Source organism: Mytilus galloprovincialis, chromosome 9 (assembly GCF_965363235.1).
Source record: "Mytilus galloprovincialis chromosome 9, xbMytGall1.hap1.1, whole genome shotgun sequence".
Taxonomy (NCBI): domain Eukaryota; kingdom Metazoa; phylum Mollusca; class Bivalvia; order Mytilida; family Mytilidae; genus Mytilus; species Mytilus galloprovincialis.
The window spans coordinates 30,864,750-30,936,838 of NC_134846.1; the positions used below are offsets into that span (position 1 = coordinate 30,864,750).

Below are 72,089 nucleotides of genomic sequence, written 5' to 3' on the forward strand. Positions count from 1 at the left end.
GTACAGCATTTTACACCGTTGTTGAAAATTCATACAGCCTGAGGCGCAACCGAATGGGTGTATCAATTTTCAACAACGCTGTTAACTTCCGTACACCCCTGATTACAATACATATCCCCCATTTATTTTGAATTGCCCTGAATCATAGTGATGTGGTGTATCTTGTTGCGTTGTTCTGCAATTGGGGTTTTCGTTATATCTTTTTATGTATAATGGAATGAAAACGTAAGAGAAACCTACTCGGACAATGATGTATGGACAACAACCAATAAGGAAGCCCGGGAAGTAGAGTAGAAACTTAAATACACTTTTATTTATGTAAAATTTGGAAAAATCACGCACTATAAAAGCCTTTTTCATCCGATTACAATACTGAAGTACGCTGTTTAGAATAAACGTCGGTAACGCATTACATCTCCTTGAATTCAAAATCAATGAATACGAATTGATGTGAAAAAATCGGCGTGAAATAAGTATCCTACATGAATATATGATTTGCACAGTGCCTTTGCCAAGTTAGTCGTATTCATGTCCGAGGGTTTTCAAACTCAAATTGTCCACACTGCTTTAAATATGATGCCGCTTAATTCTTCTCTGAAAATCCAATTCCATTCAACATGCTCAAGTAACCGTGAATTTTATTTTACAATTGAAAATAGTGTCACTCATTCAGTATGCTTGTTTACTACAATTGAAAACATTAAAAGAGAGGCGATAGGTACCAAAGGGGCATTCCAACTCGCAACTTGAAAATCTGTGACGCTTCCTTGTCGATGTTTTTGGCGCTACACACAGTTGCAACTGGGATATTTACGAAAAGCATTGATGATATTATAATAATCTAGCCGGTTACGCATTATGTTGGAGCATACATTTGTACTTCATGTTTGAGCATCTTGCATACAATGCATGTTTGTGATACTTTAGCGTATCTTCTGTTGTCCATTCATTAAGCTGGTTGTGTTGACTATTGAACAATTGGTGAATAATAATATGATAGCTGCTAATTCATTTTATATCTTTTTAGACATTATATGGCTGAATGCTTTTTGCCCCCATACTATTGATGTATTGAGTAATACATATTCTAATTTTTCTCTCGTCCTTAATTAAGTTATTATGTCTTTCCATTTTGGATAATTATAACAGTTTATTTAGTGGTACATATTTAGTTGGTGCCTTCATAGTTGTTACAATTATACCGAATTGTTAATTCAATGTTCTGCTCTGTCATGGTCGTTTTCTGATGGTAAACCTGCTTTAGTCTTTAGTGGTAGTATACTCTGAGTGTCCTTTTTCATGATATGACCTGGCCCTACCAAGTGAGCTTTTCGCGCCACTTGGTGCCGTCGTCCGTTTTCGTCTTAGTTAATTTTTCAAAAATCTCACTGAAATAACTTGGCCAAATGTTACCGAATATTTGTCTTAAATGAAGTTGTCTGGCAGTTTTGGTTAAATTTGGAAACAATTATTACATGTGTAGACAGTTTTAAAAGTTTGTGGATAACCCTGCTTGCCAGCCTAGATAGCCAACATGGCTAAAATTAGAACATGTATATGACATATAGTTTACTAATGTAAACAAATCTCATGTGCATTTACATGTCATTAAAAGAGGAACGATAGATACCAAAGGGACAGTCAAACTCATAAATCGAAAATAAACTGACAACGCTATGGCTAAAAACGAAAAAGTCGCGGTAGGTCACATTCATGAACGGGAAGGGGATTGCAGTTACGGCGTAAGGAACATATCCGATATCATTTGTGAAACGGTTATTCCATAACGGTCAACCAACTCGTGATGGCGTCCGTAAAATTTACGAAGGGATGATTTCAACTTCACCATTTGGAACTCTTGGTTTAATAGCTTCCTTGTGAGCAGCAACCCTCTATCAAGAAAATCATGATAGGAAATATAAGCACGGGAATATCGTATCAATTGGGAGATATATACCTATGTATGCAAGCGCTGCTGGAATGTTGCTACTTAGAAATGGAAAGTTCACAAATGGAAAGCTGAAATCATCTCTTTTGTCGTTTTATTTTCAACCGACCCTCATTGTCAATTTCTAGATTTAAGTCAAGATATGAGGCCGACTTAACTGTATATGTAGTATCCTTTATCTCTAGTTCGATGGGATAGATGCGTTCCACATAGTCACCAAATTTTGAATTATTTAGTGAAAGAACTTCATCTATATAGCGGAAAGTAGTAACCTAGGATGGTGTTCTCGAAAGTATCCTTAGATACGTCCTAAGTCATAGATCTTAGGACACTCTTAAGTTGTGTTTCGAAGCTATCTCAGTCGCACCTAATGTAAAGACATGCTCAACATATCCTATGTGCAAAATGGTAAATAGTTAAAGTACTAGTAATTGTTTGATAAAACATTTAGTAGAGACGAAACCAATTAATAAAATTGTTTACGATAAGTTTTATAATTACATGTATTTAATTAAATGCATGAGTTCAAATGAAATTATAAAATAGTTTAAAAAAAGATTGTGATTTAAACTGGAAAACAATGTGTTTTTAAATGAGAATATTCAATTCGTAATGTCATCGTATCTTAAAACACGAAGTTCAATTTGAACAATTTAAAGTGAACACTATTAGTAATTTCTTATGTTAATGCTATTTAGAAAATAATCAAACTCCATTGTTATTCCTAACAATAGATCTATTAATTCAACTTACACTTGTTTCAGAAATAGAAATAATGAAGTATAACAATAGAACTAGGGTGTGATTTCATGTTCATCTTCACTTAAAAAAATAAGAAAAAATCATGCACAAAGTTAAGGTGTATGACTTCTTCTGTGGCCTGTGAAATACGAACTTTTCAAGTTGCAATAGTATCAAAACAGCAAAGACATTGAATAATAGAGATGGTTCATTTTGTACATATATACCAATGGGAAACATCGTGCAAAGCATTATCATTTATAATTTAATTGCAAGGGTAAGCAGTCTTAGTTTTATTTTCACCAAATTCTCTTTTTCTACTATAGTAGAAAAAGAGAATTTGGTGAAAATAAAACTAAGACTTTTGTAGAAAATCCACAGACTTCAATTTTTGTGATAAAATTTAAAATATAGATTACTTACTTGTTTTTCTATGATGTGCTAGCGTTTATTTTTTTACATAAAGTCATAAACAACCTTTAAATTCCAAAACACCTCATTCAGAGTCACTAAAGTCGAGTGCACCCTAGAAGGTGTACTTGAATTGGTCCAGATTTATATTTGTTTTAACTAATATATAAATTGTTTAAATTGTTTTAAGGAAATCAATGCTCGCACTGCATGCAATAATCCTCTATTTATTAAGCATCGAATTGCCAAATATGAGAGTACAAAGGAAAAGGCTGAGGATTTTCTATAAAATTTCCATATGTTTAGCATTGATTCAACACAAGGGTACATAATCCTTAAGATGAAGGTGTGATGATCTTAAGACACTCAGATAGGTGTCTTAAAGTTAGAACGAAAAATGTGATATATCATAAGGTAATAAGAGCTTCGAGAACACGACTTATGACAAAGAATTATCATAAGATGGACTTTGGACACGTCCTAAACCTAAGATAGTTTCGAGAACACCACTCCAGGTGTAAATATGTGAACAAATTTAATGTGAAACCAGTGTACATTACATTAATCTAATTGTAAACATGTGTTTACTGAACGTCGAGTTAATACCTTTTCGTAACACGTCCACTAAAGTGTCGATCTTTCTATTTGGTAAAATGTTTGGTCTTCAACTGCGTACTTTAATTTGGCTTTTTTTAAAATTTAGATTCGAGCCAATCTAACTAAAATTAAATCTCCGCACTTGCTCCTCCAGTCTTTGTATGTGTGTCGCGCGTGGGGGCGACGAGAAGAGGGACGAAAGATTCCAAAAGGACAGTCAAACTCTTAAATCTAAAACAAACTGACAACGAAATGGCTAAAAAGGAAAAAAAACAAACAAACAACATCACACATGACACAACATAGAAAACTAAAGAATAAACAACACGAACCCCACCAAAAACTAGGGGTGATCTCAGGTGCTCCGGAAGGGTAAGCAGATCCTGCTCCACATGTGGCACCCGTCGTGTTGCTTATGTGATAACAAATCCGGTAAATAGTCTAATTCGGTAGGTCACATCAATGAAAGGGAAGGGGATTGTAGTTACGCGTAAGGAACATATCCGATATCATTTGTGAAACGGTTATTCCATACGGTCAACCAGCTCGTGATGGCGTCCTAAAATTTACGAAGGGATGATTTCAACTTCACCATTTGGAACTCTTGGTTTAATAGCTTCCTTGTGAGCAGCAACCCGCTATCAAGAAAATCATGATAGGAAATGCAAGCACGGGAATATCGTAACAATTGGGAGATATATACCCCGTATGCAGGTGCTGCTGGAATGTTGCTACTTAGAAATGGAAAGTTCACAATTGGAAAGCTGAAACCATCTCTTTTGTCGTAAAGTTTTATTTTCAACCGACACTCGTTTTCAATTTCTAGATGTAAGTCAAGATATGAGGCCGACTTAGTGAAAGTGCGGGGATTTAATTTTGATTATATTGTCCCACGCGCGACATATAAACAACGAGCAGCAAGTGCGGAGATTTAACTTTGATTAGATTGGATTCGAGCGATACTGATTATTATTTTTTGCTAAAAACGCTCGTCTAGCGTACACAATTTAAATTCTATTATCTCTGATATCGATAAGATTAACTCTAGCAACAATTTTTAGCTTTAACACTTCTTTTTTCTCTTAAAATGAAATGTTTATCCTACAAACGTAAGTAAAGAACATACTTCTTCCAACAAAAAAAAAAAAAAAACCAGAAACAATTCTAATAAGAAAGTCCCTTATCAAATGAAAAAATGAAAACGAACAAATCTGATGCAGAGAGGATGACATTCGTACAGAACTTTTGCACGCACTTTAATGCATTTCATGTGTTTTGTTGCTCATAAATAAACAAACAATATGGTGATATAACATTGTTATTTTTGGGAAACATATTAGTTTATTAAGCTGTTCTACACCTTTCATTACTATACACAATATTACAGTTATCGCACAACATATGTTCGCACTGCTCACATAATTCGATTGTATCGATAGTTCTACAACTATCACGTATCGTCCTTTGAAGATCCCCTCGAGATGTTCTACATCTTTGAGATATAACTGTATTGCTCTCTGTTGCTGTTGTGTCGACTGGAATATAGCCACCCAATCTCTCGTATGTTTTATTTCTCGTGTGACCTTAACAAAAAATGTGTTTTTAAACGTTTTTATATATGGGACAAGGTCTTCATTAGATCAATCTGTGGATGAAAAATGGAACGCATAAATTATATAAATGAGATAACTATGAATGAATTATACTCATGTGATGTGACATTTTTAAATATAAAAATGAGAAATAATTAATGACTCCATTTAATAGACGATATCTTTTAATAAAATGTTTTGGAGAGTATATGTTATACTCTTTATTGTTAAACCACTGAATATTTTTGATGATATAAAACAGAATGCAATATTCCAACTTTTTCATTCCACAAACTATAATTAGCCAGTCAATAACATTTTTTTAATACCTCCCGAACTTTTTCAGAATAATTTTCCAATATTGCAACATTGACAACCAAGACTTTAGTGGTTTTTCGTGTTGACCGTTATGGAAAAACCGTTTCACAGATGATATCGGATATGTTCCTTACCTCGTAACAACAATCCCCTTCCCTTTCATGAATGTGACCTACCGAATTAGACTATTTACCGGATTTGTTATAACATGAGCAACACGATAGGTGCCACATGTGGAGGAGGATCTGCTTTATGCTGTGTCATGTTTACTATTGTTTTTCTGTTTGTCTTTTTCATTTTTAGCCATGGCGTTGTCAGTTTATTTTCGATTTAAGAGTTTGACTGTCCCTCTGGTATCTTTCGTCCCTCTTTTAAATAGGAGGGAAAAATTTAATAAAAAGGGACGTGTGTTGCTTACCAGTAGAGGAAGGGGGTGGGTATGATCAATATAGTCCAAGACTCGTTCGTGAAATCCAAATAAATCAAAAGTATGCAAAAGATTTTACGATCAAAAACAGATTACTGGAACACGATAGGCAAATTGTTGTTACAGAAATTTTATATCAAATATAATTGTGATAATTTTTTAGGAAAATGTTCAGATTTGCGTTGATTACAAATGGAAAATTTTCCAAAATACTATCTTAAGGGGGTAGGCCTTGGTAACACCAAAATTTTCCTGTTGTTTAATTTTTCTTATATTTACATCATTGAAAAGGTAGGGGTCCATAGGTCATCTGCCAAAGTCTTAAGGAAATTGACCGTTTCATTTTATGTTTAGGGTATATTGAATATGACCAGTACTGGGGTACCCTAAAAAACGGTCGAAAACACTAGTAGGCAAAAATCATTAAATGTTTTGCACATGTTGTCATCAGAAATACCCCTGACTGTTAAATTGCATAGAAGAAACATATCTTAAAGTAAAGCTGGAACATCAGGGTAATACAAATAGGCTGATTGTAAAAAAAAACGGTTTTTAATAATTAATACGGCGAAAAGTCTGGCCAGCTCAGATAACAATTTTTTTTTTCAAATTTAGCCAGAAAAAAAATTTGTCGTTTAATTCCTGCAAAAAATTGTTTAAACATTTATTGGTTATTAATCTTTAAAATCACAAAATTTTATCGAATTTGACAGTAAGAAATTTTCAAAATTTTTCAACAAGTTGGCTTACAAGGCACTCGAAAAAAGTAGAATTTTTGGACAAAATTCATTTTCCCTTATAAAACCTCCTACAGAATGTCTTTGCATTCTTTAAATTTGTAATAGTCAAAGGAGTACTGTCCCTATAATAATTGTAATTAATTTTATAAGGAAAAACAATAATATTCAGTATGGGACGAGTATCCTAATGGGACGAGTTGACACAATTTTTATCACAACTATTTATTGGTTTCTCTCCCCAGACTACAAAATGCCCCTGTCATCAATACTAGACGCTATCAGAATTCATTGTTTTTGACAGTATGTCACTATCTAAGTACTATCTTTGTGTTAATGTTGATTATCTATTAGCATAAGCTTGTACTAGGATTGATGTTCAGATCATATCTTCTAAAATATAGCCTTTTATTCAGGAAAAAACAACATAAACAGTAAGTACAAACTCTGTATCAATGACTTAGCAATAAAACTATATAACTTCATTATTTAATTCATATGTTCAAATCGAATTTCCCAAAACTTCCAAGTTTTTTTTGCTATAATGTTGCCACAGGGTCCTTTAGTCAGTAAAGTTGCTCCAGAACTCACCAGACTAAGTTCATTGGTGTTTTTTGTAAGCATTTCATGTATGAATGGAAATTTTCTACCTGTTTAGCCACATCATTAAAAAAATGTTCTTTAGTTTAATGTTTGGTGGTGTCATGGATCTGTCTGCGTTATTCTCACAGCCAAATGTAAACAACATAAATGCTTGATCACTGTTTAATTTGCTGCTATGTTAAAACGCACTAATGACTTTCAATACATGTGTAAGAGTTGTCTCCAATATACCAGGTCTACCCCCTTAATTTAATTAAAACGTGGTCTAAATTTTTAAGTATACCAAGTCCAACAAATAAAAACGATATCCTAAACCAACAATTATTTGGAAACATAAACAGTCAATACAACAAAAAAACATTTTTTTCGCTAACTTCGGAAAAAGTGGAATTCATTACATAAAAGATATTTGGGATGAAAAAACGAAAAATATCAAAAGCAACAACTTTATATACAATATCCTTCAAGATGAAAGAAACTGGATTTCGGAACGGACTAGAATGAAATTAGCTCTTTCAAAAGCGTTCAAGGACAGACTAAAAAAACGTCCACGTTCCTCCTGAACCACATATAAAGGGTTACTATATTAAAAATACTTTTGAATTTTACAATAAACAGAACAAAGTAGTAATTCCAAGTGAAATATCTTTGAAATGAATTCAATATTCGTTAAATTTAGATATAGTTCCAAACTGTCAAATAAAATGGAATATTCAGTATAATTCGGAATTACCTTGAAAGAAAATATGTTCTCTAGGGAAGCAAATCAAATTAGCTGGAAAAGAGTTCATAACATTATCTATACGGAGCAAAAACTAGTAGGCAAATCAAATAATGGTAAATGCCATTTTTGTAAAACAGAAAACAAAACCCTCACACATCTTTTTTACAGCTGTAACATTATAATGGTTGTTTGGGAACATATGTTTGATGCGTTTAAAAGTTATATTGTACTGAATAAAACAGAGTATATTCCAATGAGAAAAGAACTTGTCATACTAGGAATGTACAAATACAACAAAAAGTATAATATCATAACCATACGATTATAAATACAAGAATATTTAGAAATGAGATTTATAATCAAATATCAGTCTAAAAGTTTTAATTCCAGTCCATTGATATTATATGGAAAAACGGGAACTGGGTAGTTTAATTGAATCTATGGATATTTCATTACATGTATCTTTGAATAAAGAACATGTTATAGCTGAAATTAAACTCATAGTAAATCTTATACATTTATAATAAGTGACTTATCAATTTGTACTTACTTTCTTTTCCGTTAAAGAACATTGTACATCCAACGACAGAAATATATAATACACTCGAATTTACAATATGTCGAGGATGTGACCTATAAAATCTCTGACCGACACAAAACAATGTGATCCTGGTGTTAAAAAGTACAATTTTTAAATGTCAATTATAGTTAAAGGTAATCATTGATGTAGATTGTAGTGTGTCTTTTGATGTATTTTATCTAATGTAAAAAAAATATAAACCCTTTGTACGCTAACTCTGTCTGTGTAATGAATATGAATGTATAACTTCTGAGCAAAAAAAATTATTCAAAATAGTTTTCTTTATATAATAGAGTCCACCGTTTATCCCTTGACGGTGGATAATTGTAAACACAGGGCCCCTTTCGGTTATACAAGGTAAATTATATTCAGGTGATTTTCAATAAATGTATTTCAAGTCTTTAAAAAAAAGTACTACAATCATCATGTATAATATATGTATATGACCTTGTTAGTACTCTCATTTGTTAAAATTTCGTGCTTTTTATGTGAAATAAAAATGGAAATATTAATGACCTACCAGATCTCGTAATTGATTTGCTGCGCATGTCTACGTCCCCTTAAAGACAAAAGGAAAACACATGTCTGAATATTATTAGAAAATTAATTAGAAAAATTATGTCAGTACTTTTTCGAAATTTGAAGTTTAAACTAGCTCTTGGTGAACACAATTTAGCATGTTTATCTGTTGTCATAAAAATTCATAATATCTAATAATGTTTATCTATTGTCATAAAAAATCATAATATCTAATAAAATTAGTATATTTGTTTGAATTAACATTTATTTACAGTGGAAAATTGTTTTAAGGTTAATTAAGCTTTAATTAAAAATTGGTTGCTAGCCCCTCTCTGTGATTAATGTAAGATAACTCTGGTTAATTTTAACAAGAATGTGTCCAAAGTACACGGATACCCCACTCGCATTATCATTTCCCATGTTCAATGGACCGTGAAATTGGGTAAAAAATCTAATTTGTCTTGACCAAAAACTTTAACCTGAAACTCGCACTTTCATTTTATATGTTCAATTGACCATGAATATGGGATCAAAAGTCTTATTTGAATTTAAAATCAGAAAGATCATATCATAAGGAACATGTGTACTAAGTTTGAGGGTGATTGGACTTCAGTTTCATCAAAAACTTCCTTAACCAAAAACTTTAACCTTAAGCGGGACAGACGGACGAACGGACGCACATATTAGAAAACATAATGCCCCTCTGCTATCATAGGTGGGGCATTAAAATGATGAACAGTTCTTTATATTGGTATGTGCTAATTTAAAACGTTTCAAATTAATAAAATTATATGTTTACTTCAATGTCTTTAATACACCAACAAAAACTGAAATCTATTGAATTTATGAATTTTGTAGTTATATAAAATTAAATCAAACAACTATACTAAAATAAAAGAATATGAACATGTTCAAGGGAGACAATAGCTTGGATTGTCTTTTTCGAGTCGGAACATAGTACACAGGAATGTCACTCTTGCATACAAATGACACATCAATATAATTAATTAACTGCACATTCGTGATCCACCTTCAATGAAGATTCTAAATTATTACTATAACCAAAAGATGTTAATCTATATGATAGTGACGACTAATGCATGCTAACCCACAGTAAAGAGTATTTATCGGAAATTTATTAAAACTTACTCAGAAAGTGCTCCAGGTACTTGACTTTCACAGCACATAATTAACGTTTTTATACAATTATATTATATAATAGTTTAAGATTATGTGCTTCTCATAGTATAAGACGCATAAAGATCGTATGCTTGCATCAATCTACCTAAATACACATTTAATTAAAGCCTGAACATTTTGACATATTGTTTATTTATTTTTCCGTACCGGTTTCATAAATTATCACAATTCCCTGTGAAGATCTGACTAAATAACCAAATCCCGAAATCGTCAAGTAAATACGCCTCACAATTAGTTGTTGTTGACATTCTAAATTCTGTATGTCAACTTGACGGATTTGATCAAAACGATGCATTGGATATTATTATCATGGTCAAGTTAACTTATATTTTTAACTATTCTTGATGATGTCGATAGCAATGATTAAATATCTGATTGAGCGACGTGTAAACACATTTGTGGAAAGAGTTCTCAAACGATATATGATGACTTATGTTCAAACTGTTTTGGTAAATTTGGCTCCAGTTTTAGATTTACATTTCGATCCGACTGTTTTCAAATAAAAAAGAAAAAAAAAGTAATCCATGGATTATATAAGTTTGATTGTTTCATAGTGTTCAAACATCTCATATATTATTCTCAACAACTTAGACATTGAGCTCTGAATAAAAAAGTTAAGATAAAATTATGCTATATATGTTTGTATAAAAAGGAGCATTCTTCACTTATTTAAAAGCTTAAATAATTTGAAATACTTGACAAACTTTCACTTCCATTTGGAGTTCATAGAATTTATATTGAAAAAACTTCTATTTCTATCTGAAACAGTCATTTCAATATCATCTGTTACGTCTAAAAAGAACCCTGTTTAGTTATGTTTAGGAAATCGGTGAATTCGCTTATGCGATGTGGTAAACTCAATACTGTTCAAACATTTCGCCTGCAGTCAATTTTGACACAATTTGGGTTTATTTGGCAAAATCTTTCAGAATGTCGGGTCATCAATGTTTTTCAACGCGGTGCTTTATTTGGCATTACTTTTCTGTTTCGAGCGTCGCTGATGGATATTTTGAAGACGAAAAGCCTGTCTGGCGTACAAGAGTTTTTTTGGGCAATATTCAGTATTTTTTTATAAAATTTAGTTTCATGTTGACGTGTACAGGTTAATACTATCTAACTAACAATATTAACATAACATGAAACGGATTATCCGAACAGTACTAATTCTAACGCAGTGGATAGATCTAAAAAGCTAACGAACGACTGAAAATTATTTCATGACATATATTTCCGTCTTTGAAGAGCTGTTCTTACTAGTTGAAAAAACACCACAATAGTTGTCTTTCTGCACTAAGTTTAATTAACAATTTTTAATTTTTGCTGTGTGAGGAACTCAGTTATGATGGCAGATCGTTGATGGTATTTCATTATATAACAACTTTCTTTATAATAAAAGTATCATATAATATAATAACTATCTATTCCATTGTTATAAATATCAGATGGAAAACCTTTATATTTAATATTAAATTTAAACAACGAAAACAAAACACCATTTACCCACCTGAATTTATATCTTTCTTCCATCTGCACTTACAATAACACTTTCGACTTCTCTTAGTGCACCAAATACCACATGTGATTATATGCGCTAAGGCTAGAAACGCCATCACTACACCAGTTATTTCTAAGGCTGAAAATAAGAATAACATCAGAATAGTTATTTTTGCATTCATGTATTACTTTTACTTTTGTTTTGTCGCTGTTTTATCTACTCCTCATCAAGTCGTCATCCAAAGTTTCGTTATCGTAATGGCAAATTACAAAAAGTTTGTTTAGAGCACCACTATAGTGAATCACGTAACCGAAACAGATGAATGGCATTTTAAAATAGAAGAAAAGTAACTATATACACAGAATGCTTATATATGTTCTAGTTTAATGGTCGACTTACTGGTGTTTTATTCTGTATGTATTCTTAGCTGTGGTCATACAGTAACAAACTGACGTAACAGATTTTGCAGTAGTACCTTCATTACAAGTCTAATGCTGTCTTGAATAGTCAAAACTGTTAAGACTTTTTTAGTAGATACGATGGATTCGTCATCTTGAGAAAGCAAACATAACAATCGAAACAGTTGATGATAACAAAATAGAAATTGAAGTGATCAATGTACAAAAAATTGCCGCCCCTATTCATATGACATTACGGAAGGAAATCAAAGCACTTCAATCCTTGCATGGATTAGGACTAGCACATTCAATAATCGCAAAGGACAAATTCAGCAAATCATTGTTGATTGGCGCAGATTATTACTGGTCAATAATTGGAAACGAAACAATCAGAGGAGATGAACCGACCGCAGTAAAATCGGGAATCGGTTATCTCATGTCGGGATCCGTTGAGACTAAGAACGGCAGAAGTAGTACAAAACAATCTGCCATGATGAAGACTGTAACTGATCACAGAGCAGTTGTTTGCAATTTTGAAAATATGTTGTGCTTAAATTCTTTTGAGTTAAAGGAAGCGATCACATAAAGAGTCAGTCAGAAGTTGTCAGGAAATACGGAGTAAAGTGTCATACTCGAAAAAGGAAAGAACACAGCTCAGACGCCATGGAACATGTGGAAAGAAAACTTCCTTCCGATGCCGTTTAAACATGATATTGGTTAAACAAGAGACAGAAAACGTTAATAGACATTAGAAGTCAACAGCATGGACTGTTATCTGAGACGATGTGAATGAAGAAACTAACGTGTATGAGCAGATTTGTTAATTTTTCTTATTTGTGAAACGACTGTCAAATTTAATGAGTTTTATACGTAATTCAATAATTTAATATTTTTCTTATTTGTGAGATTAATCCATTTTAGTTATGACCGCATGCAACTATATATCACAGCTAATGGACATTGCATCTGGTGACTCCGAATATGTCGATGATTTAAAGACAGTTTAACTAACGCGTCAAACGTTAACAATACTTTTAGCGCCTTTTAATTTATCTATTGTAACGTCACTATATACATTTATTTCCCGTCCCTGAGAAGATATGAAGATTTTTTCACCCAAGAATATTCATATTTCACAAGGGCTTGCCCGAGGGAAATATGATTTTTCGAGGGTGAGCAAATCTTCATATCTACCGAAGTCTAGGGAAATGGACGTTTTTATTCCACTGAGTATGCTTTGTTTACTACCTGAACATAAAAAATAAGTGTGCATACATTTTTTCTAACACACTTGTTTTAAACACGATAAACACATGGATAAACAGGACGGATTAAAACTTAATTATTTAAATTTAGTCTTTTAAGAAGTTGAAAACGTTATGTACATTATCTGCGCGTAACGTCGCACGTTGTTGTCCAGACATACCAGAGGGGAATATGATACTCAGAGGGGAATATGAAGATTTGTTCAATGACACGTGGGATAGTCTCAACCAATCAAATATTGATAAAACTATCAACATGTATAAACAGCTGAATACTAGTACTATCTTTTGTTAACATTGTTCTATTGATATGTATCATGTTACTATATTGAGTTGAGATTACACAATCAAACGAAATAGACGTTGTTTACTGCCTGTCCAAACTTTAAGTTAACCCATCCGTCACACTGAGAGAGGTAAATCTGATTGTGTTAAGTTAACAAGTTTATCAGACGCCATCATTGCTGTACATAATTAAGCATACTAGATAAATACCAAGACACATTTTGAATTAAAATAGGATTTTTTCTCTATTCGGCATCATTTATTTATTGTGAGAGGACAATATCAAGTGTTTTATTCTTTAACATTTGCAGATGACATGACAAGTCTCACAGAGAGGTGATTTTCAAATTATGGTTTTATGCCTTAGTCATTGCTCTCATATAGTATGACCGTTTGAAATTGGTTAGACTTTAACATTTTTGCATTGTAGAAAAGAGATTCACACTATTGTCATGCATGGTTCGACAACAGTTTGACCAAAAAATAACCATTGAAAACAATAAAAATGATAAATAAAAATAAGGAAATACAAAGCTTAAACAATGTGTACATTGTGTAACTAAAGAACTAAAACTCAATATACCAACCTGTTAACTCTCCACTCAAGGCTTTGCTTATGTCTACTGTATTTGTTTTGTTATCCATTTTATTTAAATAAATGGAAGTACTGCTGTTGGTTTGAAAGAATTCTAAAGAAAATTTATACATTTTAGAAGAAATAATTTTATATATTGGTATCTTGTTATTAAAAACTTTTTTTGAATAACATATTAAATGGCGTTTGAGAAGATCACGCATTTTTAAATTGTGTATGACGATTTTTCATTATATCCGTTGAAGTCTTTTTTAGTTAATATTGTAGTATTGAAGAACATTGTTAATTCATTAGTTGATACTTTGCTTTAAACTTGACGTCAACGGTAGCTGTGAGTACGTTTAGATACATTTACATACTTTGTGGAGTATATGATATATTTTATGTTTAATATCTATCTGATAAAACGAGTCTTTTCGTTTACGTTAAATTATTTTTACCGATGTTGTGCTGTTCTAAATGTATAAAAGCAAATGATTATCTCAGAAACAATTTTTAAACTCGTCAGTTCTTCGTGTGATATACCAAGCTATACATCTAAATTTAAATTTGGTTACCGGTGGTTATTGTCTGCCAGGATAGATTTCGATTTATACATCTTTTAGTGATAAACATTCTGTGATTCTTTTATAGCTTAATCCTGTTACTGTGCAGTATGCTTTGTTTTATACATTGTTGAAGGTAGTTCTGTTCTACAATTGATTAACACTTTTTCGATTAGTCATTTTGTCTGATTGTACTATTACATATTGCTGTTTTTGTATTTACTCTTTATATTCTATTGATGTTTATATGAGTCAAATACCTTTTCCATCATATTGAACACTTGCTATTAGCTCCTTGTAGCTTCCCGTTGCTAGTACTATAAACCGCATTTCGCAACTGATCACCTGATTCTTCATCATTTTTCTTTTACTTGACCATATAAATTCTAAACAAGTTGCTGAACATGTGCAAATATCAGAATCACATGACCCATTTCGGTGATTACATGAGTTATTTGAAAACCTCATAAAGTCTTCTGTGGAATTATTTATAAGAACTTCAATGCTGCAACCTATTGGTGGCATTGATGATATACATCTAAATCGAGATATATTGTCGTTGTCCATCTCTCCGGTAAATTGTACATTAATAAATGAAGCTACAACATAATAAAAAGGATAAAGTTATATCATTATTGAAAGATGGTACTATACATACACTTTTTGTTTAAAAGTTGATGTTTGACATCCTTAGAAATGGCGAATCAGTAATATGCATGTATTTCAATGTTGCCGGAGAGCTTTAGGTATGAAGGACGCTTTACGCAGTCGTTTACTTATTCTTGAATATTATAAGGAATAGCATAGAGAATGAAAGACATGTGGTATGATTGCCAACGAAACTACAATCCAAATAAAGTGGATGTCAGCAATTAGGTCAACCCTACGGCCTTCTACAATAAGAAAAATCCATATCATATTGTTTATTAAAGGGCCTGACAAGAAGAATAGCAAACGTTGCAGTTTAGATCTAGAAGCTAATGGCTTAATTTAAAACAAAATAATTTGAAAAAATCCCAGTCATGAACAAACGACAGGAATACACAGAGTTGGGTGGGGTTTAACATGTGTTCTTGTTTTTAGCCCTAAACTCCCCTAATGTTGAATTGGTAACCTTTAAGAATAATTTAATTGAAATGCCTGGGTTGATGAGTTCACCCAGATCTTTATAAGTTTCCGGGCTATGTTAACAACATCACAATAACATTAATGATGTGCTTTTATCTTAAATAAGGTTTTACAGGTACAGACGAACTTGCAAACCAAATATTTGTATCTATTGGAGGATTTAATAATGGTTTTCCGTATTGTGCGGTTACGAAAACCTGACTGTGTAATCTGCCAGTCATACATATATCACACTCTTTGAAATTCAAAACGACACTTAAGACAAGGGCATATCGAACGAGTTGAAATATAAAAAAAACGTAAGATGGTGTTAAAGCAACATCAACGTCTCACAAATAAAAAGGAGATTAACAATAGGGGCGGTGTTTATTACCTAAATAACGTGTTATCGTATTCGTTTATATGTCTTAGTCAACTATTTCTGTGTATCATATTTTTGGAAGTATCCATTTGACGTGACTCCGGACTGGTACATCCCATCATATTGTTGTTGGGCTGTAGTACATATTGGTATTATTGTCTTTCGTTTTTGCTTATGTGCTTTGACTATATATGATTTTGTTTGTCTTTGGTTACATAGTTGCTGGTTTTGTAGTTTAGATTTCGATTTTAACACAATGTTGACTGCTGTACCACTATTTTTGACATTTTCACCTATTATATCTTTATGTTTTGTTGACATATTGTTGTCAATTTAATGGAATTTAATGCGACTATCATGAAAGCGAGAGGTATAGCTATATTTGAAATCAGGTTAAATCCACCATTTTCTTTATAAAAAGTGCCTGTAAAAAGTAACGAATATGACATTTGATGTGTTTAAGATTTTGATTTTAACATTTGATAAAAACTTTCAGTTCAGAACTTTCCTTAGGTTTCGGTATTTTTGTTATTTTACTTTATGTCATTTTGTACGGGAGATGCTGTCTGAATTCGTTTTACAAAGAAAAAAAAAATTATGGGAATCTTAAACTGTTCATTTCATTGTCGTGGTTTTTGTTGTTGTTGACGTTTTGAAGATTATTTGAACTTTATAAAAAGAAAGAGGGTTGTGTTTGTGTTTTTCTTAATGTTGGAAAATACAACTGTTGAATTTCTTAGGTATAAAAAAGCGACATAGATGGTTTATGTGTTCGTTCAAACAATTCACTTCCGGATTGTTATGCTAATTTGTATCGTTATACATATGACTTTCAATTTTCAGAATTTAAAGCGACATGCAGAAAGTTTGGAAATCAAAAGTCAATAAAATATAAAATTATATATGACAGATAAAAACATGCTGGTGGACGTTTCGTCTCCGAGTGTATCGCCAGCCCAGTAGTCAGCACTTAGGTGTTGACATGAATATCAGTTATGTGGTCATTTTTATAAATTTCCTGTTTACAAAACTTTGAATTTTTCGAAAAAACTAAGGATTTTCTTATTCCAGGCATAGATTACCTTAGCCGTATTTGGCACAATTTTTTGAAATTTTGGATTCTCAATGCTCTTCACTTTTGTATTTGTTTGGCTTTATAACTGTTTTGATATGAGCCTTACTGATGAGTCTTATGTAGACTAAACGCGCGTCTGGCGTACTAAATTATAATCCTGGTAACTTTGATAACTATTTACACCACTAGGTCGATGCCTCTGCTGGTGGACGTTTCGTCCCCGAGGGTATCACTAGCCCAGTAGTCAGCACTTCGGTGTTGACATGAATATCAGTTATGTGGTCATTTTTATAAATTTCCTGTTTACAAAACTTTGAATTTTTCGAAAAAACTAAGGATCTTCTTATCCCAGCCATAGATTACCTTAGCCGTATTTGGCACAATTTTTTGGAATTTTGGATTCTCAATGCTTTTCAACTTTGTATTTGTTTGGCTTTATGACTATTTTGATATGAGCGTCACTGATGAGTCTTATGTAGACGAAACGCGCGTCTTGCGTACTAAATTATAATTCTGGCTGGTAACTTTGATAACTATTTATGAAAACTGATGTATCATGATTGTTGAAAACTAATTTTGTAAATGCGGTAAATATCTTTAATTAACCTGATAAGTTCGTTAGTATTATTTTGATGATAAGGGATACATTCATTAAAAAAAACGTATAATGCACTATATCGTTTTATTGATCTATTTACCTGCTTGCACACAGACAGTTAGTATAATGGCCTGGAGTAACAGTTGAAAAATCTTTATAAATAAAGTCACTGTAACAACAAGGCATACATATTATTCATTAACCTTGCAACATTATATCAAAACAAATTGCTAAAATATTAGCTTTTTGGAAATATCTTTTATTTATATATTTGTTTTTCATTCATCATGCTCAACGGAAACAAATAATCTAAATGCTTTGTAAAAGGTATGAGTGCGATTATATCCAAATAAATATGAAAGAAATCGTTAAAGATAACTAATTAGTGGTATATACATTGTACGTCGATTCTCTCTTTACTTAGTAATTAAATGTTAATTTCGGTAAACTGTCGTTGCCTCTTAACTAGTATAGATACATATATATGAATATAGATCCTCCTATTAGATATACAATATTCCAGATTTTTTTTTTCTACGTGGACTTTCCTGAAAAAAAAGGTTTCTTCTTAGAATAAAGCTATCAAATCAAGCAGTGATTCACAAAGGGGATGTCCTGGTTATCCCTTCAAAACATTATATGGAATCAAATGTTATATCGAATAGTATGAAAAAGTTCATAACGGTCATTACTGACTAACGAACTTAATCATGTTAAAATGAATTGCAAATTTGTTTCCGTTTCATGCTTAAAATAACATGCCCAAAACGCTTTAATTTCTATTCATACCGGATAAAGGTATTGTTGTTTTATCTAACATTGTTTATGTTAAAAACTATGTTTTAAGTTGTTATTCGATAGGTGTAAATGCCCGGTAAATTCTTTTCTTTCTGACAATAAATTAACATATACGCATCATTGCATTACATGTACACAATAATTTTATTGAAGCTTTTTCTTTAAACCCTGTAGACTTGTGATTATGGTTCACAGTTAATTAAGTAAACTAAACAACGCCATATTCCAACTTGAAAATATAAAATATATATTGGGTGTAGCCTAAATGTTAATAACATTTCAGGTAGTATGGGAGTATAAATAAAAATGATAGACTTTGTTCAAATTTTTTTCACCCAACGTGGTTCAAATGTAGTATGTATTGTAATATTCAAAAGTTAAATACAAATTATAGGTCTAAATGTTGTCAAGCTATAGCTACTAGACGTGGAAAATAACAGGATTTTTCTGAATAATACAAGTATATGCATATAAGGTAGACGAAATGATAGAATTAAGAAATAGCATATGATAGATAAAAAAAGGCTTTTAATGTCATTAATAGGGTCAACGTAAATTTTTTGCTGTTAACATAAAAAATAAATGTAGATTCCTTTATAAATCATACAATTCCCGATTAACCTATAGAGTTATAGTTATGACTCTTATGAATAAAATGTTAATACAGCAAACTTGTTCTACCGTCTGTAAAAATAGTAATGTTGAGATAAAATAATACAAATAAAACTATTAACCTGAGGATACCATAATTGCACCTTTTTTGACAGTTGTTCATCTACGTTTATTTTTAATCCATACAAAAGTATCCACTGTGGTAATATTCTGTAGAATTATAGTACAAATGTACCTATAATTTATTTTTGGTCTGGATATTCACTATTTGCTATCATTTGATAAGATCGATTGCATAATAAGTTGCACAGTTTTCTCTGCTTTTGAAACTTTTCTGTTTGAATCCGTCCATGTTTTCTTGCTACAACCGGAAACTACACTTGTAAATTTATTGTGTGAGTCAATAAACGAATTTAGTTGTACCTTCCTTGTATAATGCCGAATTTCAGATGTGAAAATGACCCGTGTAGATATCTAATACCTTACATACCTACATGGATTTTTTTCAAAGTAATTTTATCAACCCCGACGATACCTAGTTTTAAATGAAATATGCCAAAAGGCATTAAACAATGATCTGTATATGGTAATTTGTTTCTTCGATATTTAAAATGCAAACTATAATTTAATTAAACAATAGTTATCAATTGTTTTTTGTTTAAATGGGGGGGGGGGGGGGGGGGGGTTTACTTCTAAATGTTTAAATTTTGATAGATTAAGACAGAATAATCATTCCTTTCTCCAGTGTTTTTGGACTGAAATTTCAAAACGTTTTGTTGACGCCCTTTTTAAATTTCGATGCAAATAATGTGTTAATTTATCACTACGACAAAGACACATGATGTTAGATGAATTTTATATTGCAAACATTTTCGTAACATGTTTAAAAGTTGACAAAGTTAACAAATTCGTGTGTAGGATTTTGAAAATCTAATTGATCCTTTCTGTATTCGGAAATATTTTTTGACTATTTATGCATAATTGATTTTCGTATTACATGTAAATGTTTCATAGTTTCATGCTCTCTTCGTTTGAAGATTTAATGATTTACATCTATGTATATCATTTAATCTATCAAATGACTTAATATTCTTGTTTTCTATAGAATAACAGCTACATACTTTATAATGGAATGGGGGAGCATACATATAATAATGTGTCCCAGTTTAATCTTTTCATACGAAAGAAATTATATTCAGAATAGTTCAATTCGTTAATTTGTTGAAGAATTTATGTACTTTTATTTGTTAAATGTTATGAAAAAGGGAGAAAAAACTGGCACTGCCCTTTCATTAACTAAGTCAGTACAATACATCACTTACAAATTTATGATTTCAAAAGTTTGTATCTAGAATAGTAAGTTTTATTTCACGTTATAAAAAGGCCGTATGGTGTATTTAACTTGAATGCTTCGGAAAAGAATATCACAGTTTTAGTTTGGTAGGTAAAATATGATGCAAAATCTTTGCAGAAAATAATATTTGATGAAACATTTTAAAATACATTATCTGAACCATATACCATAAGTCAGATAATGTATATCTAAAGGTGTTTCATGTCGTATAACACAACTCGGACTGTCAGGATTGCACAAACGACGCCTTACGGTTGATGCTTCATTTGACCAAACCTAACCGTTAACGGGTTTTATTAGTATCGGTATCGGATTCGACCCGAATCATGTTAATTAGTTGTCATATTAATTACGTGGGCCTGGAATGGTGTTATTTTTAATCAACACCTTTTTCTGTATTAGTTTTAAATTTAGTGGATTCTCTGATTCGTTGTTAACGTGTTTAACCAGTAATATGGTCGTCTGGTAAACAGAGTCCCCTGCTGGTACCAATTTTGGAGGATGATTCGGCTACAAAATAACTACACTTAGTCAGGACCTCATTAGGAACATTTATGGCATGCTTGGTTTCATTCTATTTAGTGGTTCTCTTAAATGAAACAATAGTTTTTGTATTTACCAATGGTTCCTATATTAAACTAGCTCCCCCTACTGGCAGCCATCTTGGATGACAAATCAAGCTACAAATCAAGCTACAAAGTAGCAACACTTGGTCAGCACCCCAAAAGAAACTTCCATACCATGTTTGGTTTCAATCAATTTAGCGGTGGCTAGAAGACATTTGTACATATTTCCGACAGAGTGCTTTCTTAAACTAAGCCTGTTTGCATTAATCTTGGTTGATACATTTGAAACACAGTAACAACACTTGGTTAGCATCGCATAATGAACATTCATACCATATTTGGTTTCATTCCATTCAGTTGTTCTTCAAAAGAACACTTTTGTATGTATTACACTAACGGTCCTTTGTTCAACTAAAATTACCTATTGGCACCAATATTGGACTGGATGATTGATTGACTACAAAATATTAAAACGTAATCAGCACCTCATTTGAAACATTCTCCTCATGTTTGGTTTCATTCCCTTCACTGGTTCTCTTAAAGAAAACATTTGTATGTATCTATCATAGGGTTCAGTGTTAAACTATGTGCCCGAGGGCGGCAATCTTTGATTATTGACCGCCCACAAAGCAACAACACTTGATCAGAACCTCATATGGAACAATTGTGCTATGTTTTATTTCATTCAATTTTGTGTTCTTTAAAATTTGTATGTATTTCCCAAAGAGTGTTAAAAGTAAACCTCTCTCTGGAAGCTATCTTGGACAAATGATCCGTTCAAAGAATTACCTCTTGTTCAAACCCTTATAAGGAACATGCATGACAAATTTGGTTCCATACCCTAAAGTGTTTCTCTAAAAGAAGACATTTGTATGTATTGTTCATCGGGTCCTATGTTAAACAAAATCCCCCGCTAGCGTCCATTTTGGATCAGCTACAAAGTCTCAACACTTGGTCTATAACTTATAATGAATATTCGTGCAATGGTTGGTTTCATTCTATTTAGTTGCTCTCTAGAAGAAATTCAAAATGTTAGAAAATTAACGGACAACATACGACGGACGACGGACACCAAGTTAGGTCAGATGCCCTAATCACCTAGGTCTGATGAGCTAATGAAAAAAGAACACTATAAATCTTAAGAAAAGAAACGTTAAAAACATACTTTTTTGTCTTGATGTGTGTGTTCCTGACAAAACCTTTTCCGTCATTCAGAGTGACAAACAAAAAGATATTAAATTACCGTGATTCATGATACGCATCACCAATAGAAATATACTGATTTAGTGCCAAAAGCGACCTTTTTATGCTAGAACTTGTTGATTATTTTTGTAAGTATTGAATTAAAAATATTATTTTTTCCGTTAAGAGAAACATTTTAAACAGCTTCGATTAAGAAACAGTTACTCAATGAAAGGCTAAATTAATACATTTAATATGTTATTATGTTACCTCAATCGGCTAGTCAATATAAGTCCGAATCAATTTGTTGATATACATTTATTTTTAGATATAGCTAACTTTCTTTATCCACAATATTTCAGAATACATTAAAAAATGTATTTGCTCATTTAAAAGTAGGTACCAAAACTCAGTTTATAGATATTTAAGATACTATGGCAAATTAAAGGAATGAGATATTTTAGTCTTAACATCTATTGTTTAAAATATGAAAACTATATTTTATATTTCTCAGAAATCTTACAAAAACTGATTGTGTTATGTCTAATAATGTTTGCCACAACACCGTCACATACATTGTATGAGTTAGACTTATATATGTCCCATTAAAATATAGCACCGATGGTCATATTATATTTGGAGACCTTGGCATCGTTAACTCAACAAAGGTCCGAAATATTGGATTTTTTCACTGGTGGAATAAACCTAGTTTTATAGCTAGCTCAACCTTGCACAGTTGCATAAATTCCATTATATTGACAACGAAGTGTGAACAACCAAAATAGACATAAAAGATAAATATGTCAAAAACACACATTAAAATGAGTGCAATGATGCTTACACCTCATATGTACTTTTGAAAGGAGGCTTATGGATACTTAAGAAGAAAAAAAATAGCTTTATACCCTGTAACAATCTAAATTTGAATACAAAAAAGCAATTCACTCTTTGAACAGTAGTATACTACTGTTACCTTTATTTACTGCAAATCATTGTTTGATCATTAGCGGAAATGAGCGTTTGAAATGTTTGCGGCAGTGACTTTGAACGCATACATGAAATCCTTATTGACAATATCTGAATAAAAACTTTAGACACAAGCTATACCGATACCTTAAGATTATTTGATTTGTTTTTTAGGTCACAGAAATATATATCAATTCCACACAATTCCACAATTATGTGGAAGATTGTCTGAATACGTGAAAGAATACCGACATGAAAAGAATGAGTATTACCCTGGGTCTGATCATTTCTACCTTTCTTTCAGGTAAGATTCTGAAGATATATTATAGCGCTGAGTATGAATTAAGAAGTAAAATAAAAAATACAAATATTGGATTTACCGTAAAATGTACATAACAAATGTTTCCCTTGTTTTCAAGTAGAACCAATTTTGCCTAATGAAGTTGGAAACCTGTTTTGACACGAATTTCAGAAAAGTATATTACAAATTATGTTGATTCCGAGACACAAACCCCGAGCTGCTGAAAAACTCGGAGCAATATCAATCGACCGTCTGCCGAATACACTGGTAGAACATATAAAATAATAGTTATCAAAGGTACCAGGTTTATTATTTAATACGCCAGACGCGCGTTTCGTCTACATAAGACTCATCGGTGACGCTCATATCAAAATAGTGATAAAGCCAAACAAGTACAAAGTTGAAGAGCAGTATAAATGATGTTAAATGTAGAACAAATTGCTTTTTCCGGATGTTACATCAAAACCAAACATTATAAACCCATGGAAGTTCAATTTTTTTGGTACCTTGATGATCAATATAACTAGTACAAGACATAAAAACAATAACCAAATCTTAATATCAACAGATAATTATTTACGAAACGTATGTGAAAAATTCATGTCAGTGCCGTAGGGTGATTTAATGAACCGATGATACCCTGTATAACGAGATGAACACAATTTTCAAGAATCTTAAGACTTTCAACTGATGTTTATAGTTAGTTCATATGTTGTAGTGTTCCACCACTGTCCTAGGTCAGGGTAGGGTGGAATCCCACTTACATGTTAAATCCGGCCTCATTCTGAATGTATGTGCCGGCCCAAGTCGGGAGCTAGTTATTCAGTGGTTGTCGTTTGTTGTTGGGTAACATATTTGTTTTTTCGTCCTTTTTTGTACATTTATAATGTCCTAGTTTTTCGTTTGAGTTGTTTTATATTTGTGATTTTGGGACCTTTTATAGTATGCGGCATTGGTTTTACTCATGGTTGAAGGCCGTACACTGACCTATAGCGGTTTATGTCTTTTTTATTTGATCTTAACCAACAAAATGATTAAATATGTCACAATTGTGATTACAACATTGAACATTTTGTAATAATCTTAAATTAACTATAAAACAGTTATATCAACAAAGAAAAACAATTTGCCCTAAAGATACTCTATAGTTGATACCGAATATTTATTAACAAAGTCTTGGTATCTTCCAATGAACGACGAGACATAACCGTGGTTTATCAACTTTCAGCTCAGACACTGACGACATTTTATTAAGTCTAGTAGCAGCATGAAGCTCTTGAATACTAAATAAGTTTAGAAATGTATACTCCATATGCAGGTGATGTTGGTACATAATTGAATTCGTTTGGTTTGTCATTGATTCTGGTAATGATCGCTAATATCAATTTCGAGGTATAAGGTAGCAATACACAGTAAGGAGTTTGGATTCGCACAATGGCCCCGGTGGATTTTTGAAATATGAAAGTTAATGTGTAATAAAATTCATTTTTAGACAGCTGAGTACTAATTTAGCCTTTATAAAGATGGTTTATAAGAAAATCAAGATTATTTTTTAACATGTTTAAGGCCTATTTTCTCTTTGACTCTCCATATTTTCATAGTTAGACCGGTCATCAGTGAAGAAATTAATGCAATGTTTTACAAGCACTTTTTTTCTACACGAAGTTTTTGATGCAATTTTACCTAAAACAAAATGAGATGAACGACATATGATTTTCATTTGATTTACTGAAAGATATATGTAAACAGTTTCAGAAAAGGTATTACTACAAGCGATTGAAATTCTACTTTTAGCCAAATTTTGGAGAAATATTTTTTGCAACATTATATAGCAAATAAATGCATATTTTTGCCATTGATAAACCCAAAATAAATTATATTTTACCATTTTATATACTGGGTATAAAATCTATGGAAGATTTTGATTACATACATATGCACATATTTATATGACACAAACAGTATTTTTAATATTGCAAGAAATCAATGAAAAGGGGATGGTAAAATTTATGAGGGCAAATTTTAATATTTTTTCCATAACTGTGTGTTGCTACATAAGTCTGAAGATAGGGCGGTAGAACCCGACACGGCTGTTTTTAATTTTGATGTTCCGGATCATACATTTATGGAACTTAATAAGAAAAGATTCGATTGAAAAAACATTAGTGTAGCACCGATGTTATGTGGTAGTCGTTTGTTGATGTAGTTCAATAGTTATCAAGGGAACTAGAATTATAATTTAATACGCCAGACGCGCGTTTCGTCTACATAATACTCATCAGTGACGCTCAGATCAAAATAGTTATAAAGCCAAACAAGTACAAAGTTGAAGAGCATTGAGGACCCACACGGCTAAAGTAATCTATTCCTGGGATAAGAAAATTCTTCAACATTTGTAAGTGTTTCTCGTTTTACATATCGATTATACCGTTTGTTTTTCTGTAGGAATGGTTTTACACTCGTCTGGTAATTTTTGGGGCCCTTTATAGCTTGTTCGATTTGAGCCATGGCTCCGTGTTGAAGGCCGTACTTATACCGTTATTAGTTTACTGTTACAAATTGTGACTTGGATGGATAGTTGTCTCTACTGCACATCTTCTTACATCTACAAAATGTATCATCAACATAACTGAATGTGAAATTGAATGATATGGCTTCTCTGATCCTCTAGTTTTAAATCGCTCTGATTATTTATATATGCAAACATAAAGAGATTGACAAGGAGAGGTGCACTGTGTGTTTCCATAGGAAAAATTCGTTTGTTCAAATAACTTGTGGAGTTCATTTATATAATGTAATCAGTTTTTCTTTAACAATTTTTTGTTTTAACAGCCACAAACATGCAAAGTCATTATATGTGCCTAACTTGGAGCTTAGAAAACAAGTCATTACTCTTAAATTGTACGATACTTAGTCTAAAGTTCAAAGTGGAATTCGTTGATCCGTCTGGCAACAATCAAGGATTCTGTCTACCGCCACATCCGATTCCGCAATGCATAACAGCTTCCAAAAATGTGTCAATAACCCAGAATGTTACAACCAAAAGCACACTATTTACGCTTAAAGGCTATATTGATAAATATGTAAATGGAAAATGGACATGTCGGCATGGGAAAAATTTGGGATCTGCAATGGCTGATGTTCAGATTATTGCAGCAACAGGTATACTCTTAACCTATCTTTAATGTTGCAAAACAGCAGAACAGATACTTTGTTATTCGTTGTTTGTAGGTTTGATGTGAATTTTGAATATAGTTGAACGCTACCTAAATTATCGTCAAATACTACGATTACAGTGAAGCTTACTTCGCATTGCTTCATGGCCTTTGTACGGAAGCGTATTAGGGACACATTAAAATAAAATTGGCAGTGAACTTTTTTTTCAAAGTCGAAATTTTGACATTTCAAACCTTAAAATTTCGACTTTAACTCGAAATTTTACCTTTTTAATCTTGAAATTTCGAATTTAAACTAAAAATTTCGACTTTTTTTAAACTCGAAATTTCGACTTCTTTTTAAACTCAAAATTTCGACTTTTTCAAAACTCAGAATTTCGACTTTTCCTCAGTATTTATACGTTTGCGTTTATTACATTCTGCAGTCACTTATATCAGCAAGTGGAGAGCCATATACATCATATTAAACTTGAAAAGTATATTTTAATAAACTAAACCATTTTAAAGAGATTATTTTAGATAGAAAATCTTGTTTTTGCCGAAGAATGAATAAAATATGTTTCACGTTCAAATACATATTTCAAGTCTGGACTATCTGAATATGTGTATTTAGACAACCCCGTTATTCCGACACACCTATAATACGACATACTTTTATTCAACAGTCTAATATATAAAGACAAGGGTTAATAGTTGTGTCATAAGAATGCCAACTTGTAGAGTTTAATCAATGTCCCAGAAAAAAGAACCAACATTTCAAAATTCCAAAACTAGAAAACTGAGCAGCTCATTGGTCGTCCTGAAGATGCATGGCATTTTTGGCTACTTGATTTATCATTGTTTAAACAAGGCAAAAACAGTGACTTGCTATTTGGAAACCAAACCGGCCTTTAAATAAAGGCAACAGTAGTATACCGCTGTTCAAAATCATAAATCCATGGACAAAAAACAAAATCGGGGTAACAAACTAAAACCGAGGGAAACTGTGATTCTCAATGTCCTCAGATCTGACGATCATTTGACAGTGTCATGGAAACTAAAACATGGAATATGGGAAAACATTTTTTTCTGTCAACAAACATGTTCTTACCGAACCGAATGAAACTTTTCAATATTAAATGCTAATCCATATCTTAATTTAAGAACAAAACCAAATTCTGAATATTAATTGCCAAAATGTGTGGATGACGCTTTAATAATTTGCGTCCATGTCTACTCCTTCTAAAATTGTAATAATTGTGTTTGAATACTAACATCAAAGTTTTAAAAGTACTTAGAAAAAGTCAAATTTCGAGATTTCAAAAATCAAAATGTTAACTTTAAAATAAAAATTTAGAGATTTTAAAAGATGAAATTTTGAGTTCACAAAGTCGATCTTTCGAGTTAAAAATGTAAAAATTTTGATGCTGAGTTTAAAAAAAAGTCGAAATTTTGAGTTTAAAATAAGTTGAAATTCCGAGTTAAATATAAGTCGAAATTTCGAGTTTAAAATAAGCGAAATTTCGAGTTTTAAAAAAATCGAAATTTTGAGTTTAAAGTGGAAATTTCGACTTTTTATAAAGTCGAAATTTTGAGTTTTAAAAAAGTCAAAATTTCAAGATTTTAGAAAGTAAAAATTTCAAGTTTAAGTCAAAATTTCGGGATTTGAAAAATCAAAATTCAAGTTATAGTCAAAATTTCGAAATTTGAAATGTCAAAATTTCGACTTTGAAAAAAAAGTTCACTGCTAATTTTATTTTTTCTATGTCCGTAATACGCTTCCGTACCTTTGCACTATACCTCATTATTTTTGATATTTGCTTCAATTAAAGCATTTCATGATCGTGTTTTCTGATTAAGTTCGATTTTCAATACAAAAGTATGTTCTTATGTCTTTAAATTTATCAGATTATTAGTACCAAAGGAGAATGAAGTCAGAATAGTGTGAACACGCGAGATCGTTTTACTTACTGTTAACTTAGACATAGAACACTTTACGATGAGTCAACGGTCATATACCTGGTAAGAACTGGAAAGGTCAAACCGTAACGTTTATCATCGATTCTATTTTGCAGTCCATCTGTGTCAATATCGAGGAGACTACCAAGATAAGAAGTAGACCTTCTTCATTTAATAGTTTTTTTATTTAGAGCTGTTATAGGAGGATGCGGTGCAAGCAATCAACTATGATCACCACTGTTGGTTTTTATGGCCTGTGGTACTAAGTTAGTTTTCCTTAACATTGCTTATTGAAGCCTGATGTTTTTCTTTAAAATGGTCGGATTGGTTTTGTTTGGCATATCGTGGTTAACATGGTTAATGTCCTTTTTATACGTCTCTTTATTCTTACTTTATTTAGTGTCTGGTAGAATTATTCTTGACCTTTTGAAATAATAATTCATAATTATTTATTTTAATATGAAATCTTAATACGGTATACGATCGTGATGATGTATGCAACGTGCTTATGACTATTTGAACGCTATACTAATTGTTATATATACTAAAAAAAGTAAAAAATTCTCTAAAAATAAAATTTAAAGAAAGTTGGTTAGCTAATTTAGAAAGCAATTATGTGAAGTGTACCAATATACAGTCTGGAAATAAATTAAGAACTTACAAAAAATTTTAAAGTATTTTTATGTTTGAACCATATTTAACAACAAATTCAAAAAAAGACCGGCAAATAATTACAAGATTTAGAACTAGCTATCATGATCTTGAAATCGAAAGAGGGAGGTATATTGGAATTAAAGCTGAAGACAGAAAGTGTAAATTATGTAAGAACGCAGTTGAAGACGAACTACATTTTTTTTAAATGTCCTGTTCTAAAAGAGGCTAGATCCTAACATCTGTCTAATTTAAATTCTAAATTCAAAAATTTTCAAGATTATCTGATGAAATGAAATTTGTTAGGATGCTTTCATCTGAAGATTTGTTTGTTACTTCAAACTTATCTAATTTATTTCACTCCCTTTTTGAAGAAATAAAGAACATCATAGATAATATCATTGTTATTTGAAAAAAATAGAAGAAGAAAATATATATGTATATGTAATAAAATCGACCAGGAGTTGTCTCCCATAGACCTAGAACTATTAAAATTATGTAATTTTTCCAGTTCACAGTGGCACCCAAAATAACTTTATGTATTGTCAATAACTTGGTTTATAATCAGGTTACTTAGTGTGAATGTGAATTCATGTTTTTGCTTTAATAATTCTAATAATTCTAATCATTTCTGTGATTTGTTGTGTAATTCATTTGATTGTATAGCTCAAATTTGTTGCACCATGATTGGTTAATGAAATTATCTTAAATCTTAAGGATGTTTGCTTGTCATGTTTTGGAATTTTTGTCAGATTTTCGAAACTCTGGTTTTATCCATTTGAATGCCTTAAAAATATTTGCCCATGGACCCCCATTTTTCTTTTTATAAATCTTTTACATGTTTAATTATATGTCATTTGTAAAAGTCTTATAAAATCTTAATTATTTTTGATAGTGTTTTAGAACTTTAACTGGTCAATGATAAAGCCATGAAAAATCAAGAGAGAACATTTTCCCGCCACAATTCCAATGGCTAATATCTCGAAAATAAGCACATTCTATTTTTTTTGCTTTTTTTAATCTTCAATTCAATATATACTAGTGCTATACAAAGCTTTTTTTTAAAACTGAGTAGCGAACTTCCTTAAATCTATCTTATCTATGTAATTTGGAGAACAACGGATGGATATACAGATGTAAGAATACGTCGTATGAGTGCCAATGAGACAATTCTTCATCCAAATCACAATTAGTAAAAGGTAAAACATCATTTGTAAAAGTACGGCCTTCAACACAGAGCCTTGGTTCAAACTGAAAAAGAAGCTATCAAGGGTAAAAAAGGACTAGTGAAAAACACATTAATGTAGGGAAACAAACGGTGTAATATATACACTGAAAACAAAGAACGAGAAACACTGACAAATGACTTATGAGCCACATCAACAAACAACAACCACTGACCAACAAGTTCCTGACTTAGAACAGGTGCAAACAAATGCAGCTGGTTTGAATGTTTTAACAGGCTCCAACCTACATCCGAACCTATAAAAGTAGTCGTGTAAGATAAAGATATAGAAAGACACACTACAAAATATCAATTGAAATGGCTTAACGTAATAAAAAAAACCACATATAAACAAAATCAAGTACATATACACTGAAAAATGATCGATGACACAATATAAATAAAATATTGAAAAAAAGGGAGAGGGGAGATGTAAAACAACATCCATAAGACAACTATAACCTTAATAAAATGACATACACAGGTAAATTTTGTTGTAAGGAGCACATGGAGCACGGAAATATTTTTTTTTACAAAATAAATAAATTTGGTGTTCATACTACTTAAGATAATATAATTGAAAATTTATCGTGATACTTATTTAAGGTAGTACGTTTAGAAAATAGTGAGTCGAGATATGATAACACATAACACACCAGTGTGGACCTTATTAACTCTGTTAGTTTTTTTGCAAATATTAGGACCTTCATATTTATCTGATCATGCTCAAATTGTAGTCTTTTTAAAAGGTTGTATATCCATGCAAAATATGAATATAGACAGAAAATATAGTGAGATAGATATGACATTTAAATGGGAGACTATTTCTAAGGAAAAAATAAATACTGTTTTAGAAGAAAGCAGCACTACAGATGAAATACTTGGTTATGAAAATACACCATTTGAAATAAATTGTTCTGGGGTTGAGAGGGCAGAACAACAACTAAATAATATATTTAAAACATTAACCATGCGCTCATGTAAAATTATTAAATCCTTTCGTAAAAAGAAATTAAAAAGAAAAAGCCATGGGAAGATAGAGAACTAGCTGATGTAAAGAAAACTGTATCAAATCTAGGCAAATTATTACGAATAAATCCTTATAACCTCAATTTAAGAAATAATTTTCTAGGTCACTGTAAACTATGTAAAAAATTAATAAAAAGAAAGAAAAATCAATTTAGAAAGGAAATATTTAGTCAGCTTTCAGCCCTTAGAGATACAGACCCTAAACAATATTGGAAATTATTAAAATCATTAAAATATGAGAACACTAATAATAAAATTGAGCTTCAAGCTGGTTTCCAGAAATTATTGATCATTTTAAGCATCAAGGAGAGACTGTAAACTATGATAAAGAATTTAAAACTAAAATTAAAACCGATATATTAAATGAAACTGATGCACTTTTATTCAATGAGATAACTGATAAACCCTTTACTATCAATGAAGTAAATAAATGTATACAAAAATTAAAAACTTGGAAAAGCTCTGCATGGTCCAGACCAAATTTGTAATGAAATTATTAAATATAGTGGTGTTGTTACTTGTAAAGCTATTACTAAGCTTTTTAATTTAATTCTTGATTCTGGTTAATTTCCATCAAACTGGAGAAAATCTTTTACCATACTTATTCATAAAGCTGGAGACAGGCTAGATATTAATAACTATAGGGGAATTTCCCATCAAAATTGTATTGCCAAACTTTTTAGTGCTGTTATTATTTCTAGTATTGTAACTTACTCTAAAGAAAAGTTTTCAGTTCATCAATTTTGATTTAGAAATAATCATAGGACAGCAGATAGTATTTTTATTCTAAAAACTTTTTAATTATTAAATATTTGACAAAAAAGAAGAGTAAAATTTACTCTTGCTTTGTTGATTTGCGTCTTGCTTTTGACACCGTTTGGCATGCTGGTCTCTTATACAAATTAAAGAAGGATGATTTTGGAAAGAAAATATTTGAAGTAATTAAAGATATGTATAAGTGTTGTGAATCTTCAGTTAAAATAGATAATAAAAAATCTGATTTTTTAAAAATAAATTAAGTGGTCATACAAGGGGACAGTTTGAGCCCCACATTGTTTAATTATTTTATTAATGATCTCCATTCAATTTTTGATGGGACATGTGATCATGTGTCCTTAGATAAAACATCAATAAGTAGTCTTAGTTTTGCTGATGATCTTTTAATATTATCAGAATCACAAAACGGTTTACAATCTGCTTTGAATAAACTGGAAAAATATTGCTACAAATGGCAACTGACTGTAAATACAAATAAAATAAAAACTATGATTTTTCATTCTAGAAATTCTTTGAGTCAAAATTTTTTTATAAACAAAATCAGTTAACTGAAGTTAAAGAGTATAATTTTCTTGGGAACATTATTGATAATAAAGGAAAATTTAAGAGATCTACGCATGAACTATCCAAGAAAGCGATTAAAGCGTTATTTTCATAAAAGAAATATATGTCTAATTTTCATCATGTCCCTGTTGATTTATCATGTAAATTATTTGATTCACTAATTAAACCCATAATTTTATATAATAGCGAGATCTGGTTTATGGAAGATTATTACTTAATTTTTAGAGCCATAAATAGAGCCACCGTTTGCATGGAACTAACTGTGATATTTTATCATTGACAGATATATTCAGCTTTGAAAAAGTGCATCATAAATTTTGTAAAACTGTTCTTGGAATTAAAAAAACCTCATGTAATATAGCTGCAAAGTCTAAGCTAGGACGATTTCTGCTCGACTCCTTTATTAAAACTGTCATGAAATAAACCCTCTTGTTAAAGAAGCCTTTGCAGTAAATAAGTCTATGTCTGAAGATGGAATATATACTTGGTACACTTTTGCCAAACATATTTTTAAAGAATTTTATATTGATGAAGAAGAATATGTTGATTTTGATAAACCTTTTAAACTTATAAAAAAGACACTCAAAAAAAACTTTTAAACATATTGTGAAGGAAAAGTATAATAACATCACTCTTGAAAAACTTTCAATTCAAAACTTTATCTTTATAGTAAACTTAAAAATGAAATTAAATTCGAGGACTTCTTGCATAATCTAAACAATTTTAATAGTCGTAAACTTTTAACAAAATTATGTGTAAGTGATCATAATTTGAAATTGAATTAGGACGTTATAAAAAAATTCAAAGAGAACACAGACTGTGCAAAGTTTGTAAAATTTTAGATGATGAGGAACACTTTTTTCCTTCATTGCCAAATTAACAGTAATGTAAGACATTCCCTTATAAATGCAATTAAAACCCATTATCCTAATTTTAACCAGCTTGACTCAAACTCTAAACTTAAAACTATTCTAGATCCCAATAAAGATATGTTGTCTAGTGTTGTAGACTATATAAAGCAATCTATGGAATTGCGAAAATAAGGTCCACATTGGTCAATTATTATATAGATATATATGTCATTAATATCAACTTCACTTGTTTAAAACATTTATCATGTATTATGTTTCATGTCACTTGTGTATACAATGTTTTAACCCGCTAGGGTTTCATGTTTTTTGCAATAAAGATAACAAATAATGACTTACAAAGTATGTCAACAGTTCAAATGAACAAGCAAGTGTGATTTGAGAGTACTCACAGCTACAGAACGCTAGTTGAAAGCATAAAAACAATTAATTGTTTTAAAAAACATGAATTAGAGACTTAAATCAACTAAAACACATCCTGTGGATATAAAGGTTAAACTCCATTGACAGTCAAAGAAATTATGACCGGTACAAAGCCAAAACAAAAAGTATCGACAGACAGTACAATAGTTAAGATTTAACCTTATAATAAAAGTGTATGATATCATTTATAGAAAATGAACGTGGATGTGTATTTATACATTCCAAAAACCCATTTGAAAAGAATACAAATTTGGTTATGTTTTAACTTGTTGATGACATGACTGAAATTACCTCACTTATATGACTATTGAAGTGAAGAAGAAGTAGCATTCAACAGACATCAAAGATGAGAAATAATTCGAGCCTTGATGAGATCAAGGTCTTTGTACGTTCACGAAACCTTGTGTCCTAGTGTACCATTTTACAATGAATATGTCTTAATCCAACATATACACTTTTTATATGAATTTTCAAGTTTTGTATTTTCCTTCTAAGTCCAACCGCTTTGCCGATAAGTTTAAACACTCAAGCTTACCATACGTATTTGTTGTTTACCGTCTTTTTGTAAACGTATATTTTTATTTGGAGGTGGTTGATGTTGTCTAATAGATTGTTCGGGATTTTATGCGATTCTCGTTATCCACTTTGAATATAACTGTATCTTAAATAGGAATCTAAACACGGAAGAGGATAAGCTTACTTCTAGACGGTTTAAAAGTTTGATTAAACTCGTGAAAATTGTAAAGCTTGCATTGATGGCAGTCATTCAAATTGAATAAGTTTTGACAATGTTATTAACAGGTACATGTAGTCCTGATCAGGAGATCCCTTCTTGTTCGTTCGAAACGAAGTCTGACAAATTGTGGATCAAATATTTTAAAAGCCCCAATGAATCAATACTTGGCATGATGTTGTCGTCAATCAGATTTTAAAAAAAAACTATGCTATAAGATCAGATGACTTGGTATGATACAATTAATCTACTGGAATTTGAGGTATACGGTGCTCTATAGCATTGATTCACCTATATTTATAACTAAAAGACATATAACGATTTAATCTTTGTTTTGTTCAAATTTGGATTTTGGACTTAATTGTAGGTAATCTGATAACTCCTGTATCCAGTATCTTCTTGTCTTTATATTTTCAGAAAAAGACAGAGACCTTATGACAGCTTGTCTTCCGTGGAGTACTTTTCCATTCATCGCTGTCGTAACATTCGCATTTGTTATGCAACAGTCAATGCGTTTTACAGGACATAAAGGTTTGTAGCCACGTATTCATATAAAATTATGAATATATACGTTGCCAGTCAGAACAGATAGGTAATAAACATTATCCTATTTCCTATAATTTAAACTCAATATTGAAAACTGAGTTTATCAAATTATAACAGAACATATAAAGTAAACTAAAGATCCCCCACTGTCCTAAATAAAAAATGAATTGTTGCAAAGGTTTCTAACGTGAAAAGAGGGTGCAGTGTGCATACATTATTTCGAAACACTGGTTGGAAACGAAGGCCGACAAATTGTGTATCAAATATTTAAAAAACAAAACAATGAATCAATACTTGGCATTGTGTTGTCGTCAATCATATTAAATAAAAAACACCTATGCTATACTACTAGGTAATATACAATTAATGTACTGGAGTTTGAAAACTCCTTAAACGTGAAAAGAGAGTGCAGTGTTCATACATCAATTCGAAACATTGGTTGAAATACTGCGTTATGTGACATCTTGAAAAACACTTCGGACGTCCCTGTTTAAAATGGGGTTCTGTCTAATATGAAAACTGTAAAATTTCAAAAATGCTGAAACCCGAGGAAAATGTTAAACGGAATGTCACGGACCAAATGGTAAAATAAAAAGCTCAAACACTTTAAACGAACATCTGTTCTATTTCATTTTTGGTACAGGCATTTACTTATGTAGAAAATGGTAGATTAAACTTAGCTTTACATAGTCTCTCTTAGGTTTCGAACGGTTTTTTACCAGGAGCAAACCTGTATTGTTGGTTTTGATATGCCGCAGGTAAATATGAACACTCATAAAAGTATACAACATTTTCATCACAAAATTGATGAAATGTATGTCAAAGCTGTAATTACATCGGATAGGGTTTTAAGTATGTAGAAATCTTTCTTATAAAAATTTCAGGAAACAAAAAAAAAAAAAAAAAACAAAAAAAGAAAGTAAAATGCTTTAATCCTTTCGAAACGATTTAATTTCATTTGACACAATATTAGTTGATATATAAAATAGGCATGTAATGTACGTATAGACATTATCATTCAGTTTTTGAAATCAAGGTTATATGATTATTAATTATCTTTTCTTGTTTTATCAAACTGTGTTACTTGTAGTTCTATTTACCAAATATGATGTCAATATGTTATGCGCATTTGGATTTATTTATAGACTTGTCAAAAACTGAATAATTGATTGATTGATACTTGCTAAAAATTCAGTAGCAAATATGTCAAGCATCTTCAGGGCGATATGAATAATGAAAGTAATTGTTGACACAATAGATAGGTTTCTGTTTTGATTAGGGACTTTCCGTTAGGTATGCCAGGATGAATGGTTGACAATTCCGACTGCCTTCGAAAAAAAAATAACGGTTTGTTTGAGCCAAAAGGAGAGAAACTTATAAAAACTATACTTAGTTGTGTCTTATCATTGAACATGATAAGGAACATGTGTTTATGTGCTTTATGTTTACGTTTGCAAATGTTCATATTTGTTTCATCCTTATTGCTTAAACCAGGGTATAGCTTTCGGTTTTTTTTTAAAGCTTACAAAGTAAAAGATTTTCATTTCTGTTTTCAATAATTTTTGTTGTCTTTTTTCAGCGAGCTCATACGGAAGAAACAAGAAATCGTGCTGTCCTTTCAGGATAAAATACAACTTTGTAGGTAAGTTGCACTTTCCTCATTAGAAACGCATTGCTATACAATGAAAAAGAGGGAGAAGATATCAAAGAATGAGGTGAGGGCCAAATAAAAGTAAAACAAAAGTACCATGGCCAAATGCAAAAAAAAAAAACAAGTTCATAAACCATTTCATAAAACAACTGAAGATTAAACAACACAACTGCAAGTGAAAGTCGGAAGAACATTCATGTGGCAAAGGTGCTGTTTATAAAATGTTGCATATTATAATTAACAGAAATATATACATATTTCATAAGATCTATGACATACTTTCGGCGAAAATATGTCACTTTACCATATTTTCCATATTTAGGACATTTAAGGGATATATTTACATTGCCATTGCTTCCTAGATATGCTTAAATCTAAGTTAGTTAAAAGACTTTAAAAGGAAATTCATATATAAGCAGCAATTATTAAAGCTTTTGATATTCTCCCCTTCGTATCAGAGGGAGAATTAAGCTTTATACTTGTCATTCTGTACGTCCATCCGCCAGTTCGTGAGTTCTAAAATTGGTTTCCATTCTCTAACTTCGGCACAACATGATCATTTTTACAAAACACGGATCAAGTTTGAAATTTGTTGGTGTGACGTTTATCTTTTAAGAATTATGCTTTTAAGGTGGCTCGGGACTATTCGACTGCGCATAAATGCATACATGAATTACCATGCACACGAAAAGTGTGTGTTCTAAATTCAGTATAATTTTTTTTTTAATATTTTTGTCTCACAAATTATTATCGTTATTATGTGTATCTGTGAGAGACTCAGAATGACATTTCACCCAATGTCACCATTTTCCCGCCAAAATTTTGGGTTTGAGGCCAAATATTTATTTTTCATAATCGGTGACCTATGTTTTTTATTTGCTCATTCTTTCAAGCAATATTTCAGCTTTTTATATTACAGTTTTGGACCAATTGTCATAGAACCTTTTTTTTATATTTAGATAAAAATATGTCAACATCTCTATATACCCTATCAATTCATTGAAAAACGGTCCCTTTTACATACCTCTTTAAAAGTAATATTTTGAGGTTAAATAGTCCGGGACCCCCTATTTTTTCGACCAATTTGATTCACTCTCTATAAAGAATTAAAATAACAAAAAAACACGGCACTTCGAATAGGCCCGAGCCACCTTATTTTTTTTTCTTTTCTGTTTTCTAACTTCAGTTTGTTTCAACCTAATGTAATGAATCTCAAACACAATGTTTAATACCATGAAAACATAGATCCAATTTGAATTATGGTGGCGTAACTTTAACAGTCCAAGCATGCAACTTTACAATGGAAAATGCTGAATGTTTGTCTCCGTTCTCTAATTTAAGTTTGTCTTAAACAAAGTTTATGAATCTTATACGCAATGCATATGCTTGCTACCACAAAACTCTGATAGAGTACAAATATGGATAGCGTCACTTTCACAATTCTTGAGCTATGTCCCTTTATCAATATTATTATAGCAAGTTATTAAACATATTTTTTCACAAAAGTTTAACACTTTCATTGTATTGAATTGAAAAATCCGCAAATTGGTATAGTCTTTTGCACATACTATCATGACGTCGTATGTTCCGATTCCGTGTTAACTTTAACATCGGACATTTTAAAAGCTTTTGTACGCTTCAGAGTGAAATAGAATATGACAAGGACAATATTTTCAAGGAAAAAGTGTGACAGTTGTCCGTTTCCATGGACGACATTAAAAGAGGGACCAAAGATAACAGAGGGACAGTCAAACTCATAGATTAACATTAACATAGTCTAAACCTTAAAAATCATCAATAACCTCCAATGGAAAAGTCGCAATACCGTCTCATTATGCAGGATTAGCCATTCTAATTAACACAGATTTTCGTATCACGCGAGAAATAGATAAAAGGCCACAACTATAAAAGAATCAGAAGTACCATATTGTAGGATGAAGCGATGATATGCAATATGTTGGAAACTTGTTTTGTGCTTTCTTTTGCTAAAAGACATCTATCATCAAATTATTGATCATCATTATTTCAAGGGATTAGGAAAATGGTATTCGATCATTTGTCGTTAAGTTGCATTCTTGTTATTGAGAGCTTACATGCAAAACAGCTGTGGTAAAGTGAAATTGTGATTTATTCGTAAAAAGTGGATATGCCACTTCTAGTAAACGTGATATCCTTACACTTTCCTGGTTTGATATCCCTTAATGTGGTGATTCCGCATACATTTTTAATTTAACAGAAATAATTTAGTTCAGATACAAATTCTGAAAAAAGGACTATTTTATATTTCACTCCATGTTTTGTCATACACCGGAAACAGAACTTGTAATACTAGACCGATACCCTTAAGTCTGCAAAACTCGGCAAAGTATTCTTGGCACAGATAACACATTTTCATTATTATACTGTTTTAGTAATATATTTAGTAATGCAACATCATATATGTTGCATTGGGATATTACTTACAATGTACTGATTTTCCTTCGAGAAAATTAATTTTACAAAATCGATAGCAACACTTTGTAACACCGTTATTTACTGTTAAAGGGGTACTAGCTGTCAAACTCATGTTCACTGATTTCACTCAGATTTCCATATATGATAAAATATTATTTAGACTATTCAAAGTTTAAAATAAACAATAAGCAGAGCATGGGCATGATCATACGTAGCTCCGTTTCGTGTGTATTTTAGTCTAGACGCAATCTAATCAAAAGAGGGACAACAGATACCAAAGGGACAGTCAAACTCATAAATCTAAAACAAACTGACAACGCCATGGCTAAAAATGACAAAGACAAACAAACAACTATCGAGTTGACCTGCAAAGTCGACCAATGACCATACAAGCGATGTAAACATAAATATAGATATAAATAGATTAAGCAAATTCGTGCTTTTGGATTTTTCTATGTCTGTTTAATTTTATATTATAGATTAAAATATATCATTTTCATCATTTTAACCTGTATAAGAATGATCTTTTGTGGATCGAATCAGCCAAACAAATGATTTACCTTTGTTTCACTTTCAATTTTGACATTATTTTCCTTTAATAACTTTACACATACCCGTGTTATCCATCTCTAGCTAAGGGGTTGAATTGAAGTTCATATGAATACAGATTCATGTAAGTGAATAATTCATCATCAGTGTTTCTTAGCTTAATTTGACAAAATTGAACCATACTGGCTGGTAAAAGCGAATAATTATTTCACTTTCGTTATTGATTGAACATCATATATTAGTTTTTTTTTTATATCTCGTAGCTAGTGCCCCTTCAACATGACTTTTAGGATAATCAGATGGATGCCTTTTTTTGAGTTATCAATTATTTGTGTTTACCTTAATTATTTCCTAAATAAAATTTCTCGTTTAGTTTTTTTCATTTTCATCACATTTTGGATTATTATTTCAGTGCTTGTATTTAAGATTTTCATCATGATAGCAAGTGCCGTTTTAATATGTATAGTGCCCATGGTAATTGTGTCGGATGGTAAGGAAGACCAAAGTATAATATGTTCAGGTGAGGTGATTGTTTCGTAATTGACCATAGTATTTAAAGCTTTGTGTCCGCTATTCCTAGCAGATAACTTTTGAATTAGCTATGAAACATGATTAACTTATTTGATCTCAATCATTAAAATAACCGATTCCGCTTCTGCATTGATACAATGTACGTGACTATACGATTACTGGTTATTTTCGAAAATTACAGGGTTTGTCGAATATGTTAATATAAAAATCTAATCTAAATATAAAACACTTTCGAATTGTATACCATTCAATAGTAATATGTGTTTATATTATAGTTTTACTATTTAGCCCAAAATGTAAGAAATATTTGTCAATATGTTTTGCAAGTTGCTGTTAATTTGCATTTGTCTGTGTAAAATAAAAAACATATTTTCGTTTTTTACTTGCCAATAAACGAATTATAAAAGAACTTGAATCCATGTGTAATTCTCAACAAATGACAAAATAAATTAGACAGTCATGATTTAATGAATAATATCAACTTTAGATTCCGAATGCTGTGATAACTACTTAATTTTCTATAAACAGGTCTACAAAAAGGAATGATGGTAGCATTTGGAACATTAATCGGAATTCTTTTTACAGTTGGAATATTTTGTCCTATAGGTATAGTCTTAATTTTATATGGAATGAATACTTTGAACGTTTTTTTCCCCCTCTCTATTGACTAATTAATGCAATACAAGATGATTTTCTCAAAGAGCTATATATCTATAAGTTATCTGAAACATTCAATTATAAACACTCATAAACAATATATGCACTTTATATATTTCCTACCTCATAGATTGTAGCACAGATTAACACAGGTTTTGATATATGATATATGATTTATTTGTGTGTGTTTGCGTATAGTATATACGAGCGCGTGCGAGTGTATCAACTGATTTTTCTAACAAATTAAGCCCTTAACATTTAAGTAAGGATATGTCAATACTATTTCAATGAAACATTTGAGGACTCAAAATACCAAATTGTAATTATGTTATGATATTGAGGTTGGTGTAAGGTTGCGTAGCTGGAACATGGTTAACCCTTCTACCTCCTGTCCCATACCAAGGGGCCTGTAACCCTGTGGTTTTCTTTTTTGTTGTTTAATAAATTTGGTATTCGTTAATTCTATGTACATGAATTAGTTTTCTCGTTTGAGCGTCTAAAATAAAAAAGAAGATGTGGTATGATTGCCAATGAGACAACTGTTCATAAGAGACAAAAATGACACCGACATTAACAACTAAAGGTCACCGTACGGCATGTCATGCCTGGGCCTATTATATGGTGACTTATTTAATCTAACTTTCAAGTATGATTATCTCTGATGGAAAGTTATCAAATTGGCAATCAAACCGAACGTGCTTATCTTGTAAGTACTGTTTTTGTCAACGAGCAAGCTCGTCAAATACACAAGACTAAAAATGTAACATTGATTAGCAATATTAAGCTTGCACTTTGGAAATACATCTGTTTACAAACCACGCATCTTTTGTGGAGATATATTATATTCATAGATATTTTTTGTTGTTATGACTACTGGTTTCTGTATATGATTTCGTAGAGACATAACTTGAAAATGTTACCATAATAGAAATCAATGAATAGTGGCAAATTTTAATTCCGAGGAAGACCCAAAGTTGAGTAATTTCATACAGAATTTTAGTATATATTTAAACTCGTTGAATTTCATGGAATATTAATGTTGAAAATACACCACACAGCCGTATGTTTTGACCTTTGAATAAAATAGTAATGCATAAGAACTTCCCGTTCTAGGACGTAATTTTGTACAAACTTCATAGTAACATTGTCCAAGTTTAAACCCTTTTTGGAGTTCCTATGGATAATTGTATTGTCAAAATTTTCGGAAATGCAGCATTAACGATAAAACAATGGCTTCTACCTATCCTCTTCGTTCCAGGTGGAGCATAAGGTCGCCACAAGATTTTACCATCCAGTTCTGTCTTGAGTCGTTGTTTCGGCTTTTACCCAGGTCATGTTAAGTTCAGTTTTGCATTAATCGTTCGACGCCAGGTGGTTTTTGGTCTTCTTCTTTGTCTCTTTCCCTGTGGTGTTCATCTTAGAGCTTTTCTAATTATGTTGGAGACAGGCATCACGTGAAAATGCTCCAGCCATCTGATTCACCTCTGTCGTATTTCGTTGAGAATACACATTTCAAGGAGACGTTCATTTAATTTGAAATACGGTTTGGCCAGAAGATTTTGCAAATTCCCCTCTGACAAATGTGGTGGAAAATTGAGAGCGATATCATATCTTTGTTTGTTACACTTCACCATGTTATTCTACACACAAGGACAGATTTAATATGAATGTTTTATTGCTTTATGTTTGTTTTCCGGTTGTATTGTTTGGTTTTACAAATGGGTCGTAGTATTTGAAATGAAGATCTTGCCTTGGCTAGAATACTTTTGATTTCTTTTTTGTGTTGTATGTTCTGTACTAACCACAGTTTCCAGATAAGTTAATGTATCTACCTGTTTGATGTCTCTACCCTCAGGTTTAATTCATTAGGTGTTATACCACCATTGATGTTCCCCTGTTATGCTTTGTTTAATTGAACTATTTAAATCATTGCCGAGTTTATCTTTATTTCATATAAAGAAATGTTTGACATGAGTAAAATTTTACCATGTTCAGTATAACAGAAAAACTCACATATCATTTCATTGCATATAAGATAATAACCTTAACTGGAAGTTAACTAATAAAATGTTCACCTCTATTTTACCTGTGTGCAAGATTTAGTAACCATGTAACCTCAAGTTTCTAACTTATATCAATAGAAAACACAAAATAAAAAAAAAAATGATGGTGCTTAGAAACACCTAAGATTTGTTTTAATGACACAGATTTTTTTCTGCAATGAAATGAAGGATTAATTTCCTACAACTGTTAAACTCAAGGAAAATTAATTTTCGACCCTTTCTCGTATGCAACCGGAAGTCACGTACTATGATTTGGTGGTATAACACCTAAAGTATGATGTTGTGTTAAAAGGCATTTCTTGAGTCTTTTTTGCATTAAATGTTAGTCCAATTTTACTTGCAAAATGTTTGAGCCGAGTTGTCTTTTTCTGCTTATTATTTGTTTTGATGACAAGAGTGCTTAATCATCAACACAGTCAAAGTCTCTACAATTTTAAACATTGACAATGTGATGCCCATTTTATGTCACTGGTTCTCCTTCTCATTACCCTGGCAACCAGGAATAATATGGATGGGATGATGCAGCCCAGTCGTACTCAGGGTTTGACTTCAAACCAGTCAGTTTCCTTGTTGTTAAGTATCACATCACATAAAAAGTTAGCATACATGCATTTTATCAGGGTAATCATTATGATCTTGTGTGACAATGCAAATATAATGTAAGGATTGTCCAAAGAGTCTTTATGTGTTAACTGTCGAATGCGTTTTTGAAATTGATGAAGTTGATATATAGAGGTCACAGATGCATCATTGATCTGCCTCTTTTCAGCGCTGATAAAAATCTTTAACACTAATTTTAGCTCTTGGAGTATAACGACAAAATTTGTAGTGGAATTTCTATTAGTTGAGATTTTTTATTGGAAATTCGTTTTCCTTCATTTAACGTGATAGTAACCAATATTAACAGCATAAGGTTCGTTCCTGCATTTTTATTTCCTATGTATTATACGCTTTATCATATATTTCAACAGAAGAGTATTATATTTTTATAATATGAACTGTTTTCTGATCCATAGCACTGGGTTACCTTCAGTTCTACTTTTGTCTTGTTTAAAAGGCCTTAACAGAACTGCTCAATTACTTATCCGAAGCACCTGGGTTGCCTTACAATTTGCGTGCTGTTGTTTTAAAAATATTTTGTTTATTATTGTATTTATTTGTGTGTTTTGTATTTTTTATAGTTGCATTTAGTGTGCCAAAAAATATGAAAACTTGACGTTCGTGACGTCACATACAATATGAAAACTTGACGTTCGTGACGTCACATATCAAACAATGACGTCATTCAAAAAAATTACCTATTTTGAGGAAAATTTTTCTTAAGCAAAAAAAAAGAAAAAAACTGACGTTATGTTAAAAAAAAAAAAAAAAGTAGGGGTGTGATAAAGGGTATGCGATAAAGGGTGCGCACCAAAGTTGCGCGATATGGATTAAACAGCAGGCTATTTATCAAATATGCAAAACTACTGTATTTACTACTAAACATATGATAAATATTTATTCATGATAGCTAAACATTGTTAACTTCGTTATTGTTATTATAAATACGACTTAAATCTTATTTTCAGAACTAACTCATAATAATGTAGCAGAAAACATTGATTATGTGATAGATGATCATACTGATACTGAAGTTTTATAAAGCAATGTGTAGATGAACAGAGGACATGAATCCTGAAATTTTTTAACATCCAGTCATTGTAAACATATTATTCACCTTGTGATAAAATTCCATATATATAGTGTCACTGGATGTGACACTGTTATGATAAGAAATGTTCTTATACATGTTTTAGATATTATCTTTGCACAGCATTATTTTGGGGACAGGTTATAATTGCCTGATACAAATTACGACATGAAATGTATTTATAAAGTCACAAGCTCAAGGCATGCTACATAATTGGCATTATAGTAATAATAAGATTTGTGAAACAGATGTGTATCATACATACAATTGTTCACTAAAGTTAGGTACATGTATGTTTTTTAATTGAAGGTTTAATTTCAAGAGATGAAAAAAGCAAAATGGTTGTATTTAACAATATAAGTCAATCTATTATATTACATGTATATTTAATAATAAACAATTATATGATACCTACTTAATTACGGTCAACTAACAGGAAATAGAATATGGCACACATTTTGTTAAACTTTTGCATATGAAATTTATATGACAATCATTTGAATGACTTATACTTTGTAGTCTTGTCTCCAATTATATTTGAAATGTTATGTTATAATAAAATGTATATCACGAAAAGGCGAAAACGTGAAATCGCTAAAACGCGAAAACGCTTAATCGTGAAAACGCTTAATTGGGAAAACGCGAAATCGCAAAGTCGAAAACGCGAAAACGCGAAATCGGAAAGAAAAAATATTTCTTTTTTTCGCGTTTTCGACTTCGCGTTTTCGACTTCGCGTTTTAGCCCTATAATAATAATAATAATAATAATAATAATAATAATAATAATAATAATAATAATAATAATATCTTCAGCTAAAGAGAGTAACTCATTTGGATTAAATCAATTTTCAAAAAGTAATCCTGTGTTAGGATGCTAACACAAAAGTCACCAAAACGGACCCCCAAATCACTGTTCTGCGGTATCCATGATGCCAGATAACGTGTGTGTAAAGTTTCATTTAATTTGAAGAATTTTGATTGTTTTTACATTTTAGCCATTTCCATGGTAACGGCAGCCATTTTTGAAATTCCAAATTCAAAAAGTCCAGATATGCTAGGCAACATTTGCTTTTAGTTTCATCAATTTTGAAGCATTTTGAAATGTTTCACATTTTAGCAGTTTCCATGGTAACGGCGGCCATTTTGGAAATTCCAAACTCAAAAGTCAAGTCTAAATAAGATAAGCAACATTTGTTATAAGTTTCATTAAATTTGAAGCATTTTAAAGTTTTTCATATTTTTGCTATTTCCATGGTAACGGCGGCCATTTTAAAAATTCTAAAGTCAAACTGCTGCTGCAATTTGTTCTCTCTTTAATTATATACCATCATATAACATTAAATGTCTCTAGAATTAATTTAACATTGATGTTCTGGAATGTTCCATGAAAATTCACCCCCTAAAATTATGCAAAGGAGACCCCTACTGGAATAAAAAAAGATCCATGTTGAAGCAGACATGTGTCTCTTAATATTCATAGAAATAATCATAATTCCATCTACTCTACATACAGTAGCAAATAAAAAAAAGAAATGACCCCACCCATCTTTGAGCCCCCCTAATTATGCTAAGATGACACCCTGGTATGATGCAAATATGATTCTGCACCCCTAATGATGCAGACCCATACCCAGCCAAAATATAAAGTTTCCTTCCTCTACTACTTCCAAGAAAATGGTAGGATATTTTAAGGGGGACGAAAAAGAAAAATAAGAATAAGAAAAAGAAGCGGGACAAAAACATAAAGTCTCCAAAACTCCGTTTTGGTGACTTAATAAGGCTCTCTACATACAATGTTAACAATATGAATAATTTAAACATTATTAATCTACTATTACACACATGTAAACAATAGACGTATATAAAGTAATATAACAACAAAAACACCTATGGTATACATTGTGGCTTAACTTATAAATTTAACACTTTTAAAAATAAAATGACTTGCAAGAGTTTTTGAATGCAGATATACTTTTTGATTTTTTAATTTCACTAGACAGTAAATTCCACACTTTTGGACCACTAAAATAAAAAACTTGATTCGTATAATTCTGTATTTGATTTAGGGACAATAAAATTATCCGATGATGAAAGTCGAGTATTGTACGATTGTTTACTACTTGTAGGCCAATAAGATTGGATAAATATTTTGGTGCCAGTTGGTGTTTTGCTTTATACATTAATTATGATTTGTGGTAATGTATTCTCTTAGTAACAGGAATAATTCCAGATTCCTTAAACAGTTCAATAGATGGTTTACGAATATCGTGTTCGTTTAAAAAAATTCTAGCTGCCCTTTTTTGCAATTTTAGTAAACTGTCAACTAAAAACTTGTTACAGTTTCCCCATACTGAACAACAGTAATCCAAATGTGGAAGAATATACGCATTGTAAAATAGAATTCGTGCATTGTGATCCAAGTATTTCTTGATTCTTTTTAATAAAGCTAATGCAGAATTAACTCATTTGATTATATGATTAATTTGATCATACCAAGAAAGAGTGTTGTCAACAAAAATACCTAGGACTTTTTCACAGTGACTTTCATGAATCTTTTGGACATTAATTGATACATTTAATGTGTCATTACACATCACAGACAGTTTTTGTTTTGAACCTATACACATTGTCTTAGTTTTTTACACATTAACTAACATTTTGTTTTCATCAACCCAATGACAAATATTTTCGAATACAACATTGAGTGTCTGACTTATATACCTTCTGTCTTTTCCAACTACAGAAATAGTGTAATCATCAGCAAAAAGATCAAGATTATGATTAGGATGCACAAAGGCAAATCATTAATAAATATTAAGAATAATATAGGACCTAAAACGGACCCTTGAGGTACACCTGCTTTAAATGTAGATACATCTGAAAAAGTATTTGAAATTGATACGACTTGATGTCTATCAGCTAAATACGAAGTAAACCAATGAATTGAATTATAGGAACATTCATATTTTTGTAATTTTTGAAGGAGCAGTTTATGATTTAGAAGATCAAAAGCTTAACACAGATCTAAAAATACTGCCCCTACTAGATTTCCTTCATCAACGGCTTTTAACTATTTATCTAACAAAGAAGTCATAGCAGTTTGACAGGAATGGTTTGCACGAAAGCTTGATTGCATGACATACAATAGATTACATTTGTTTAGAAAATTCATTAAATGAGTTTTTACGTGTCGCTCAAGGATCTTAGATAGTAATGGTAAAATTGCAATAGGTCTGTAGTTAAAAACATCATTTTTTGAACCTTTATTTTTAAATACTGGAAGAACTTTAGCCAGTTTGAATAACGATGGGTATACTGATTTTCTGATGCTTAAATTAAAAATGTGGCATAATGGAACTGAAATTAGGTGTGATGACATTTTTAATATAGAATATGAAGGGCGAAAACGCGAAAACGCGAAATGGCCTTATCCGGCCACCATACAAAACGTTTCTTGCCGACTGGTGTGCTTTTTATACACATTATTAACCTGTTTTGAAAGAATTTAATTAGTAATATTTAAATCAAAGAAAAAGAGATCAGTGTATTACTTGTTCGATTTTTAACTCAAAATCTGTTACATCGCCTATTTACAGTTCTTTGATCTTAATGAGGGGCCTGATGGGTTATTTTCGTTCTTCGTGATCGGCGCATTTTCGCTATCGTGATCCGTTTTTCTACAGATTTTTTTTTCGTTTTACATTTACGTGATCCGTGATCATGGATATTAATTTTCTGTGAATCGTGATTGACAAAAAAATCAACTCGTGAATCGTGATGAGACACCCCCATCAGGCCCCTCCTTAATTACTAGTATTCGAATTTATATAACACAATTCTTAGGAGCAATTTCCACAACATACCACACATTAGTAGGTCATAATAAGCATATTAAGAGGAAATTGCCAGCTACGATTTTTGGGGGGTCAATATAATTCAAGAAGTTACGCACCAAAATTTGTCACATATGTAAATTTAACTTGGTTATATCGTTGCGGCTACATTTTCTTAGTGAAGTAGGCCACAGCGTCAGGAGTGAATAACCGACCTTCGACTGGAAAACTGGCAAACTAGTCAGAGTTGAACTCACCTGCTACGCGTGATGTTCGATATCATCTGAGTGTTGACAGGTTAATGATACTGTAGATAAAGGATCTGCTTACTCTTCGGAACATCTGAGATCACCAGTGGCGGATCCAGGGGGGGGGGGGGGGGTTCCGGGGGTGCGCACCCCCCCTTTATTTTTGCCGATCAATGCATTTGTATCGGGACATATGTTTTGCACCCCCCCCCCCCTTTGCCCTGGGTGCCCTGGGTTAGCACCCCCCCTTTCGAAAATTCCTGCATCCGCCCCTGATCACACACTTTTTTAGCGGGGTTCGTGTTGTTCAGCCTAATTAAGTTTTCTTTGCTGTGTTTTATGTATTATTGTTTGTCTGTTTGGGTTTTCCCCTTTAATATGTTTAGTCATGGCGTTGTCGGTTTATTTTAGACTTATGAGTGTGTTATCTTTCGCCCCTCTTTTTCATACCACTGAAAACTTTTTCCATGTTTTTTTCAAATAAAATTGAGAAAGGAAATGGGGAATGTGTCAAAGCGACAACAACCCGACCATAGAGCAGACAACAGCCGAAGGCCACCAATGGGTCTTCAATGTATCGAGAATTCCCGCACCCGTAGGTGTCCTTCAGCTTGCCCCTAAAAATATGTATATTAGTACAGTGATAATGGACGTCATACTAAACCCCGAATTATACACAAGAAACTAAAATTCAAAATCATACAAGACTAACAAAGGCCATTTCATTATTTTTAATAATATTGATAATCATAGGCAATTTAAAAGATCAGGGTTATACTTAGGATTACACTTAGACATACTATGTGATTTTAAACATAAAATTCATCTCAAGTATCAATAAATAAATATATATATATAAATACAATGAATTGATAGTTTATTTCATGCATGTAAATTAGTTTAAATTAGATTAGATTAGCCCAGAAATTAGAATTTTATGGTATTAGAAATCAAAATTTAAATTGGATAAATGACTTTTTAGCTTACAGGCAACAGCGAGTACTATTAAATGGTGTTAAATCTTCAAAATTAGCTGTTGACTCTGGTGTGCCTCAGGGAACAGTTTTAGGCCGGACATTATTTTTACTCTTTATTAATTACCAACCCGAAGTTCGAACATATAACTTGCAATGCAAGACTTTTTGCAGATGACTGTTTATTTAATAGAAATTAGAACACACCCGTGATATCGCGGGTCCGTGACTGAATTAAAGTATATAACTATGCGCAAGCCTTATTTTAGTATTATTTTTTATCTGATAAAGTCATGCCGATTATAAGATACACAGTTTTCTCTGCTTTCAAATCTTTCTGTTTGAACCCGTCGAACTGGAACTTATCAATTATTGGTAATATTAACTATTTGGACAACAAAAGGTCCTGGAATGGAGTATTTTTTAATCAACAGCATTGTCCTATGTTAGTTATAAATAAAGTTGAATTCTTTGATTCACTGTTTTATGTCATGCCCGCTAACAAATTGAAAACAGTTCCTATATACACCTTATTTTTAGTCCAGATTTTTAGTATTCGTATTGTTAAGTCTTACTGATTAAAATACTACAATAGGTAACAATTTGACAATGATTGAATTTAGTAGTGTCAACCCTGTGATTATGATCCGTGTATATAGCATAATCCTAAATACACCGTTTGGTGGTGCACCTGTCAGATGCGGAACGTACAGATAAGGTTATAGGTAACAGGTGAATATACTATTGGTATCGGTATCGGACTCGACCCGGAACTTCTTAATTATTGGCAATATTTATTACGTGGAAAACAAAAGGTCCTGGAGTGGTGTAATTTTTAATTTACACCTTTGTACTATATTAGTTATATATAAAGCTGAATTCTTTGATTCGTCGTTTTTACAGAAACAAAACTGTCTGACATTGATATATTAAATATACCTGATGACTATATGTATTATTCTAAAATTAGAAAAAAATGTAAAAGAAAATCAGGGGGGATTGTAGTTATGTATAGAAATAAGTTAAAAGGTTATTTAAACTTTATAAATACAGATTGTGAATTTGTACAGTGGGTTAAGATTTCAAAACTTATTATAAACCAGAAAACTGATAGTCTACTAGGTTGTGTTTATATTCCACCATCGAATTCGAAATATTCAACAAGTGAATCATTCGATGAGGTAGAAAATGAGATGCTTATAATAAAAAACATAGAGAGTCTAAATTGTATTATTTTTAGTGATTTAAATGCAAAAACTGGTAGTTTACCAGACTATATTATACCGGACGAGAATCTGGTTGATATTTTTGAATTTAACTCAGACGAGGATATACTTTCGTATATGTTTGACTACGAAACTTTACCTAGAAACAGTGTTCCATTACACAGAGTTACAAGTTGTAATTGTGCCCCAAATAATTATGGACACAAACTTTTAAATGTATGTAAAAGAAATAATATGTATATAGCAAACTCAAGAGTAGGTAATGATAGAGGTATTGGTAAAAAAACTTGTAATGACACAAGTGTTATTGACTATTTATTATTGTCATCTTATTTATTTCCAGTTGTTAAAGAGTTCGATATTATGGAATTTGATCCATTGGTCTCAGATGTCCATTGTCAATTACATTTAGTTATTCAAGCTCCAGTGATTTTATATAATTGTAATGACGAACTCTCACAATTTTGTAGTGAAAAATATGTCAAGTGGAGAAAAGAAAAGTGTTCAGAATTTTTAGATAATGTTAAAAGTGATCATGATTGTCAGTTAGAACAAATACTGTTAGAATTAGATAATTTAGAGGTACAACAAGGGATTCATCAAAATGAGATGAACAAAGTTGTAGATGGAATTAACTTTTTTCAATCAGTTGCTACAAAAACTTTTGGTAAATACAAGCCGTTTAAAAATCGCAAACCAAAAAGTGACAATAAACCTTGGTTTAACAAGCAATGTTTCGATAGTAGAAAAAAAATTCATAAAGCGCGGAAAAGGTACAGTTTTATAAAAAATGCTGAAAATCGAAAACATATGAAAAATGCAAGCAAAAGCTATAAAATGGAAATTTCTAAAGCATATGAACTGTACCAAAGAAATATTGGAAATAAATTACGCCAGACCAAAAAATCAGATAGTAAAAAGTTTTGGAATATTTTGAATAGTATTGGGTCAAATAAAAAAAAAGGCGTAGACCCTGAAATTGCTATTGAAGCTCTCTATGACTATTTCAAAGATAATGAATAAATGTGACTCAAATACTGAGGAACCAGAAGTTAATTTTAATGTACATAATTTACCAGATGAATTGTATAGCTTATTGAATGGTGCTGTAACCGAAGATGAGATTTTAAAAAGTGTAAAAAACTTAAAAAACGATAAAGCTAGTGGATGTGATAAAATAATTAATGAATAATAAAATGTACTGTATATGATCTTATGCCAATATATGTTAAACTTTTTAATTTAGTATTAGATACAGGAATAGTTCCAGAGTTATGGTCTCTTGGTATTATGATTCCTATTTTTAAGAATAAAGGTTCCAAAGCAGACCCTGCAAATTATAGAGGTGTAACATTAAATTCTTGTTTAGGAAAAATTTTTTCATCAATAATAAATGAGAGATTAAATAGTTTCTCAGATGAAGTTGAACTTATATCAGAATCTCAGGCTGGATTTAGAAAAGGATTTTCAACTACCGATAATATTTTTGTGCTGCATTCAATTTTATCTATATTTTTTTCGATGGGCAAAAAATTATTTTGCACATTTGTAGATTTTAAGAGAGCATTTGACACTGTTTGGAGAACAGGGTTATGGCAAAAGTTACAAAAATCTCACATTACTGGGAAAATATTTACAGTTATTTATAATATGTATCAAAATATAAAGACATGTGTTCGATATGGTAACCAAAGTTCAACTTTCTTCAACTGTGGTGTTGGTGTTAGGCAGGGTGAAAATTTATCACCGTTTTTGTTTTCGGTGTTTTTGAATGATTTAGAAAACTTTTTTATGGAAAATGATGTAAAAGATTTAGAATATATTTCTAAAAACTGTGAAGAACTGTTACAAGTGTTAGTTAAAATTTTTGTAATTTTGTACGCAGATGACACTGTTATTATGTCTGATAGTAAGGAAGAACTACAACATGCACTCGATGTTTTTGAACAATATTGTAACATATGGAAACTCCAAGTTAATATAGATAAAACAAAAATTATTGTGTTTAGTAAAAAAAAGGTACGAGACAACTTTGATTTTCATGTATATGGTAATGCTATAGAAGTTGTAGATTCTTACAATTATTTAGGAATAACTTTTAATTATAACGGTAATTTTTGTACTGCTAGAAAAAGGATTTTTGATCAAGCACAAAAAGCAATGTTCGCTCTCTACAGGAAGATAATTCATATATCATTGCCTATTGATATTCAGTTACAACTCTTCGATGCTGTAATTGCACCTATATTATTATATTCATCAGAGGTTTGGGGGTTTGAAAATAAACAGAATATTGAGAAAATGCATTTGCAATTCTGTAAAAATATTCTTGGTGTTCGGAATAGTACACCAAATTTTATGGTTTACGGGGAATTAGGTCGGTTTCCGTTAGATATCTCTATAAAACTTAGGATGGCATCATTTTGGTGCAGAACTATTAAAACAGAGAGCAAACTGTCAAATATCCTTCTAAGACTTATGATTAAACTACATGAAACTAATCCTACCAAATTTAAATGGATTCAATATGTAAAATCTATATTTGATGATACAGGTCTTAGTTTTATATTGAACGATCAATTAGTTGTAAATATTGATTGGTTAAGGTAACACGATACCGAATGGCATATCTCCCGATTTCCAAAATTTTTGGCATACGTGTACTTTGAATCGAGTTTCATCGGAATATGTAATAAAAAATGGGGGTCACCATTTTTGTTTTTTTTGTAATTTTCATAGGAAAACGTCAATTTTGGCGACAAATTTACTTAGGTATATAGGGGAAATGCCTTGTATTCGGCTTACCTTTTTAGATTTTCGAATGGATGGCTATTTTCTTATATACGGAGAAAAACAAAAAACTAACATATTATCCAGGATTGCATAGTGAATCCATACACGTATAGAAACTCATATGTCACCATCCTTGTTTTTGAAATAAATGGCTTCAAAGTTGATCGATAGGCCTAGAATTTGACCAAATACGTGTGACGTTATGGTGTACGGAATATAACGTTATTCCTTCTCAGAGAAATGGAGAAAAAAGTATGTGTCGGGATCTGAATGAGTATATTTTATTTTCATTTCCCCACAGGCGCTTGGGTATATGATACAATTTTTTTTTTGTTTTTTTTTTTTGATTAAAATATTCAATTTTCTATATTTATAATGCATATCTATCACTTCTGTGCATGTCTCACCTAGTTTCGAGTGATTTAAACGACTTAGTGAAAATACCAAATTTTACTATCCATGTTTCTTAGTATGGATAGTAAAATTTGGTATTTTCACTAAGTCGTTTAAATCACTCGAAACTAGGTGAGACATGCACAGAAGTGATAGATATGCATTATAAATATAGAAAATTGAATATTTTAATCAACAAAAAAAAAAAAAAAAATTGTATCATATACCCAAGCGCCTGTGCATTTCCCCTGTCGACTGTCGTAAAGTTCCTAGTAATGCAATATAAAATTCTACTGAATCAGATATAATGTTATTTCGTCCTGCACATGGAATTTCACTCATATGAATTAATATCAATATCGTCCGATTTTCACATCAAACGAGCATATCATGACTTGAAACTTGCGTGAACAGGTTCCATGTGAATCTTATGATAATAGTTCATGCATAAATCACCGGAATTTTGTACACGTTAAATTCACGTAAATATTTGAAATAAAATTATTTAAATAATATCTTTATTCTAAAATTTGATTAAAACCATAAAAAAATACCTTCAGATTTTTGTTAAGTTTACGTGAAAATTAAATGAATCATTTCACGTGAGATTCATCCGAATTACTGATTTTTAACTCCATCATAGTAGACAATGGTGGTATCATCACTTCATCCTGTGATGCAGAAATATAGTATTTTAAAAAAATTGATTCATTTAACAGTTTTTAAATTGTTCGGTTTGATGGTTGTTTAACGTTCAGTGGCAAATAGTTCATGCATGTTCGGGACGATACAATACAATTTTGAATACAGTTGTTTATAAAAGACACATTTGATGCACCAGTCAAGAAAGATTTTGTAGAAATTATGAGGAAAAATAATGATCATGATAAAATACACATTCCAAAAAATAAAATAACAAAACTCCAAGAAAAAATCAAAACGAATAAACCCTTATCAAATGACAAAATCAAAAGCTGAAAAACATCAAAAGAATGATAAACAGCTGTCATATTTTTGACTTGGTACATACAATACATGTAGTATAGTGTACTCTGCGTTGTGTAAATGTGTTACTTGTTTGCTCAGCAAGTCGGACAAACTTGCAAACTGTTAACCAGAATAATTCAGTCGTTATAGGATTCCGCTTACTACATTACGTAAGTAGGAGAGATCGATTACGGGGAGGGACTGAATTATTCGGGTTAGCAAACTGTATGCAAAATTTCACAAATTCTGTCATTTGTGAAAAATTATTTACATAACAAATCTTGAGATCATATATGCATTCTTTATATAAGTAAAACAACTGCGAAATTTAAAAGTTCCAGCTTGAAATTCAACCTGTATCAGATGTAAACCGGAGTCTGTACTCTGTGTGCCTTTGTATTTTTATCAAAATGCCTAATCCAGCAGCCTGTCATGAAACAAAAAAGAAACTCCAGACGATATGCGCACACCTATAATATGAGTAGTAACACCAGGTACATAGTTTTAAAGCTGAAGCAAAACTACTGTAGTTCTAAATAATTAGCCGAATTAACTATATATACACTAAGTGCGGGATTAACGGTCGAACGGACAAATGTAAAACAATATGATGATACGTGCTCTATAAGTAATTTGGTGACAATGCATATTTTTGAATATGCAGTTCATATAATGGAATGGTAATTTGGAGATCTGAAATGTAGTAGCAATGTAAGAAGGATAGCATTTCCGACATTTCGTCTTTGGTGGAAACTTGACTAATTGGAAATTTAACCGCATCTCCTTATATAATATTTCATAATGGTTTGAATTTTCTAGAGAAGAGCAAAAGTTTTAAGACTTAAACTAATATTTACCAAGAAACTGAAATGTTACTGTGACAATTATACTACACATACTCAAAATTTTCCAACTTTTACTAAAACTACAAATAAGAAGTGTAAAGATACTATTCCAATTAGCATTAGTCACGATTTTCTTGATGTCTTCAAGGTGTTGATGTCAATTAATTAATGCCCAGCTGTTGCTATCTTATAAATTGCATATCACATATCTCCATTTATCATTCTATCAGCCAACTTTGTACAAATAACATGTACATGTACACCATTTTTTTTTTATTTGTACTTGTACTTTTACAAATAAAGTCTCATGTTACCCCACTTCCAAAATGAGCAAGCGGTAACGTAGATATTTAGTTTTGCGTAACTGTTCAATTTTGGTCTTCCTCGCGGTTTGCGTTTAAACTTTGTCGAATTTTTTGAAAAAATTAGAGGCAATAATTTAAATTTTAACAACTAAAGTTCCAAGTGACGGGGGGAAATTGTAGGATTGATTGCTTTGATTATTGGTTGGTTAACGTCCAGTGGAAATAATTCATGCATGTTCAGGACGAGAACAAGTTAACAATAAATACAATAGGTAGGTTTTGCAATAGAGTCAGGGCATCCGCGATGATGGTCGGGAAAATTTAAACTGACGCTATACATGTATATATATACTTGTATACTTGTTCTAAAAACTAATTTTAAGAAAGAAACTTTCCGGGCCTTTTCCGACGCCTATTATGCGAGCAGTATGGCCCGCAGAGCCCTAAAAGGTAACTTTGTTAATTTTCTTTCAGTCGTTTTGTCTCCCAACTTGTACATGTACATTACTTCAAACTCAAAACTAAAAAAACACCGAATACCCATGCAAGCGTAAATTAACACGAATATAAAATCTAAATGAATTCAAGATCTAGCTTTTATACAGTCTCTTGCCGTTTGAATAATAAAAAGTCAGCCGTTTGCATGTAAATTTCGAGAAAAAAATTATACCGGAATCAGGGAACACGGAACCTGTCTGACTACAGCCAGCCCCAATTATCAACTTGTGTTTGTAGACGCAAGTGGATACTCGGGGGCTGGCTTTATTTAGACTGTACCGGAACCTAAATTTTGTTATTTTATTTCTGCCGAATCAAGTGCCCATGTATTTCTCAGCCTTCGTTAACTTTCTAATGCTTCATTCCGATGTTGCTGTCCATCCTGAGTAGACGTGGTTTAAACGATTACAAAGCTGGCGATGTATTTTAAAATATTTCCAAAACTATATCGAATTTACTCTGTACAGACCAATGAATTTCAGAGACTGTTTACACATGGAACACAGGAAAAGTTATTCGGCTAAATAACCACTTTTTTACATTCCATACAAACAAACTATTTTCTGTATGATTTTCAACGTCTGCTTGTATTGTGCTTTCCCCCCTAATTATATCCGTATTCTCATCCAAATAAATTTCAATTTTGTCCGAGCGGTGTTTTTGATGACCATTTTAAAACGAATTAATAGTTGTAAAATTCCCCGTTTTTTTCACACATCATCCTAAGCTTCTATGAATTACATTTCTACTTTCAAAACAAAATTTCATGGGGATACGGCGTGAATCATGAATAAGTACTTATTGCAAAAAATAAACCAAGGTTTACTTTTATAAATTGTTTTTTGGATGGAGAGTTGTCTCATTGGCACTCACACCACATCTTCCTATATCTATACCAAGGATAAAAATAAAGTGATAAAACTGTGTCTGTTATGCATAAGAACATATATAGATAAAGCGTGCAGATGCTTAAATATCAAAGAAACAGAATATTTAAAAAGTAAAGTAATACTTTTTAAAGATTAACAATGAGCAGAATGATTGCCGGAAAACGATAAAACAATCTATGTCAAATAACCGCTACGTATTGCATAAAAACTCTTGGCACTCTGCATCTAGGGAAAGTTACTGTTGAAAATGCTACACAAAACCCGCTGCATTGGCTTATATGTGTGAACGTTATTCGATAACGTCAAGAACGATAACTCATGGCGTAACGTCATTCGGTATCGTGTTACCTTAAAAAGTATGGTTAAACAGCGATTAACAGATCAGTACTATCAGCATTGGTTTTCGCAGATACATAATGCATCTAGGGGTGAATTCTATTCTTTATTCAAACTCGAGTTTGGTTTGGAACCGTATCTATTGCAATTATTACCCAAGGACAGATATTACATATCTAAACTTCGATGCTCGAATTTGAAGTTACCTATTGAGACGGGTAGATGGGCGGGGATCGCGAGGGAAAATAGAATATGTACATTATGTAATGAGGGAATAGGGGATGAGTTTCATATATTGTTTACCTGTAAAAATGCTGATGTTTCTGCTCTTAGATCAAAGTTTATACCAAATCACTATGTAATGAATCCAAGCAAGAACAAATTCACTGGCTTGTTGTCTATATGTAACGTACAAGTTCAAAGGAAATTATCAATTTTCGTGAAGAAAATCATAAAATACTTAATCTAATTATACCAATTGTCTTTTAAAATATACTATGTATTTATGTTTCGTTTGTCCTGTCTCGCTATGTATTATCTTAATATGTTTGTATATATTGTCCTCTTGTACACAAGTATGTGTCTGAGGTTATGAATAAAATCTTGAAATCTTGAATCTTAATGTATATATGTTATTGTTAACGATTTTTCTTTGTCATATTATTTTTAAATTAAGTCCATATGTACATAGCACACAAGTTCCGAAAAGTTTTACACTCCTACCTAGGAGTCTACTCCCGTATTCGGAAGAAGAAGAAGAGTTTGACTTTCAAAATGGAAGAGTTAGAATTAAAGCGACACCATGTGTATACCAATAAGTCATTTTATTTCATTCATTCAAATTTGAAAAGTAGTTGATGAAAAATAAGGGGATGTGCTACTCTAGTAAGAGGGTGTAATTATTATGGCTGTGTTTTTACCTGTAAGTGTAAAGGTAATCCTGTGTGGTTCAATTTGCTCAAATATGCAAATATGCAAAAAAAAATTTAAAAATAAGATAATAATGAATGAATTAATACATAGTTACATACCTAGTTATTACATATATACAAATATATAACATCAAGACAGATAGACAGGTATTCCGACTATACAGTACAGTATAAGTACCTATCCACTACTAAAATAACGGGGTCCAATTTTTCTTTGCGACATGACGTAGAAACGCCGATTCAAATAATTCAACCTAATATATAACAAATATAGAACAATGGTGTTGATTAAAAAATAACACAGTTCCTTTTGTTTTTGACATGATAAGTATTATTACCAATGTGATGATTGTGTAGCTTAAGTTAAATAGTTTTAAATTACCTTAGTAACAAGATCGCATGGTTCGGTATAAGCCTTATATTTTGAATTTAAATATACTTTAATAAAACATAGAAAATAATAAGATACTTGGCAGGTAAGCATTGAGTCAGTCAGGTCTAATACGATTAATGAGACAATTTGGAAGACAACAACTCCCTCAATAGTGGTACAACTACCATTGTTGTATATACTAGTAAGCAGGAGCAATTCCTTGATTATGGTCATTCTCATAAAGATGTGAACACGAAGTTCTGAAATTATGGTACGTTGATATTTGAGATTGGTGTCTTAAGAATAAGATACTATTACACTAAGTATATTAAAGAACAGTTTAGTGCCTGTTATAAACACGGATTTGTACAAATTGGAGCTTAATTTACAGATTGTACTGTATTGGACAAGCGTGTTAATTTGTAGAGTACATATTAAGTGACTGTGTTCCTGACCCAAGACAAATTTGCAATAGTACAAATTTGTACCAGTTGTATAAATTTATAGTAGAATAGTTATAGAAAAAATAATTATAAACATTAGGCGATCAATACGATTATAAGCTATTTATTAAGTGTCCTCAATTTAAATTTCCCAAACGTCATACAGGCAACAAGTGACCTAGAAACACATTGTTACAATTAATTAGAAAATCGGGATATATTGATAAACCGGATATAATACCCAGTGTAAATGTTTCCCTGACACTTAAACAAAAACATCAAAAAGACTAACTAGGTACATGATCAAATGATTTCATTAACGGGTTTGTTTAAAATTAATCCAAACATGAAATTCTACGATAGAATAATTCCGATATTAGTTTATATAGATACGTTTCTATTGCAAGGTAGGTGGTGTTTTCTAATAATAATAATAATATGTGTTTAGAAACACAGCGATTAACTATCTAAGGCAAGACTTTTTTTTATCTGTTTAACGAGAACATTTGTAAAAAATTAGGGTCGAGGGGGCGAAATAAAAAAAAAAAAAAAAAGTGCAAAATTGGTCCAGTCGACACTAAAAATAAAACCATTATAAGTTAATTTTTTTTTTTTTTAGAATTTATCAAAATACAAGAACAGTGAAATGAGAACAGACCAGTATATTAACCCAGAGAAATATAAATACATATTGTTTATATATGTCTCTGGTTAACCCTTCTATTAATATAAACATAAAAACTATATTTTGATTCTGTATTTCCACTAATATAGATCCATGGCACCACTCAAATATATCAACTTCGCTGCATATACACTATATATGTATATACCAGTCACCCAGCCAGGAACCTCTTAGTGTATGCAGAGACATATATATACACATGTGTATATATGTCTCTGGTGTAATAGTCCCAGAGTTAAGCAACTTTAACCTATAAATTGAAACAATGCTTATACATGGAAATATATACATTAATCAAGAAGATCTAACCAAAAGCATGTTAATGCGTGTGGTATGCGTAATTTTCCCCTTTGGGATCAATTTTTGTCTGCCAGCAGTGCCATTCATGCGTCTGTAGTCATTATCGCAAGAATCCGGATTTCGGTCATAGCGGGTCCGTTTCCGATGAAATCCCGATTCCGATCCGTAGTTCTACAAATTTAAATGTCGGACGAAGAAAAATTTACAAAAATAAACGATGTTTGATACGCTATTTGGAAAGGAATATGACGTTTCCAATGTAATACATGGATGACAAGTTTACTCTAGGCTAATTTCATCAAGTTCTGATGAAGTAATAACTGATTTTGGCGAAAGTTAGAATGATTTGATGTACGCTCTCGTGTAACAAGTATGAAAAGCATGCCACCAGCTTAAAAATCTTTTAGAAGAAAATATATCGTTTATGCCTTGAATTTCTTTACTTTTAAATGAAAATTGCTGTTTCATTGACTTGGTAAAAATTAAATATTACCGATAACGAAATTGACTGAAAGCGAGTATCGTGAACAACACATTTTATTTTTTTCTGAGGATTTCGTAACAGTCGGCGGGAAAAATAATAATAAAAGTAAGAAGCGCTACTTTTATTTTTATTCTAAAATCGGGAAAGGTGGAGTCAAACTCATAAATCTAAAACAAACTGACAACGTCATGGCTAAAAATGAAAAAGACAAACAAACAACAGCACACATGACAGCAGACACAACATAGAAAACTAAAGAATAAACAACACGAACCCCAACGAAAAAACTAGGGGTGATCTCAGGTGCTCCGGAAGGGTAAGCAGATCCTGCTCTACATGTGGCACCCGTCGTGTTGCTTATGTGATAACAAATCCGGTAAATAGTCTAATTCGGTAGGTCACATTCATGAAAGGAAAGGGGGTTGTAGTTACGACGTAAGGAACAAGTGACCTAGAAACACATTGTTACAATTAGAAAATCGGGATATATTGATAAACCGGATATAATACCCAATGGAAATAAACTTTGATTTGGTTTTTGTGCTTCATACCATAAGACAATAGACATATTTACACTTGTATGCAAATGTATCAGCCATTACGTACAATCACACAGGTTCCCATAAACTTTGACATCATAATCTAAAAAATTGGACGTCACAATTAAAAAGTAATTGTTGTTTGACGTCAGAAGGCTATTCGGAGTAGATTTAAGGTCATTCGGAAGCTAATTACCAAAACTGTAAATACGTTTATTGCTAATGAGTTTTACAATTTGTTCTTCTTTTTTGTGTGTGACATTCACACCACTGTCCCCGGTAATGGAGAGAATTAAGCGTTCATAAACATATTTAACCTCGACACACTCTGTATGTTCCTTTCCCAAGTAAGGAGTTTGTAGTTACGTTTTATCATGCCTGTTTTTTTGTTTTTTTTTCGTAAATTATTTTTTCATAAGTTAGACCGTTTGTTTTGTCGTGTGACGTGTTTCACCTTTATCATTTCGGGTTTTTTGTAGCTCAGTGTACGGTATGTTTTTTCTTATATCGTTGATAAACACCTTACGGTTGCTTATAATTTCTTACATTTACTTTATTTGAACTCTGGGGAAATATATGGAACGCCATAACTGCCTTATGTTAATGATCAGCATTATATGCAGTGCTCACAACATTATATGCAGTGCTCACAACATTATATGAAGTGCTCACAAGATTATATGAAGTGGTCCAAACATTATATGCAGTGGTCCAAACATTATATGAATTGGTCAAAACATTATATGAACTGGTCACAACATTATACGTTTTTTTGTTGATGAAGGTGATGATCGGTGATGGTGATGATGATGTTTGATGTATGATGAGATGATTCGGTAAACTTCGTTTTTTAGCGGAAACAACCGAATACAGTCACACATGCCCCAATTCCATTCTCAATTTTATAATTGATAGTGCCCCCCAAACAAATTGAAACAGTTGTTGAAGTTATGTTATCAAGGCAATTCGATTGAAAACTCTATATCAGAAAGAAAAATAACGCCTGCTATTGTCTGCAATTTGGACAGATATAGTTTTATTAATTTATTGGAAGTTCATTCTAAGGAAAAGATGAAACTAATAGGTGAATGAATGAACTAGTTTTGTTCGTCGAAAGAAATACGCATGGCATAATGTAGGTTAAATAATGAAAATTTTAGTTAATGGAATATCGAAGGAAAATTTGTATGATATATTCCTCGAGTTCGTTTCCTACTGAAGAACTTGAGCAAGGTGCCATTTTATAGTCAGTACTCAGTTTTAAAAAGCTTAATTACCTTATAAATAAAATAGTCAGCTTTCTATAACACCTAAGTGCCATATTACGCTAGCTTATATATATCATGATAGAGTTATTTTTGGCATCGATTTACAGAATTTAGCATTTTTACATGCATAAGTATCTAACAGATATGGAAAATGCAGTTTAAAGCATTTCATTGTAGGTGTTTAACATAACTTTACATCAATTATTCCATTTTTTTACAAGCTTTTTAGCACGCCAAGCAGTTTGTCTTCTAAATATGACCAGTAGTCTTATATAGAGATATACACTTTCATAAGAAAAATTTACCCTTTCAAGACCCAGTTTAACATTTTCATTTAAAGTTATAATCTTTTATGAAATCTGAGTTTGTGGGGGTCAATAAAACGTTTACTACGTTTGTTCGTCAGTCTGCACGGTTAATATATGAAAAAAAGTGGTATGCTTGCCAATAAAACAACTTTCCACAAGAGACCAAATGTCACAGAAATTAACAACTATAGGCCACAGTACGGTCTTCAACAATGAACAAAGCCCATACCGCATGATCAGCTATAGAAGGCCCCGCAATGATAAACGTAAAACATTCCAAACGAGAAAACTAACGGCCTAATTTATGTACAAACAAACGAAAAAAAAAAAACGAACATGTATATAACACATTAACAAACGACAACCACTGAAATAAAGGCTCCTCCTGACTTGGGACAGACACATATATATACAGAATGTGGCGGGTTTTAACATGTTAGCGGGATACCAACCCTTCCTCTAACCTAGGACAGTGGTGTTACAGAACAACATAAGAACGAACTATGAAAATCAGTTATTTATAAAAGGCTTAACTCATCAGATGGATACAAATATAAATACATCTAAACAAAAAATAGAGTGGACGTGGGCGGGTATATCCCAACAACAAAAAGACACTAAGTACTGATCTGAGAGTACTCGCAGTTACTGACAGCTAGTTAAAAGCCACTAACAACTAATAAAAAAAACATGCATCTAAGTTTTGCATTTAGGTAAAGATTGAAACAAACTGTGAGTAAAAAAGAATGATTACTTTTATTGGATAGTCCATGAAAAAAGAGTCATCTTGACCTAAATTAATGCTGGTTAAGATACATTAAGATACAAACTAACCAACTACAAGTCATAGAAGAATGATATCTTTTAGATCGCACTTCTTTGAAAACAATGAACTGAGCAATTCTTTGATTTAATTGAAAGTCAACACAATTTTTGTAACAGAAGCACAAAAAAAACCGATACTCGTTATTATGTCAATATATAATTGTAATATAAGTTATAGTTATTGACCAAGCAAGTCGGTATATAGAATTTAATCTGCACAGCTCAGGTGACCCTTATTAACCCGAACGACGTAGGAGTTCGGGTTAAAGGGTCATCCTGAGCGCGTGCAGATTAAATTCTATATACCGATTTGATTGGCCAATAACTGTTTTAACACATGACGTCATTAATTTACGTGAACGTTTTAGATGTGGACGATGTTCCGCAATCCACGGATCCTAGGAAAGTTTATTGTAGGGTAAAGAAAGGGGGAAATACGACTTTCATTGGTAAGTTTCAAATTGATAACTTTTTGGGGGGTTTAGACTTATTGTAAAATTGCGATTTAATGGTAGATTTTTTTTTTAATGTTTCTGTTAAATCTATTCCCATTTTTATTTAATAAGTGACGTTTAAGACTTTGACAAATTGAGTACTTTCAAATCGTTGTATGAAAAAAAAATCATAACCGGAAGGGTTATTGAGTTTAGATTAATTGCTTTTGAATTTCTTTCCATCAATGATATTCTTTAATAGAGAAAGATAAACCGAGGAAGATGTTAGTTATATTACCTAAATTTTTAATGTAGAATAAACGGAAAATACGTTTCTCTTTCCAATGTTTTACTCCCCCCTTCCCCAAATTTCTTTGTATCTACTGTATTAATATTTAAGACACGTCCATCTAAATGAAGTCTGATTGATCTCCAGCTAATCTCCCTGTTTTCAAACAAACTTAAATATGATCCCCTTTAAATTCGATCCAAAAATATGGGAAATAGATATTCAAAAAGTCGTTATAAATTCCATTGAGTCTAAAACTAATCCAAATCAGATTTCTTTTATTCGGATATTCTTAGATACATTTCTTTTTTGGCGGAAATTACCAAAAAATGTTTTAACTTTCTTTCTGACTTTAAAACACTGATTTAAGATTTATGTTGTACGCAAAATATAATAAAACATTTTATGTTCAAGCTAAGATGTAAAAAAAAGAATGAGAAACCTTTCTTTTTTCCTATTTTGAAACTACGATTTTTGTACAAAGTTCAATTGTGTCGTAATTTCAAAGCAGATGGCGGATTCGGGGTGGGGACAAACATGTCGTTCACCCTAGGATTGGACAAAGTATCGTGTTTTGCCTTAAAATCGTCAATATTGTTTTTAGTCTCGCTACACTCGGTGATATATTTTTTTAATTTGATAGAATAACGCCCCTTTCAAAATCTAGGAACCACCCCTAAAGGTAAAAACAGATTTGAACTGTGCAGTATATCTGAGGTAGTTAATGCACACCTTTGCTGTGCATTATCCAGATTATAGCACAGTAAAAACAAAGAGATTTTACCCATGTCATGTGTTAATTATATAAATGAACTACTAGTATTGTTTTACTGATAATTCTTCTCACATACAAGCTTGTCTATAGTCTGAGGATTTCTGTTATTTTTGCTACCATTTTTTTCCATATCCCATGTTAGGATCAAGAGGTTGTACATTTCATATCTGAATATTTTTTTCGTTATCTGGAAAGTTACAATGTACTTTTGACGATGGATCTTGATCGTTTCTGTGGGGCTTCTTTCTCATGTAAATGGATCACTCACGGGGTAAAAATAGGAAAATTGTCGAATCTCATTAGACTTTTATGTAGAGCATAGGCCGAATTATATACTTAAAAGGATTTAAATTCACAAACTAGTTATTTTGCACCAAACATTGCTGTGCCATGCCTTTTTAAAATATGATTGAAAATCGTAAATGTTTAAGTAAAATTCTATTTCGAATAACATTGCTGACCAACATTAATAAAAAAAAAAATGCAATGAACAGTATACTTCTGACAGATATTCAATTTGGTTCTCCTTGAAAAATACTGGGTCATATTAAACATATCTTAATTACAGTCCCGAGTAATCTGAAGATATTTATTTAGATTTAAATGATCAGAAATGCACATTTATACATGTGTATAAATCTATATGTTTTAATACGACTGCAAAAAAGTTTTAAAAAAAAATGGTCGTATATTGCTATCACGTCGTCGTCGTCAGCGTCGCCGAAGATAGATGGTTTCCGGATAATAACTTTTGTATAAGTAAATAGAAATCAATTAAATTTTAACACAAGGTTTATAACCACTAAAGAAAGGTTGGGATTGATTTTGGGTGTGATGGTCTCTACTGTTTAGGAATTAGGGGCCAAAAAGGGGGTGCAAATAAACATGTTTGTAGTTTCCAGTCATTAAGTGTACGAATCTCTAAAATTATACCACAAGTTTCCATACCACAAAGGGGTGGTTCTGATTTACTTGGAGGGGTGGGTGGGGAGGTGTTATGGATCAAACCGTATAGGAATTAGAGGTAAAAAAGGGTTTCTTGGTTAATGGCCAATTAAGACAATTTGAAACCAGTGTAAGGAAGGTAATCCAAATATACAGTCCGCCAAAAGTTAAGCACCACCTATTTTTATTGCATCGATTTTTTTTCAAATTTAAAAAATCAATTATTCCTCGAAAAAAAGAAAACAATCATATAGCAATTTTGCTAATGTATACCATAAACAAACCACAAATATAATTTTGGTCACTCATGAAGGTTCTATGCATGTAGGTTTTTCGTTCATAGAAATAGTGTAAATTACACAATTCAGAAACGAAATTTAAGTTTCACTGTGATTTTTTTTTTTTTTACAACAATCGATCACCCAATATCATTAAAAATTTCTACACATAATCTTTGGTATGTTCGGCAAATTTAATGCCAATATTTGAGTCAATAGCATGTGTAACAACCTCTCTTCCGGTACAGTTTCATAACACGACATATCATTCTTGGTACAAACCTTCAAAACTTTAGTTGAGGAACTCCGTTGCATTAAACAACAAATTCCACTTTTAAATCGACAAAATATTGTGAAGGTGGATCTCTGCGATTGAGATTTCCGCCAATGGCATCTCAGACATGTTTGATAGGGTTTATGTATGAAGATATGGAAGGCCAAACAATAGAGTAAATGGCTTGTTGCTCTTTGGACTAGGTTAAAATCCTTGCCCCGTGTGGTATAGCGTTATCGTCCATGTACATGGGTCTTGACAATGTTGACGCAAGTGGGGGATTATTAAAATGAGGGACTACAATGATTTAAGACACCAAATCTCTGTGTGTCTGGCCGTTTATGTTACCCTGCAGAATATGCATACCCAGCTTATAACGGTATAAGAAGCAACCCCGTACTGGAACACCATCAGCACTGTATGCAGTCTTTGTGCAAACATTGTTTTGGTCATAGGCCGTTTTGTTTCCCCGTGAAATTCGTATTATGGCTTCTTCTCGCAGTAAAAAAAAATTACTCCCATCTGACCAATGAGTGTTTTGTCAGCTTCTTATGTTCAAGCATAGATAGTCATTATCCCATTGAAACCTGACGGTAGAGTGCCTGCCTGAAAGTACAAGTCTCTATACACCACGACTTGCTCTTCTGTTGCCTCTATGAAGTCGACGGACCAATGTACGAACACTAACACGACCACCTGGAGAAACAGTGTATTTGTAAACGCGCAGTTGACCTTTGATGAAAGGTTGCATGACTGCTTTATCGGAGTTAAATCTTTTTGGTCGTAATGCATTTTCTTAGGGTATTTTCAAGGTAATTCATAACACCAAACATTAATATTTTTTTCGCAATAGTTAAAAAAATGTTGCCAGTTATATTTCGGTGGTGCTTAACTTTTGGCGGACTGTATATATTGAGGTAATCCAAACATGTTTTGCGTATTGTTATGCGTTTACTTTTCTGCATTAGCTAGAGGTATAGGGGAGGGTTGAGATCTCAAAAACATGTTTAACCCCGCCGCATTTTTGCGCCTGTCCCAAGTCAGAAGCCTCTGGCCTTTGTTAGTCTTGTATTATTTTAATTTTAGTTTCTTGTGTACAATTTGGAAATTAGTATGGCGTTCATTATCACTGAACTAGTATATATTTGTTAAGGGGCCAGCTGAAGGACGCCTCCGGGTGCGGGAATGTCTCGCTACATTGAAGACCTGTTGGTGACCTTCTGCTGTTGTTTTTTCTATGGTCGGGTTGTTGTCTCTTAGACACATTCCCCATTTCCATTCTTAATTTTATTGATTACCTCCCTTTCACTGCTTTAAAATTATGTGTACAGAATTTTTTTTCTCATATCAGATTTCAGAAATTAAAAAGAAAAAAAGTGGGGGCTCCATTTTTCTTTTCTTCTTCGGGTTGGGGTCAGTATGCAACAGCATAGTGTATTGCACAAAATCAACAAAAAAGGGGGGTATTTTTTTAATTTTTGGAGGGGGTGGGGCAATTCGCAACAGCGTAGTGCAAAAGCAAAAAATTAAGTATAAATTCAAATTATATAACCAATTTTAAGTTCTTTGACAACAGTTATTCTGTGTCAGAAACTTATAGTGTGTCCAACACTGAACCGTTCGGACAAAAATGGCCACACTAGTCACGCTTGATACGTCTGAATTTGGAATGTAATTAAATATTTGACACATATCGAGGTGCGTTCAACGAAGAAATTTACCAAACACTTAAAGTATAATATATATATTAAGTTGTGAATATGGTGAAACTGATCATCAAAATAAGTTTTAAATGCCCTGTTGTGGAATAGATTTGTGGTAAATTTATCATACTTCTTAATTTACTTATTTCAATCAGTTTTAAATAGTGTATACTGCCTTAATGATAACATGACTTTAATAACTGTTTAAATTTGTTTGCTGGGCATTACCAATTATGGATTCGGTAATTCCGCTAAAAAAACAGAAGTTTACCGAATCATCTCATCATACATCAATCTCATCATACATCAAACATCATCATCACCATCACCGATCATCACCTTCATCAACAAAAAAACGTATAATGTTGTGAGCACTGCATATAATGCTGTGAGCACTGCATATAATGTTGTGAGCACTGCATATAATGTTGTGAGCACTGCATATAATGGTGTGAGCACTGCATATAATGCTGATCATCAACATAAGGCAGTTCCATAAAAATATGTCTTATTGGTAATCATATCACATTTTTTGAGTACAAACCGAAACGATGTTCAGAGATTCTGTTTTGAGTCTTGATTTGCTGCATTTAGAGAAGTTGTTGAGCAATGCATATTCAGTGTTCAATTGTAATAGAAAGAATATAAGGTATCCATCCATGACACACAATCTGTCATTATTTGTTTTACAGACAGCATCATGATTTCGATATCTTGGTACAGTTAGTGATTAATTTATCGTTTCCCCGTCCCCATAAGAGATTTGAGATATCAGTAGAAGAAAAGCTTTATACCCGTCTGAAGTATCTGCTTATAAGAGTTTTCAATAAGGATGCTGGAGATGCTTTAGTTTAAGTTTTTACTATGTAATTTATTTTTGTAATCCTGTTTTCAAAATCAGTTTTGCTTGTTTCTGTCACAGTCTTGCATATCCTTTATCTGCCGACGTTGGTTGTATTTGTAATAGTCTTTACTATAACGTTCCGTTTTAAGATTATTGAATGTATATATATTGATAGTTTCAGAAGTTTGTAATGCCATTGAGATAAACAATAGAGATCTTTCAATTCATCCTAGCGAAACGCCCTTTTCACCAACGATCGTTTATTGGAATGTAACTAAGTACAATGTAACACAACGAGTATCATTAATTCTTCCAACACCTTTTTTCAGCCCTTGGGTTTTGTGGAATTCGTGTTGCTCACTTTTTATGTGTAAATTGTTTTTCATTTCTTTGAAACAAGTGCATACTATTAGTTTAGGAAACATATGGTTTTGATGACCCTTAATATATTTCTTAGTAATACAGTAACTATGTATTTTTTATTATTGATAAATGCATTACGGTTGCTTATGTTTTCTTACATTTACTTCATTTGAATTATGGGGGAAATCACATCTCCTTATTTCCTTCACGAATTGGTGTAAAATATGTTTTTTTTTGCGTGATTTCAGATTATGCATTGTCAATATTGGTTAAACTTCATACTAAGAAACATATTATCAGAGGAGATATTATTGATCTGAGTTGCACGTCTGACAGTGTGCCAACTGGACTAAGCGCCGAATTTGTTTTAGAAAATGAAACATATGCTAGTTTACGAAAATACAAACAAGAATGTTATAATGGTCAACAAACTTGTGCCATTGAAATGTGCTCGTGTTCTGCAGATGATCGTAGTTATTCTTTGCATATTCACTACATGAATTTGTATACTAAACAACAAAATAAACTGTACGTAGAATGTTCAATGAACTTTGGCACAAAGACTATAAAGGACAGTATAATGATTCATATAGCTGGTAAGTTTGTTATACTTGTCGCTGAAACATAGTAACATCTATTTTCTGAAAGTCTCTTTTAAAAGTAACATAGAACACATTACTCTTATATCAACAGGAATGTAAGTCGACAAGGAGCGTAACTGTCCACTTATAACAGAGTTATACTCTTGATCGTCTGTCCGTCATTCCGTCTGTCATATTTCTGTTTCGGCACTTAAAGTTATTAATAAGTGTGTTTCGTGCATACAGTTTTGTACATTGTATTTTATAAAGCTGAATAAGTATCAAGCCTCGCGAACAAGATTTTGAATTTGGGCAATGAGTCACCAACTGTTTTAGAGTAATGCCTCTTTAAATCTTGGAAATTTGCAATTTTCCTTTTTTTTTCTTCTGAAACTCTAACTTACAATCGCCTCGTGCAAATTAAATGAAACTCATACACAATGCTAAGAACCAAACCTCACAGACAGAGGTAGAATTTTGTTTCTATAAAAGTATTTTTTATTTGTAATAAACAAGCTTTGAGGGAAGTATTCCTGTCCTTAGATATATACATGTTTTATTTAAATGAAACTCGAAATCGTGTACCAAATTGTATTATTTAGGACATAACTGTATTGTATTTTAAGCTCCGATGGCATCAATTGGTGATTTGATGGTCGCAAATTAAGTTT

The 72,089-nt window shown here is 31.8% G+C and overlaps 2 protein-coding genes across 3 annotated transcripts; one reads left to right on the forward strand and one right to left on the reverse strand.

Moving 5' to 3' along the window:
• Positions 1-7,506: 7,506 nt before the first annotated feature.
• Positions 7,507-19,994, reverse strand: LOC143044794 (uncharacterized). 2 transcript variants are annotated; one of them, XR_012968779.1, is made up of 7 exons: positions 19,675-19,994; positions 18,243-18,311; positions 15,241-15,579; positions 14,428-14,529; positions 12,292-12,444; positions 11,902-12,030; positions 7,507-9,237 (listed from the first exon to the last, which is right to left on the reverse strand). XR_012968779.1 is itself a non-coding variant. In XM_076216957.1 (6 exons), exons 1-6 carry the CDS (start codon positions 19,685-19,687, stop codon positions 9,146-9,148), a joined length of 744 nt encoding a protein of 247 aa, XP_076073072.1. In that variant the 5' UTR covers positions 19,688-19,994; the 3' UTR covers positions 7,513-9,145. The 2 variants fall into 2 exon arrangements, 1 of the variants encoding a protein (XP_076073072.1); XM_076216957.1 differs by lacking the exon at positions 12,292-12,444 and having other exon boundaries at positions 7,513-9,237.
• A 3,800-nt stretch (positions 19,995-23,794) lies between these two features.
• LOC143046737 (uncharacterized) lies at positions 23,795-47,888 on the forward strand. The gene is made up of 7 exons (XM_076219834.1): positions 23,795-23,924; positions 26,754-27,083; positions 35,724-35,837; positions 37,432-37,494; positions 40,919-41,026; positions 41,566-41,643; positions 45,326-47,888. The coding sequence occupies exons 1-7, from the start codon at positions 23,873-23,875 to the stop codon at positions 45,397-45,399; spliced, it is 819 nt and encodes a 272-aa protein (XP_076075949.1). The 5' UTR covers positions 23,795-23,872; the 3' UTR covers positions 45,400-47,888.
• The last annotated feature ends 24,201 nt before the right edge of the window (positions 47,889-72,089 follow it).

What these genes read in the sequence shown, in the direction of transcription:
- LOC143044794 (XM_076216957.1), bottom strand. An exon ending in CTTGAGTGGAGAGTTAACAG is followed by an intron (nt 12,031 to 14,427) that starts GTTGGTATATTG and finishes TCTTATTTTCAG; the next exon opens with CCTTAGAAATAACTGGTGTA. An exon ending in GAAGAAAGATATAAATTCAG is followed by an intron (nt 9,238 to 11,901) that starts GTGGGTAAATGG and finishes TTTGTCTTTAAG; the next exon opens with GGGACGTAGACATGCGCAGC.
- LOC143046737 (XM_076219834.1), top strand. Translation starts at nt 23,873, where the DNA reads ATGAAAAGAATGAGTATTACCCTGGGTCTGATCATTTCTACCTTTCTT. An exon ending in TCAGATTATTGCAGCAACAG is followed by an intron (nt 27,084 to 35,723) that starts GTATACTCTTAA and finishes TTATATTTTCAG; the next exon opens with AAAAAGACAGAGACCTTATG. An exon ending in CCAAAGTATAATATGTTCAG is followed by an intron (nt 41,027 to 41,565) that starts GTGAGGTGATTG and finishes TTCTATAAACAG; the next exon opens with GTCTACAAAAAGGAATGATG.